This window comes from Scyliorhinus torazame, chromosome 27, assembly GCF_047496885.1.
Source record: "Scyliorhinus torazame isolate Kashiwa2021f chromosome 27, sScyTor2.1, whole genome shotgun sequence".
Classification (NCBI taxonomy): domain Eukaryota; kingdom Metazoa; phylum Chordata; class Chondrichthyes; order Carcharhiniformes; family Scyliorhinidae; genus Scyliorhinus; species Scyliorhinus torazame.
This window is the reverse complement of record NC_092733.1, coordinates 17827528-17899616: the sequence shown is the minus strand read 5'-3', so window position 1 is coordinate 17899616 and position 72089 is coordinate 17827528. Positions and strand designations below refer to the sequence as shown.

The 72089-nt window shown below is 48.0% G+C and overlaps 1 protein-coding gene across 2 annotated transcripts; it reads right to left on the bottom strand.

Annotated features, from left to right (window-relative positions):
- Positions 1 to 35864: 35864 nt before the first annotated feature.
- On the bottom strand, positions 35865 to 62955 carry znf653 (zinc finger protein 653). Of its 2 annotated transcripts, none has more exons than XM_072491038.1 (8): positions 62628 to 62955; positions 60802 to 60851; positions 57662 to 58597; positions 54634 to 54718; positions 51636 to 51747; positions 48473 to 48587; positions 42821 to 42920; positions 35865 to 36715 (listed from the first exon to the last, which is right to left on the bottom strand). In XM_072491038.1, exons 1-8 carry the CDS (start codon positions 62915 to 62917, stop codon positions 36538 to 36540), a joined length of 1866 nt encoding a protein of 621 aa, XP_072347139.1. In that variant the 5' UTR covers positions 62918 to 62955; the 3' UTR covers positions 35865 to 36537. The 2 variants fall into 2 exon arrangements, with proteins under 2 accessions (XP_072347139.1, XP_072347140.1); XM_072491039.1 differs by lacking the exon at positions 35865 to 36715 and adding an exon at positions 41815 to 42561.
- Positions 62956 to 72089: the final 9134 nt, after the last annotated feature.

The following is a 72089-nucleotide window of genomic DNA, read 5'->3' as shown; positions in this document are numbered from 1 at the left end:
CATGGCAACACCACCACCTGGAGGTTCCCCTCCAAGCCACACGCTGTTCTGACTTGGAAATATATCGGCCGCTCCTTTCATTGTCAATGGGTCAAAATCCTGGAATTCCCTCCCTAACAGCACAGCGGGTGTATCTGCACCACATGGACTGCAGTGGCTCAAGAAGGCAGCTCACCACCACCTTCTAAAGGGCACTAGGGATGGGCAACAAATGCCGGTCTAGCCAGTGAAGCCCATATCTGTTGAGCAAATCTTTTAAAAGCCTGTTTCACTATTAGAACAGACCATGGGAGATCTGTGCCCCTAACTTCCTTTTATCCATGTACCTTGATCCATCAGTGTAATACAAATCTAGGCCTCACAGTTGAATGAGTCCCAGCAAGCAGTCTTTTAGGGGCGTGAGCTCAATATTTCCATTATCCTTGTAAGGGAAAATTGCTTCCTGATTTATTTCCTAACTGTCCTATCTCTAACCCTAATACTTTTCTCTTTTCTTCTTCATTCTCTAAACGGAGGAAGAAGTTTATTTGAATCCAGTAGTCACTTGTTAGTACAGAACTTGAGTGTTGCAGGGAAAAAAAGACATGCCGTTGAAGCTTTTCATCTTGCGCCCATCAGGAGAGATGCAAGAAAACCAAATTTCAAAGGGAGCAACAATTTATACCGCAATGAAAAGAGAGCTGATTGGTTGGCAGGTTCACCAGTTGTTCCCCACGCTTTGCGTTAATTCAAAAATTCACACAATGCCTGGACAAGTACCTTTTTGCTGCAGAAGACAGTTCTCTGCGTATGAATATATGTTGTTTCCAGCAACTGTAAGCGAGCTACATTGTGAGCCCAACTGATAACCTTAAATTGGTTGCTTGGGGCAATTCTTAGCACACTCAGAATTGTTCAGTAGGTGCTGCCCAATTGTTAAATCACATGTAATCTCAAAAATCTATTCCATTGAAAATCTTTGCGGACAGGAAATATCTTTCTTTAAAAGCCAAATTTCAATGGGCCATTTTGGAGCCTTCTGAGGTGTCACTCTATCATGGTTGGCCCCTCAACAAGCCCATGAGGCCTTTCCTCACGTGGAGAGAACCATTCGTTGTTTAGGGGAACACGACTGCCTTCTCACCCTGCCCCAGCTCCAGGATCTAAAAAAAAAAAAGACTTGTGTTTATATTTCACGATTGCAGGATGTTTAAATGTGACTTGCAACCAATTGGAGGGAGCAAGAGAGCCAATCTGTGCACAGCATGATCCCACAAACAGTGGTGAGGTAAACAATCGGACAATCTGTCTTTTTCAGTGATGTTGGCTGAGGGTTAAATATTATAAAGTCATAGAGGACGACGGCACACAAAGGGCCCATCGGCCCATTACGCCTGTGCCGGTCAAAGACAACCACCTAACTAGTCTAATCCCATCCATAACCTTGTACGTCTTGCCATCGCAAGTGCACATCTAAATACTTCTTAAATGTTATGAGGGTCTCTGCCCCCGCCACCCTTTCAGGCAGCGAGTTAAAGACTCTCACCACCCTCTGGGCAAAAAGGTTTTTCCTCACATCCCCTCCAAAATCCCTGCCCCTAACCTTAAATATATGCCTCCTGGTCATGGATTCCTCCACCAAGTGGAACGGTTTCTTCCTGTCTACTCTATCTGTGCCCCTCATAATTTTATACACCTCAATCATGTAATAATAATCTTTATTAGTGTCACAAGTAGGCTTGCATTAATACTGCAATGAAGTTCCTGTGAAAATCCCCTAGTCGCCACATTCCAGCGCCGGTTCATAGAATCATAGAATTTACTGTGCAGAAGGAGGTCAATTGGCCCATCGAGTTTGTACCTGCCCTTGGAAAGAGCTCCCACTTAAGCCCACGCCTCCACCCTATCCCCGCAACCCCACCCAACCTTTTTGGACACTAAGGGGCAATTTAGCGCGGCCAATCCCCCTAACCTGCACATCTTTGGCCCGTGGGAGGAAACCGGAGCACCCGGAGGAAACCCGGGTACACTGAGGGAGAATTCAGAATGTCCAATGCACCTAACAAGCACGTCTTTCGGGATTTGTGGGAGGAAACTGGAGCGCCCGGAGACACGGGGAGAAGGTGCAGGCTCCACACAGACAGTCACCCAAGCCGGGAATCGAACCTGGGGACCTGGCGCTGCAAAGCAACGGTGCTAACCACTGTGCTACCGTGCCTCCCTTGCCCCTCCCCCTCAGTATCCTCTGCTCCAAGGAAGAGGAAAGTTGATTGGGGTGAAGACCACAGCTCTCCTTTGAATAAGGCAACCTTTTTACACTTGCCTTAAAAGGCAGGGCGTCGAAAGGAACCTTCACTGTCATGTGTCTGGTAGCTACATTAGGCCTTTGTGTGAGACACTGGTTAAAATACAACTGAAATGGCAGCAACATGTCCCCTTAGTATCCCCAGAATTCTTCAAGCTATTAGTACGGTTGTGTGAGGTGCAGCAGAATATCCATATTAGAAAATCCTCCCTTTTCCAGAACAGTTAGGATGCACTAATTAAACATGCTTGATTCAATCTGACTAAGGTTACACTACCTGTTTAATTCTGAAAGTGTTTCCATTGCAGAACCTGACGTGTACGGCATAGCAAAGACTCAGACATTTAAATTACATTGCAGTGAGGGAAGATATATGACGAGGGAGCTGAGCCATATCTGCAGGAAATCGTCTCTCAGCCGTTCCAGCCTTCTGGAATTGGTGCAGCGTTTATTTCCTCTTTCTCTCTCGCTCTTTCTCTCTTTCTCTCTCTCTTTCCCTTTCTCTCTCGTTGGGCTGTTGCAGTCCTCGAGTGACGGCTGTTAGCCGGGGAATTCCAAGATTTTCATCCTGAGGTAAAGGATGATGCCAGGGCAGCGGGCGACTGTGAAGGAGGAGACCTGGAGGTCATTCTGGCCCGAGGACAGCTGCCCGCCGTCCTTTTCGAGGGCGCCGCGCTGGGAAATGGCAGCTCAGAGAACCTGCCAGACTGCGTAGGGTAGGGGGCGAGTGAGCGGTGGTGAAAGACTCCTGGGATGTTGGAAAGTAAGGGACTGGCGAAGTAATTCAGGCCTACAGCGCCAAAGGCCCATCACGGGTGTTTTTAGAGTAATGAATGGGATGGGGTTCGCCCGGAGCATAAACACTAGCATGGGCCTGATGGAGCGAATGGCCTCTTTCTGTTTTTTTAAGTAGTGTGACACAGTGTGGGTGTTGAAGAAACTGTTTTGAATTCCTACAGTGCAGAAGGTGGCCATTCGGCCCTTCGAGTCTGCACCGACCCTCTGAAAGAGCACCCTACCTAGGCCCATTCCCCCGCCCTATCCCCGGAATCCACCCTAACCTGCACATCTTTGGACTGTGGGAGGAAACCGGAGCACCCGGAGGAAACCCACGCAGACACGGGGAGAACGTGCAACCTCTACACAGACAGTAAGAAGTCTTACAACACCAGGTTAAAGTCCAACAGGTTTGTTTCAAACACTAGCTTTCGGAGCACTGCTCCTTCCTCAGGTGAATTGTCTACACAGACAGTCATAGGTTCCTAAGATATCAGAGAATTTACAGTGCAGAAGGAGGCCATTCGGCCCATCGAGTCTGCACCGACCCTTGGAAAGAGCACCCTACTTAAACCCACCCCTCCACCCTATCCCCGCAACCCAGTAACCCCACCTAACCTCTTTTGGACACGAAAGGCAATTTATCATGGCTAATCCACCTAACCTGCACATCTTTGGACTGTGGGCGGAAACCGGAGCACCCGGAGGAAACCCACGCAGACACGGGGAGGACGTGCAGACTCCGCACAGACAGTGACCCAAGCCGGGAATCGAACTCAGGATCCTGGAGCTATGAGGCAGCAGTGCTAACCCACTTGCCGTGGCGCCCATGTACTTATGGTACCAATATAGGAGCAGGATTAGGCCATTTGGCCCATCGAGTCTGCTCTGTCATTCGATCATGGCTTCCCAAACACACATTCGGAGTCCAGCTGAAATCAACTGGCGCACCTTCCAAACGTCATTAATGTGCCTTATCGAGGAGGCTCTCAAAGAGCTGCTGTCTGGGGAAAGTGCTACGTGGGGATTTACAACCCTCACAATGTTTTCCTCTCAAGTTTGAACAAACTCTTATATGAGGCGTGAAAAGGACTGAGTGGGAGGGATACGGGGGGGAGGGGGGGGAGATGGACTCCCCCCTCCTAGTCGGGATGGTGGATGCTTAGATTGTGATGGGCATAATCCATGAGCACTGGGCCGAGTTAGGGACCTCTGTGGACTCCCAAATCTCACCCACTCTGTGGCAAGTTGTGTTTGGCTCGGTTCCAACGCTCTTGGCATTTATCGTTTAGCAACAAGGTTGGGTATCCTATCGTGGCATCTTCCACCGGGGTAAAATTGTTCCGGACCTGTAACACAACACAGGTGATAAGGAATTAGTTACTCCATCAACAACCTTCCCTCCCGTCATAAGGTCAGACGTTTGCTGATGACTGCACAATGTTCAGCACCATTCGAGACTCCTCAGATACTGAAGCAGTCCCTGTCCAAATGCAACACGACCGGGGCAATATCCAGGCTTGGGCTGCAATCGGAATGTAACATTCACAGCACACAAGTGTCAGGCAATGACCATTTTCAGCAATCGTAGTGGTATTGCCACAGAACTAGTAATCGAAAGACTCAGGGTGATGTTCTAGGGCCTTGGGTTCAAATCCCACCAGGGCAGATGGTGACATTTGAATTCAATATAAATCTGGAATGATGACCTAGAAACCATTACCGATTGTTGTAAAAATCTGCCACCCTTTTCTGGTCTGGCCTACATGTGACTCCAGACCCACAGCAACGTGGTTAATTCTTAAATGCCCTCTGAAATGGCCCAGCAAACCATTCAGTGGGCAATTAGGGATGGGGCAATAAATGCTGGCCCTGACAGTGACATTCCCCTGAATGAAGATTAAATTACCAATCCACGAATCCCCAGAAGTTACCATTGACCAGAAAATGGACTGAATGTACTGTGGCTACCAGAGCAGGTCAGGGGCCAGGGATTCTGTGGAATGTAACTCACCTCCTGACCTCACAAAGCCTGTCCATCTACTGCAAGGCACAAGTCAGGAGTGTTCCTGGACGAGTGCGGCTCCAACCTCGCTCAGGAAACTCGCCAGCATCCAGGACAAAGCAGCCCCCTTGATTGGCACCTTTTCCACCACCTTTGGCATTCCCTCTTCCTCCACCATCGATGCACATCTACAAGATACTGTGGGTGTACCGACACCTCAGGGACTGCAGAAGTTCAAGAAGGCAGCTCATCACGACCTCCTCGGGGTCAATTGGGGATGGGCAATAAATAATAATAATAATCCTAATTATTGTCACAAGTAGGCTTACATTAACACTGCAATGAAGTTACTGTGAAAATCCCCTAGTCGCCACATTCCGGCGCCTGTTCGGGTACACGGAGGGAGAATTCAGAATGTCCAATTCACCTAACAAGCACATCTTTCAGGACTTGTGGGAGGAAACCGGAGCACCCGGAGAAAACCCACGCAGACACGGGGAGAAAGTGCAGACTCCGCACAGACAGTGACCCAAGCCGGGAATCGAACCTGGGACCCTGGTGCTGTGAAACAACAGTGCTAACCACTGTGCTACCGTGCCGCCCATATGCTGGCCTAGCCAGCGACACTCCTATCCCTTGGAAGAAGAAAGAAAATTGCAGCTCATTTTACAACAACTTGCATTTAATTAACTTCTTTAATGTTGTAAAATTCTCCCTCATGCTTCATAGGAATGATTATCAAACAAAGTCTGGCACTAAGCCACATAAGGGTTCTGATGAAGACGCGAATCGTTATCTCTGCTTTTAATCCCGACAGATACTGACAGACCTGCTGAGATTTCCCAGCATTCTCCATTCTTCATCCAGAGTTCAGATCCTGCAGAATTTTGCTCATTTGAGAGGACACTGGGACAGGTGACCAAAAGCCTGGTCAGAGAGGTAGGATCTTGCCACGGCTCCTTCGACAGCACCTTCCAAATCCTCTACCTCTTCCATCTCGAAGGACAAGGGCAGCAGATGCATGGTGTCATGTGAGAGTACCTTTAAGAAATGGGTGCTTAAGAAATGTACCTTTAAGAAATGGATGTTTATCAGATGTCAGAGTGTGGGTGGAGCTGGGCTGTCTGTCAGCTTTTTACTTTTGTTTTAGGCTGTTTGCTGCAGGATGTGTTTTCGTTTCATCTTCAGTGTTGGAGCTGAAGCCAGACCAAGCAGGTGTACTGCTGTTCTCTCTGCCATCAAAAGACTATCTCTTGATCATTTCGTAATTCACAATTATAAATGTTCTCAGGAGTGAATGTAAACCTAATGTGCTTCTGGTAAAAGGTGTTTTAAGTCTTATGGATGTTAAAAGGAAAGCTTAAAGGATTACTTAGTGTTGTATTCTTTGGGGGTTATGTTTGAATTAATGGTTGCTAAGATATTCACTGTATGTTTTAAAAAGGTTAACTTGAGTTCGTAGAATAAACATTGTTTTGCTTTAAAAAATACTTTTCCATTTCTGCTGTACCATACCTGTAGAGTGGGCAGTGTGCTCCCCATACCACAGTCTATTAAAAGTTGTGGGTCAGGTGAACTCCATGATACACTTTGGGGTTCTCTAAACCCTGGCCCATAACAATGCGAACATCACCATAACCTACAGGTCCCCCTCCAAGCCACACACACCACCCTGACTCGGGAATATATCACCAGAGAAGAATTATACTCGACTCGGGTCGTTAACTGTTTCCCTCTCCACAGTCCTTTCTAGCACTATTTTTAATTCCAGATTCCCAACAGCTGCAGGATTTCGCTTTGATATTGGGGCCTTGTACTGTTATCTTCACTCTGTTACAGAACCCCAGACGGTCAGATGTTGTGTTTAGGGTCTCAAGACCATTGGCAGGGGTTCTGTCAGCTGAATTACCAGCTCTGGTGGGACAGATCCCTGAAGGTTCAATCACGTGACCTCCCTCCGCAGTTATCATTGGTCTAACCTGACGACACAGTGTCAGTCAGCAGGCTGAATAATTCTTACCTGCCAATCAAACAATTTGGGGTGGCAGGGCGGCACTGTGGTTAGCACTGCTGCCTCACCGCACCAGGGACCCGGGTTCAATTCCGACCTCGGGCGACTGTCTGTGTGGCCTTTGCACATCCTCCCCGTGCCTGCGCGGGTTTCCTCCGGGTGGGTCCGGTTTCCTCCCGCAGTCCAAAGGTGCGCAAGTTAGGTGGATTGGCCATGATCGGTTGACCCCCAGGTGGGGGTTACGGGGATAGGGTGGGGGATTGAGGCGAGGCGGGGTGCTCTTTCAGAGAGTCGGTGCAGAGACGTTGGGCCGATTGGCCTCCTTCTACACTGAATTGATTCTACGATACGGGCTTTATCTTATCTCCAATACTCTTCAAAAGCAATGCGCAAAACACAAGTATTCGTTGTGCCCCTTTGAATTCCCTCCCCGTTCCCGCATAGGAACGTCCTGGAGATTAATCTCTAATTCCAGGAACAATTCAGTTCAATCGGGGAGGATTTTCAATCCTGGTGCACATTGTTGACAATGATACAGGCGGGTTCGAAACCTCTCAGCTCTATACTTCTCTTTTGCAACCCACATCGACTTCAATCAAAGGAGACAATTTCACCTTAGCTTTCCTAATGAATATATTGATACAGCCAGCGGTGCGGTGCAGAATCTTGTAATGGAGGACTCAAATCAATATTAATCTGAAGCTGTTACAGCGAATTCTCCTTCAGCCAAGCCCCTCTCACCCAGCAGCCCAGTGCTCACTGATTTGCACCGACTCCGAATACCAAAGCTTCGAAGTTAAGGGTGGGATTTTCCAGTGTTTTCCAGCAAGGTGGCATCCGGTGTGATCTTCCAGTCCCGCTGATGTCTGCGGGAGGTTTGCGTGGCTCACCGCCGGCGAACCCACCTCCGACCAATCATCGTGGGTGGCCTGGTGTCAGACGTTACCTGACAATGACTTCGGTGAAGAGGTCTGAGGACATTTTACCACTTTGATGGCGCCTCTGCTGTTACTGAAGGTGGATCTCGCCTCGGGCTTGTTTTCCCCTTTTGGGGGGGGGGTTAGAACCGGGGGTGGGGGTCACAATTTAAAGGACTGGGACGAGGAGAACTTCTTCATCTCAGAGGGCCGTCATTCGAGGCCGCGATAGACAGATTTTCTTTTTATTGATAAGGGAGTCGAGGATGGTGAATTTGGGACCACAGCTAGCTCAGCCATGAATGCTAAACAGGCGGCTTGTGTACCGATCAAGGTGGGAGTTTAGGAAGCTATCTGCTTCGAAGAGCAGTGAGTGAGTCGGGTCCCTGAAGCCTGCAATCCTCCCACAGCCAATCACTGCCCAGGTTCATGGGCAAAGTCAACCAGGAACTGGGTGAAACATGGCTTCAGGGTGTCAGCCATTCAGCCCATCAAGCCTGCTCCCTCTTTCCATTGGATCATTGGCTGATCTTTGGTTCCTGTCCTTGTTTCAGTTGTCAACACCGGCCTCGGAAAGTCCAACTGGTCCGACAAGGCTGCCTTCTGAGGGAAAAAGGTTCTACATTTCCATCACCCTTTCTGTGAAGAAACACTTTTGGATTTTGCTTATAAAGGGCCTAGATTTAATCTTAATGTGCGTTCCTAAAGCTCTGAAATAGCCCCTCAATATCTACCCTATGGAATCCCTCTGCCGTATTCAGCAGCTTGATCCGATTGATGCGGGTGGGATTTCACGGGCGTGCTGTTCCGTTGATCGAGACTCCGCAATGGGAGACCTCGTTTTTAAATATTCCAGCATCAATATTGACACCTTTAGACAGCTCGCTGCACTCACAGTAGCACAGTGGTTAGCACTGCTTCTTCGCAGCATCAGTGACCTGAGATCGATTCCCGGCTTGGGTCACTGTCTGTGCGGAGTCTGCACGTTCTCCCCCGTGTCTGCGTGGGTTTCCTCCGGGTGCTCCGGTCTCCTCCCACAAGTCTCGAAAGACGTGCTTGTTAGGTGAATTGGCCATTCTGAATTCTCCCTCTGTGTACCCGAACAGGCACCGGAATGTGGCGACTAGGAGATTGTCACAGTAACTTCATTGCAGTGTTAATGTAAGCCTACTTGTGACAATAATAAAGATTATTATTATCCAGGTTAAAATACCTGACTGTCCTTCAAACCTCATACACCTCGCCTGCTGCTGTTGCCATTGACAGGGGCATCTGTACGCTTAACCAAGTCGCAGTGAGGGAGCCGAATTAAAAAGCTCTGTGACAAAATAAAGCCTGCTGCTGGATTCAGCTCTCTTTTCCAGCTGAATATAACAATAATAATTGCTTATTGTCACAAGTAGGCTTCAATGAAGTTACTGTGAAAAGCCCCTAGTCGCCACATTCCGGCGCCTGTTTGGAAGGCCAGTACGGAAATTGAACCCGCGCTGCAGGCATTGTTCTGCATTACAAGCCAGCCATTTAGCCCACTGTGCTAAACCAGCCCTAGAGTGCCGCGAGTGTAAAGATACAGGACCAACGGGATGTACTTAAATCTGCTTCGTAGCTCTCCCCTCAGCCCCGAGCTCCAGTACAGAAATCTGACGGGCACTGGTGCTATGGGGAGAACTGTGTGCGGCAGTCTTTCTTTCAGTGAGTGTAAGACATTGCTGTGATTGGTGAAGGAGAAGTCTACCGGATGTTTCCAATTCTGGACTGCCTTATGCCAAGGACAGGTCGGGTCTGAGGTCAGGCGAGAAGGTGGCCTGACCGCTGACGTTTGCATTCTGAATGAGAATTGAATGACCAGTAAGCTACAATGCCTCCAAATCGTGACGAGCAGAAGCTGCCTTCTGTGTGTGCCAGTCACGGCTCAGTCGCCAGGGTTTTCCTCTCTGAGTCAGATCGTTGAGGGTTCACGGCGGGAGACACGATCCCTGTTGAAACAGTCGTGAGGGGGGTGCTGCGCTATCTCAGGTGCCACCTGAGACTTTCAACATTTAAAAAAATATAAATTTAGAGTACCCAATTTTTTTTTTCCAATTGAGGGGCAATTTAGCGCGGCCAATCCACCTGATCTTTGGGTTGTGGGGGCGAAACACACACAGACACGGGGAGAATGCGCAAACTCCACACGGACAGTGACCGGGATCGAACCTGGAACCTCGGCGCCGTAGGAAGCTGAGACTTTAAACTTGCGCTCTCTCTGCAAAAGATCCCGGGCAGGATTCTCCGTTAGCCGACGCTGAAATCGGGAAGGCGATTGGGCGGATAATCGGTTCCGATGCCAAATCGCAATGTTCCAGTACCTCGAAAGCGGTGTCAGTGCGTTCCGTAACGCACGGGCAGTAGACACATATCATTAGCAGGCCTGGCCTGGCATTCTCCGGGGCCTCCGCGATTCTCCGCCTCCGATGGGCCAAGTTGCCAACGGCTCGGTTCACTTGTGCTTTTAAACATCGTGAAACCGGTGTGGCGGCTGCTGAGGGAAGAGAGAGGGTACGGAAAGTGTCCAACATCGCCATAGCGTGCTGACAGTTGTGCCACTGGCCGGTGGGGGGGGGGGCTTTTGCCAGGGCCGGGGGGGGGCTTTTGCCAGGGCCGGGGGGACTTGCGGGGGCGGTGGCCAGGTCTGTGGGGTCGGGATGGACGGGCACAGAACACTATTGCTGCAGCCGGCAAGGCAGCCATGCAGCTGTGCACACAGCTGACTGCCCATTGTGAACTTAGGGCCAAAGGTCGTATCGGTGCCCCCTCCCCCGGCCACCCCCCCTAGGTGTCCTCTGGTCCCAGCCGACCATCAGCTGTATGGGCGCGCTCCAGCGCAACCAGTGCCATCTTGTTGGCTGGGATGAGTGTGTGTGGGGAGTGTAATGTGTTTGTGCAGCTGCAACATGTCAGCCTCCCGAGTGTCAATCACGGACCCGGCAAATCCCGCACCGTTTCTCACTGGAATCGATTGTGTTCCACGTGGAGCCGGTGCGAGACCCTCACCGGTAGCGGAATGTGGCGTCTGTTTTTCTGTCGTGAAAGTCCCTGGGCTGGATTTCCCGGTCGCCGACAGCGAAATCGCATTCGGCGGATAGCCGGAGAATCACATTTCCCGAGCGAATCGGGTGCGGCGCCGTTTTAGCAATGCTCCGCCCCCTCCAAAGCACCATACCCGCGTACTACGCCGCGCCACATATCGACTGAGCCCCGCCCCTGATGCTCCGTCCCCGACCGGCCGAGTCTAAACTTCATTGAGTACAGACCAGAGTCCTCAACCACTCCGTTTTTATTAATAATAATCTTTAGAGTCACAAGTAGGCTTACACTGCAATGAAGTTACTGTGAAAATCCCCTAGTCGCCACATTCCGGCACCTGTTCGGGTACACAGAGGGAGAATTCAGAATGTCCAATTCACCTAACAAGCACGTCTTTCGGGACGTGTGGGAGGAAACCGGAGCACCCGGAGGAAACCCACGCAGACACGGGGAGAACGTGCAGACTCTGCACAGACAGTGACCCAGCAGGGAATCGAACCTGGGACCCTGGCGCTGTGAAACAGCAGTGCAAACCACCGTGCTACCGTGCCGCCTCATATGACAAACCCCTCATTCCGAGGATAATTCTTTAAAAAAAAAAATTTAGAGTACCCAATTCATTTTTTCCAAATAAGGGGCAATTTAGCGTGGCCAATCCACCTACCCTGCACATCTTTGGGTTGTGGGGGCGAAACCCAGGCAGACACGGGGAGAATGTGCAAACTCCACACAGACAGTGACCCAGAGTCGGGATCGAACCTGGGACCTTGTCTGGTCAAACCCAGAGCAATGTCATTGACTGTGAAGTGGCCGAACAGGACACGGGCCCCAGTTTCCTGACCCCGGGATGGGGAATTCACAGATCTGCGAACCCCACTTTTAGAAAAGAATCGGGTGTGTGTGTGTGGTGGGAGGGGGGGGAAGTTGGAAGAGTGAGTAAGCCGGGTGGGAGGAGTCTTTGATTATGCTGCCCACTTTCCCCAAGGCAGCGGGAGGTGTGGATGGAGTCAATGGATGGGAGGCAGATTGGTGTGGGGGGTGCTCTTTCAGAGGGTCGGTGCAGACCCTGCATTGGAGCACCCTCGGAATGAATGCGGAGGCTGTTGGGTGGAATGGCTGCCTCGAGACTCCAGCACCGTGTTGACATAAATAAAAGATCAAAACAAAAATCAGCTGTCACCCCCCCCATTATATCCATGCCAACCCATTCCTCGACTCACCACCCTTTGCCCTTACTCCATCCAATGCCAACTCGCCTACTATCCTTTCACATTTATTTTTATTTTTTTATAAATTTAGAGTACCCAATTCATTTTTTCCAATTAAGGGGCAATTTGGTGTGGCCAATCCACCTACCCTGCACATCTTTGGATTGTGGGGGTGAAACCCACGCCAGCACGGGGAGAATGTGCAAACTCCACACAGACAGTGACCCAGAGCCGGGATCGAACCTGGGACCTCGGTGCCGTGAGGCAGCAGGGTTAACCCACTGCTCTACCGTGCTGCTCTCTTTCACATTTCTTTGACAGTTCTTTGACAGCTAGGGAGCTCCTTGATCATACAATCCCGACAGTGCAGAAGGAGGCCATTTGATCCATCGAGTCTGCACTGACCCTCTGAAAGAGCGCCCCCCCACACGAACCTGCCTCCCATCCATTGACTTAATCTACACCTCTCGCTGCCTGGGGAAAGCGGGCAGCATAATCAAAGGTCCCTCCCACCCGGCTTACTCACTCTTCCAACTTTTTCCATCGGGCAGGAGATACAAAAGTCTGAGAATACGCACGAACAGACTCAAAAACAGCTTCTTCCCCACTATTACCAGACTCCTAAATGACCCTCTTATGGACTGACCTCATTAACACTACACCCTGTATGCTTCACCCGATGCCGGTGCTTATGTGGTTACATTGTATACCTTGTGTTGCCCTATAATGTATTTTCTTTTATTTCCTTTTCTTTTCATGTACTTAATGATCTGTTGAGCTGCTCGCAGAAAAATATTTTTCACTGTACCTCGGTACACGTGACAATGAACAAAATCCAATCCAATCCACTTAGGCCCACTTACCCACCCTATCCACCTAATTTGCACATCTTTGTGACTGTGGGAGGAAACCGGAGCACCTGGAGGAAATCCACGCAGGCACAAGGAGAACGTGTAAACTCCACACAGACGGCCACCCAAGGCTGGAATTGAATCCGGGTCCCTGGCGCTGTGAGGTAGCAGTGCTAACCACTGTGCCCCCATCCCACTTGGACTGGACAGTTCCTTAATAAGTCCTTGAAAGCTGGACAGTTCCCTGACAGATGGACAGTTCTCTGACAGCTTGACAGTTCCAATACATTTGTGCATAAAAGGTGCATAATGATGTTTAATTTTAACAATTCCAAATGGTGCCTTGTCTCTCCTGTAGGTGTCCTGGACCACTGGCCAAAGGGATACATCACCTCTCCCAACGCTACCTGGCTTGCCAAATGAATCCACCAAGCTCAGACCTCCGCTTAGCTATTCTAATCTTCACACTCCAGATTTTGCATGCCTGGACCCTCTCCGTGAACCACCGTACCCCAAACCCCGGCTCAACTCCTGTCACGGATGTGAAATGTCGGGGTCAGGGGTCGGATTTCGGCCATTTCCGGGATTTACCACGTGGGGGGGGTTGGGGGGGGGGGCGGTGATGGGGTGGGGGGGGGGTGGGGGGGTGGGGGGGGGGGGTGCCTCTCTGAGCCTCAGTCTTCCTTTCTAAGAGGGCCAGGGGAGCATTCTACACAAGGACTTGCTGCAGTTTCACACCTAATGATGTGGAATGCTGTCTGAAACAGTGAAGGGAGCAAGTTCAACAGCAACTCTTGAAGGGGAATTGGATACATAATTGAAAAGCAAAGGTGTATACGTCCGAGTAGCAATAATTAGATTGCTCAGGCTTAATGGGCTGAATGATCTCCCTCTATGATGTGTCATTCCAAGGGTGGTATTTACCACATCGCCCCCCCCTTCCCCCGTGGCACTATGATTAGCACTGCTGCCTCACTGTGCCAGGGACCCGGGGTTCAATTTCGGGCTCGGGTGACTGTCTGTGTGGGCCATCTTTCGGTTGTGGGAGGTGAGACCCACGCAGACGTGGGGGGGGGGATGTGCAAACTCCACACGGACAGTGACCCATGGGCCGAGATCGAACCGTGGGTCCTCGGTGCCGTGAGGCAGCAGTGCTAACCACTCTGCCACCGTAGCTGGGACATTTGACGTGCTGGCATCGGTAGATGACTGCAGGAAAGCTGAACCCGTCCTTCAGTTCGTCTGCCAGGATAATTAATGGTTAACCCGCTTCGCTGAGTGGGATAAGATAACGCACTCTGAGTCACACTTTTAAATCGAGTCCCCCGCCCACAGTGGTCACGAATGTGCTTCGGTTTCGCATCACCAATCCCTCGCTGCACAGACTTGACAACAGAATCCCTGAGTCACATGGCATCATTAAAAAAAAACCCGTGCAGCCTTGGAACACCTCTCTCCCAGCGCAACCCCCCCCCCCCCCCCCCCCCATCCAACCTGCACTTCCTGAACTCCTGCCCGTCCAGTCTCAGTGAACAATAATACCAGCACGTCAGCCACCATTAAATTCACCAGTGCAGTAATCAAAAAGAAATCCTGTCAGCTTCAGTGGGAAAGAGGAAACTCTGGGACTAGACCATGACATGCCCCGAAATCTTCTAACAATTGGCCTCCTCCTGTAATGTCTCTGTTCTTCACTTACCCTTTCATGGGGCCCGGGGGTCGCTGGCAAGGTCGGAGTTTGATGCCCATCCCTACTTTTCCGTAGATTTATGGGTCAACCACGTTGCTATGGGTCTGGAGTGACGTGTAGGCCGGGGCCTAGTAAATATAGGAACGTACGAATTTGGAGCAGGAGGAGGCCACTGCGCCCCTCGAGCCCGCTCCGCCATGAATAACCTCATGGCTGACCTGACCATAACCTCCCGCTGACCCCCGGGTAACCTTTCACCCCCTCGCTTATCAAGAATCCATCTCGCTCTGCCTCAAAAATATTTTTCAAAGGTTCTGCGTTCACCGCCTTTTGAGGAAGAGAGAAAACCGTCTGAGAGAAAAAGATTTCTCCTCATCTCTGTCTTAAATGAGATGCCTACTTATTTTTATGGGGCGGCACGGTGGCACAGGGGTTGGCACTGTGGCCTCACAGTGCTAGGGGCCCAGGTTCGATTCCAGCCTCGGGTGACTGTTTGCGTGACATTCGCATGTTCTCCCCCGTGTCTGCGTGGGTTTCCTCTGGGTGCTCCGGTTTCCTCCCACAGTCCAAAGGTGTGCAGGTCAGGTAGATTGGCCGCGCTAAATTGCCCCTTAGTGTCCAAAAGGTTAGGTGGGGTTACTGGGTTACCGGGGAATGGGCAGAATTGAAAGGCCTAATTCGAACTGTGTGGGTAAGCAGCAGGTTAGTTCACAAATCACAATTAACAGCCTCAACCGGAGGAATGTTTTCTCCCGGCTCACAGTATTTGGTCTCTTTTTCTTTATTCGTTGTGAGTGTCGCTGAATGGTCCAGCATTTATTGCCCATCCCAGAGGGAATTAAGAGTTAACCACATTGCTGTGGGGTCTGGGGTCACATGTAGGCCAGACCAGGTAAGGACGGCAGATTTCCTTCCCTTAGGTCATTAGCGATCCAGATGGGTTTACATGGCAATCGACAATGGTTTCATGGTCATCGTTAGGCTTTTAATTCCAGATTTATTTATTTATAAATTTAATGTACCCACTTCATTTTTTCCAATTAAGGGGCAATTTAGCATGGCCAATCCACCTAGCCTGCACATCTTTGGGTTGTGGGGGCGAAACCCTCGCAGACACGGGGAGAATGTGCAAACTCCACACGGACAGTGACCCAGAGCTGGGATCAAACCTGGGACCTCGGCGCCGTGAGGCAGCAGTGCTAACCACTGAGTCACCGTGCTGCCCTTAATTCCAGATTTATATTGAATTCAAATTTCACCATCTGCCGTGGGGGGATTCAAACCCGGTTCCCAGAGTGTGCCTCTGGATCTCTGGATTACTAGCCCAGCGACAATACCACTATGTCACTGCCTATTTCAAGGATGGATGTACCTCTACTGGATGCAGTTCAGAGATGATCCACTAGGCTGATTCCTGGGATAAAGGGGTTGTCTTCTGAGGAAAGAAGTCCAAAGATGTGCAATTTAGGTGGATTGGATGTGCTAAATTCCCCCTAGTTGGAATTACAGGGCTAGGGTGGGGGATCGGGCCAAGGACGGGTGCTCTTTCAGAGGGTTGGTGCGCTTTTGATGGGTCGAATGGCCTCCTTCTGCACTGTAGGGATTCTATGAAAGGTTGAGCAGTTTGGGCCCATACTTATTGGAGTTTAGATGAATTACTGGAATATAAAGATCCTAAGGGCACTCAACAGGGTAGAGCCTGAGTGGGCGTTACCGATTCGTATGTTGTGCTCAGCTTCTATTATTTTGCCAGTTTTCATTGTGGCCCAAAAAGATTGAACCACAAGAACTTTGTTTTAATTTTGAAATCTCTAATCCATTTATTTACATGGATTATGGTAGAATGATAGGGTGTAGATTGATTTGTTCTTAATCTAGGACAAAAGTTCGGCACAACATTGTGGGCCGAAGGGCCTGTTCTGTGCTGTATTTTTCTATGTTCTATTTTGTGTGGGGGTGGGGTGTGAGGGGGCAGAAACGATGCTTCGTACTTTTCAAAAAATGTTTGGTCAACACCGCAAGACTTAGAAGGAAAAGTAGGCCATTCGGCCCATCGAGTCCGCTCCATCCTTCAATGAGATATTGAGCCCTCCGGCCAGTTTTGGTGGGCCAGCTCGCCTTCTCCTGCTTGCCAATGTTGTATGCTCGCATTCTTCACCAATGCTGTATGTTCATATGCATCTTGTTTGCTCACTTGGCTGGACGGCTGGTTTGTGACGCGGAGCGAGGGTCAGCAGCGTGGGTTCAATTCCAGTACCGGCTGAAGTTATTCATGAATCTCAACCTTGCCCCTCGTCTGAGGTGTGGTGACCCTCAGGTTAAATCACCGCCCATCAGCTCCCCCCCCCCCCCTCAAAGGGGAAAGCAGCTTACGATCATCTGGGACTATGGCGACGCTACCATACCTTGCATACCTCTGGTCTAACAAAACCCTGGGGTAAGGCTGCACAAGGCGTCTGACAATGCTGATGCCAATGAACAGCTGGCATTGAGGGCATCTGGTCAACTGCGTATACCATCCACTTCATCTATTCTAAGAGCAGTTTCACCTCATAGCTGGCACAAGCCAGCAGCAGCAATGGTGAAGGTCACGCAACATCCAGGACTCAGAATTGAACGTAAAGGAAACAGATTCAGTAAATCATATTTCATTACAATTCTGAACCATCATGATTCATTTGGCACCTTTCCAATCTGGAGCTTAGGTGGCTGGCGTTACAAGTTATAAACAAGCAAAATAACCAAGAGGTTAAGTGACATTTGAAGGAGTATAATTGGAATGTGGAACAATATCAAATCAAACAATACTAATAATATGTCCTTTTTTCACATCATTATTGATAGGGAATTATGACACGGGAACTGTCTGTTCTGAAATTTACAGGCTTGAACTTTAAGGGAAAGGTTAGAATATAAATCACCTCACAAGTCATTGTCCCCATCACAACTTTCATTCCCGAGCTACTGACTAAATCACTCTCTCTGTTTAATGACTGGGGCTCAACTGGACTGTTTGCAACCTTGCTCCAAGGTCCATAGAATCCGCAGAAGGAGGCCATTCGGTCCATCGGGTTTGCACCGGCCCTCTGAAAGAGCACCCCACCTAGGTCCACTCCCCCACTCCATAACCCCGCCTAACCTTTTGGACACTAAGGGGCAATTTAGCACGACCAATCCACCTGACCCGCACATCTTTGGACTGTGGGAGGAAACCAGAGCACCCGGAGGAAACCCATGCAGACACGGGGAGAAGGTGCAGACTCCGCACACAGACAGTCACCCAAGGCTGGAATTAAACCCGGGTCCCTGGCGCTGTGAGGCAACAGTACTGACCACCGTGCAGCCGCCGCACACATGTGCAGCTGGTCAACAAATGTGGGTGATAAGTGAATGGAATTTGCTGCAGATTAGGACATGGACAGTGTTTGTAATACCCCTTTAAGAGATTGCAGCATGACATCACTCGAATAAAGTGTGTCATCTGATCCAGTCTTCCCGACACTTCTGCTTTGCGGGAGAGCGTATATATACACACACAGCTGTGCTGCTGATGTCTATAAACCTCAGACAGCATAAAGCACCTATTTCCACCTTTGGAACATCACCTGACTCTGCCCTTGCCCCGCTCATCACTATTGAAACCAATGCCTTTTTTACTTGTGGACGTGACTATTCCAGTACAGTCCTGGCTTGATCCCAGCCCCCACTTCCCTACCGTCCCCAACGCCCACTCCCCCACCTTCCCGACACCCCTCCAAATGTTCTACACTTGGTAAACGGGAGATCATATGGAACTCTGCCCCCTTCTGTCATGTTTCTTTGATGATATAAAGTCACCAATCAAGAGGTCGAATGGCCGACTTCTGCTCCTATTTCACGCGTTCGTAACCACACCTCCGGCAATCGCTCTTTTCCCACCGCACCACGCCACCGTCTGGTGTCAAACTGGGCAAATGTTGGTAATATCACAGAAACCAGTCATGAGAATCCTGGCTGACTTTCCTCGCTCAGTCACGGTCACTGTGGTTGACTGGATGCTCAACTCTGTCCACCCCATTCCCTGCATTATTGTTCCACCCCTTCTCCTCCCTCCCAGAATGTTGTGTGGATTCCCCTTGTCCCCATTTTCTGCACCGCCAACCTCCACATTCAAAGGTTCGCCCTCCGCCATTCCCATCACCTCCAGTTGAATGCCACCACCAAGCAGATCTGCCCCCACCCCCTTACTCATCAGCATTCTCCCTCACGCCCTGGTCCACGCCTCTCCCCCACGGCACCTTCCCATGCGATCGCAGAAGGCATAACACCTGCCTCTTTACCGACTGAGGCCCCAAACGCTTTGCCCAGGTGAAGCAGCTGTTCATTTGTGCTTCTTTCAATTTCCACCCACTGCATTTACTGCTCATAGTGCGATCTTCGCTACACAGGGGGGGCAGGGGATGGGGGGGTGGGGGGACACTAAACGCAGAGCAGCTGAGTGCTTTCGGAAACACCTCTGCTCAGCCCACAAGCGTGACCCTGATCTTCCGGTCACTTGCTCTCACTCTCACCTTCCTGTCACAGAGTCATAGAACCCGACCAGTGAAGGAGACCGCCATTCGGCCCATCGAGTCTACTCCGACTCTCCGAAGGAGCACTCTCCCCTGGTCCACTCCCCCCCGGACTTCTGCGGTGTCCCACCTAAATTCAAACTGGAGGAACAACACCTATCTGGCAGGTCGGGACCACGCGCGGCCGGCGCCGTGCTGTACAGCGCGACCGCTACAAGCCGCTGGCGCGCGCACGCATGGCCACAGACCCGGCAACTCTCCGGCCGTTTATTTCATGAAGGCTGGGAGTTGGGGCTGGTTTAGCACAGGGCTAAATCGCTGGCTTTGAAAGCAGACCAAGGCAGGCCAGCAGCACGGTTCAATTCCCGTGCCAGCCTCCCCGAACAGGCGCCGGAATGTGGCGACTAGGGGCTTTTCACAGGAACACAGCCTACTTGTGACAATAAGTGATTTTCATTTCATTTTCATTTTACGCGGCGCGGCTGCTCGTCCCCCACTGGTCGGAGCTGGGGCCTTGCTGACTTTTCCGTCGTAAAACTAGGCACTTCCTCCAGACATAGCCTCAAAATCAGAGCCCATCATATTTCTTCCTGCTGTTCTGCAGGAGCCACATTCAATTCGGTGCATTAAGCTTTGCTTCCCCCCAAAATGGTCGCTGCCTGGACTGCTGGACATTTCCAGCACTTTGTCTTTACCTTGGATTTCCAGCATCGGCAGGATTTTGCTTTTATTTAAAGCTGAAAGATTACGCTTGTTATGCAGCACCTCATTAGCCTCTCTTTCTCACTCATCGTTTTTTTTATTTGTTGGAGGCTGCGTAATGTTCTCCAAAGAGTTGGCAAATTGGTCGTAATAGTCAAAAGGCTCCTCTCACTGTACCTGCACACACACACACACACACACACACACACACACACACACACACACACACACACACACACACAAAAAACACGATCATTCGAACCATCTCAGTGCAATGTCGTTATGACCCAGGTCTCTACAATTAACTGGTCGTTTGCGTTATTTTCTTCAGCTACAATGGGCTAATGGGCAAACAGCCTGTCACAAGCTCCCTCCCCCCTCCACTCTACCGCCAGCACTTTCAAAGATAGATTTTCCACATTTATTCACTCCGAATAAAACCTTTTATTAATGGCATCCCCGCAGTCTGAATCGAACCTTAATATTCATCAGTTATCACATGCAGCTGCGCTTTTTCAAATCACTTTAATTGACATGGTAATTTACACACTTCACATCAAAATAAACCACATCTTCCAGAGAGTATTTGCATAATGTATTGAAGTGGTCCTTTTTGTTATTCAGATGCGATGCCAGTGGAAAGCAGTGAGAAGCTGGGTGGGGGGGGGGGGGGGGGGGGGGGAATTGCATTGCGGTACAATTTTGGTCATTCTCCTGCACCAATTGCCCAGGCCCCTCATCTCTGGTTATGCGATGCCTCCTCCGCTTCTCTGGCAACATTCCGGAGTCACCGGCGTGGCACGCCAAAATGCCGGGGTTCCTCGTCACTGATGGGACTTGCAATCAGCCGGGGGCCTTTCGCGCAGTGGGACATCCCCAAGGTGCTTCACGCCAGCGCCGCAAACCCGCACACGGAGGGGTTGGGACAGGTGAGGGTCACGGGGTAGGCGTCACGGAGGAGAGGCAGAGACCCGCCTGCCAACAGTGCAGGGCAGGAAAAATCAGGAACACGCAAGAGGCCAGGATTAGAGGAAGGCCCAGAACACAGGGCTGGAGGAGATCACAGAGATGATGCGGGTGGAGGCACGGGGAAAGAAATGCAAACCTACTGGGTATAGCCCACTGTGTGCCACTATCAGCATCTTCCTTAATCTATTTTAAAATAAAATTAGAGTACCCAATTCATTTTTTTCCAATTAAGGGGCAATTTAGCGTGGCCAATCCACCTAACCTCCACATCTTTGGGTTGTGGAGGCGAAATCCATGCAAACACGGGGGAGAATGTGCAAACTCCACACAGACGGTGACCCAGAGCCGGGATTGAACCTGGGACCTTGGCGCCATGAGGCAGCAGTGCTAACCACTGCGCCACCGTGCTGCCCCTTCTTTAATCTTTTAACATTTTCATTAACACTCCCATTGCCTTGTGTTCCATGACATGTTTGTCAAATCTCTCCCAGCTCCCACCTATCCCTGACCTTTTTTGCTTCACCCGCTCTCAAACAGCATAAAATCCATCGCATTTCTGCCCCTCTTTAGTTCTGAAGAAGACCATAAGGCATAGAAGCAGAATAAGGCCACTTGGCCCTCGGGTCTGCTTCGCCATTCAATCATGGCAGGTATTTTTCTCTTCCCTGTTCTCCTGCCTTCTCCCCCTAACCCCTGATCCCTTTATTAATCAAGAACCTATCTATCTCTGTCTTAGAGACACTCAAGTGATTTGGCCTCCACAGTCTTCTGTGGCAATGAGTTCCACAGATGCACCACCCTCTGGCTGAAGAAATTGCTCCTCCTCTCTGTTTTAAAGGATTGTCCCTTTAGTGTGAGATTGTGTCCTCTGATTCCAGTTTTTCCTACAAGTGGAAATATCCCTGGTCTTGTATTCTAGCCCTCTCTACATGAATGCTAACATTGCATTTGCCTTCCTAACTGCCGACTGAACCTGCACGTTAACCTTAAGAGAATCGTGAACAAGGACTCCCAAGTCCCTTTGTGCTTCTGATTTCCTAAGTATTTCCCAATTTAGAAAATAGTCTATCCTAAATTCCTCCTTCCAAAGTGCATAACCTCACACTTTTCACACATTGTATTCCATTTGCCACTTCTTTGCCCACTCTCCTAGTCTGTCCAGGTCCTTCTGCAGCCCTCTTGCTTCCTCAATACTTCCTGTCCCTCTACAGATCTTTGTATCATCTGCAAACTTAGCTACAGTGCCCTCAGTTCCTTCTTCCAGATCATTAATGTATATTGTGAAAAGTTGTGGTTCCAGCACTGACCCCCGAGGCACACTAGTCACCGGATGCCGTCCTGAAAAAGACCCTTTATAAGACCATAGGACATAGGAGCAGAATTAGGCCACTCAGCCCATCGAGTCTGCTCCACCATTCAATCATGGCTGATATTTCTCACATCCCCATTCTCCCCGATCCCCTTATTAATCAATGCCCACTCTCTGCCTTCTGCCAGTCACCCAATCCTCTATCCAAGCCAGGATCTTACCCTTATCACCATGGGTTCTTAACTTATTTAACAATCTCCTATAAGGCACCTTTGAAGACTCATACGGCTTTGATACTTTGACGCTTTCTCTCTCTCCACAGATGCTGCTGGATCTGCTGAGTTTATCCAGCATTTTCTGTATTTATTTCAAATCTCCAGCACCCAGAGTATTTGGGTTTAGTCCGTAGTATATTTCCAACCCGCCCCCCCCCCCCCCCCCAAAATCTCCTCAGGATTCTGCACGTTACGTCTGATGGAATTGCTGCCAGAGAACTCCCGAGGAGCCAATCTAACCGTTAATAACCGCAGCAACCTGTCCTGCTCTCTTGGCCTTCATCTGGTGGCTTTGCATTGGTGCAAGGGGAATTGTATTCACCTATTACTGAAGAACACTCCCACCAACCCACACCTCCTCACCCCTGCCGACACTCGAGCCCACCAAGCAATTTATTTACTCAAAGTTGTTTGTAAGATAATTTGTGGAAAAGCAAAATGCTCGCTGCTCAGCTCATGATTGAAGATTACATTTCTCGCCGAGTCAACCCCATCAACAACCTTCTGATAATGGCACTGCGGTAAGTTACTTCAACAATATTGCGTCAAAGAAACGTTAGCTTTTGTGACATTCTTCCGTGCTGATGCTGGCTGGGCCAGCATGTTGTTGCCCATCCATGATTGGCCTTGAACGGAGTGGCTTACTAACCCCTTTCAGGTGGTGGTGCAGTGGTATTGTCACTGGACTAGGAATCCAGAGACCCAGGGCAATGCTCCAGGGACCCGGGTTGGAACCCACCATGGCGGAGGTGACATTTAAAAAAATGTGGTTGACTCTTAAATGCCCTCGGAAAGGGGCAGAAAGTGCTGGTCCAGCCAGCAAAATCCACATCCGATGAACCAATTAAAAAATTGCCCTGGGTCTGGATTCACATAGGCCAGACTAAGTTAGGATGGCAGATTACCTGACCCTAATTACACCAGTGAACTAGATGGGTCTTTATGAGTTCTTTACAACAATTGATGGATAGTTTCATGGTCACCATTACTATGAAAATACTATGATGAATGTAGGAAATTGTTTATATACATTATATATATATATATATATATATATATAGTGTATTTTATATCTGGTGCAGTAATATAAGAATCTAGGTTGAGGTATGCAGACTGTGTGTCTGCTAAAGCTGTAATTAAGAAGTTGTAAAAGGTGAGGTCATGTTTGATTCGAACCATTTACTTGTTTACATATGTTGGGCTAATGGAACATTGTTTTGATTGCTGGTGATTCCCTGGAGAGGAGATAATCTATGGGGGAGTAACGTTTCATCCCAGCTAAGCAGGTCATGGAACTCAGTGATTAAATTAATGGGAGGAGCTAGGTCTGTCTGTAGTTCTGCAGTTTGCCATAGGATTCGAGTTTGACAAGACAGAAGGATTCGAGTTTGACAAGACAGAAGGATTCGAGTTTGACAAGACAGAAGGACTTTAAGTTGAACAGCAGTATGCTGTTAGAGGTCTACTGAATCTGCTCTTGAAAGAAACTCTCTCCAAAGGTCTCTGCGCAACTAAGCAAGACATCTGTTTCTTAACTTTACTTAGAAGTGGCATTTGAACTGTGTCGGGTTGCTTAATTGGAGTTAGTAGCAAGTGTAGATTGTAAGTTTCAGTTTTCCCTTTTGTTTAACAGCTGTTTAACTGATTATGTAAAGCTATTTCTTTGATGTTAATGTGGTTAATTCTGTGTTTAAATTAAAATTTATTTTAACATAAAAGATACCTATTGGGCCAGAGTCATCACTCCGGGGGTGAAGTATCCTTTCCTTAGTTTTACAAATTTAAAAAAATTGTTTGGGGTTCTTGTCCTGTGTGTTAAGGGTGTTATGATCTTTAGGGATACATGGGGCAAGTCAATCTTTAATGGTGAGAGATAAGGAGATATGTAGTTTAGAAGGGCTATTGCTGGAAAAGGTGGTAATACGTGGAATTACTGGTGAAGTGGATAGTATTTCATTATGTGCAGTAAGGCTGGATCACAGGTATGAATGATGCCTCCAGATTATGTGGTAACAAGATCACAAAGCCACAGGTTGAGACAGGAGGAGGAGAAATCAAGGAGTAAAGATAGGAAGGCTGAGGTTCAGTTATCAGAAACGATCTTTGATCAGATGGTTGATAAAGAACAAGAGATGGTGGAAGATGAAGCTGATATCTTTAGTTCAGGAAAATTGGTAGAATTACAACAGAAAGATTCAGGGATAAAGCAGTTGTATCAGAAAGCATATACAGAAATAGAATCTGAGTGTATACTGGAGTGTTATTACATTAATGTAGTAATGATGAAGTGGAGACCTTTACATATTCAGGCAGATGAGAAATGGACAGAAGTGCATCAAGCTGTAATACTGGTGGGTTATAGACAATGTTTTGTGGGTAGCGCACGAGGTTCCAGTAGGGCAGTGTTTTTCACACTTTTTTGCCCAGGACCCATTTTTGACAACTGGCCAACCTTCAAGACCCACCATTCTCACTTACCTTTAATTTGTCAGGTGAGCCTGCTTGGTCCTCACGATCTCACTTGCTTTGTTATTCAATGTTACATTTCTGCTAAGGGCTTCAGCCTGTGATTTAAGATCTCACTGCATCCATTGAAAAAAATCAAGACGTTTGTCCTCGAACTCCCCATGCTTGGTCTTCAAATGCCTTTTGAAGTTTTGAGTGTTTTAAACTTTCATTTGCCAGTACTTCCCTCCCTGCATATAACACACATGAACTTTGCATCCGGATTTGCATTGGCACAATTAATAAACCCATACCTCAAGTAAACATCTTTATGCTTTGTTCCTGTTTTCTACTTCTTAATGGATTGTTTACCAGAGGCCCTGGCACTCACACCAGCAATGCTGCCAGCTACAAATCTGGAGGAATCTCTCTCACGCCCAGAGCACATGATGTCAGTGTACCGGGTGCGTGGCCTGCTCTCTGCTGCCACCCCAGGCAGGAAGACTCGTGGTTATAAAAAAAAAAATCTGCTTCTGGGTCAGCGCACACTGACGCCCAGTGATGGTGTTGTGCCCTGCTGGGTTCCAGGTCTGTGCATTGCTGAGGCGATATGCATGCGTGTAATGGCCGGCATTCTTTAAAAAAAAATAAATAATAATTTTGTGTACCCAATTCATTTTTCCAAATTAAGGGGCAATTTAGCGTGGCCAATCCACCTAGCCTGCACATCTTTGGATTGTGGGGGCGAAACCCACGCAGTCACTGGGAGAATGCGCAAACTCCACACAGACAGTGACCCAGAGCCGGGATCGAACCTGGGACCTTTGCGCCGTGAGGCAGCAATGCTAACCACTGTGCCAGCCGGCATGTTGAAAGGCTTTCGAGGCCGGCATGTTTAAACGCTGGGTCGCGCCTTTGGGCTCTACTTCCTCGGGGTCGCGAACACTGCGACGCATGGCCCCGCAACTCAACGACTCCCGCCCAATACAACCCTGGTTTTGAAAATGACTCCACTAGGTCATTTAGGAGTAAGGAAAACTCAGGCAAAAATACAAAAAACATTTTTATTGGCCTGACTGCATAGGAAGTAGTTGAATTTTGCCATACATGTCTCATGAAATAGGGAAGCCTCAAGCAGTAATCAAATCAGCACCTTTAATACCCATTCCGGCATGTGAGGAACCTTTCACTAGGATCCTAATCGATTGCGTGGGACCACTTCCCAAGATGAAAAGTGGGAATCAGTATTTGTGACTATAATGGATGTGTCTACTGGATTTCTGGAGGCCATTCCCATACAAAATATTGCAGCTAAAAGGGTTGTCGAGGATTTAACTAATTTGTTTTTAAACCAGATATCAGGGATCCAATTTTATGTCAAAGTTATTCAGGTAGGCTATGGATAGTTTAGGAGTGAAGAAATTTAAATCTATTGTGTATCACCCAGAATCACGGAGTGTTAGAAAGCTGGCATCAAACTTCAAAGGCCATATTGAGGGTCTATAGTCAGGATTATCCAGAGGATTGGGATAAAGGAATTCCATTTGTACTATTTGCTATTAGGGATGTGTCTAATGAATCAACTACATTCAGTCCATTCAAATTAGGTTTTGGTCAGGAGGTAAGAGAACCACTTAAATTGATTAAGGAGAATTTGGCGAGTCAGTGTTCTAAGACTACCTTGTTGGATTATGTCTCAAATTTTAGGGAGGTATTAAATAGGACTCGTGAGTTGGCTAGAAAGTATTTTAAATTGTCATAGCATGTCATGAAAAAAGCAGATAAGAGGTCAAAAACTTGTAGTTTAGTTAGTCGGGAGAAAGTATTAGTATTATTACCAGTGGTAAGTGAACCATTAAAATCAGGATTTAGTGGGCCTTATCAAATCAAAAGGAAATTGAGTGAGATGAATTATTTCATAAGAACGCCAGATGGAAGGAAAACTTAGTGTCATGTTAATATGCTCAAAAGATATTTTGATAGGGAAAGAAAGGAGGAGGATGTGTTCGTCATAATTCAGAGAGACGTGATAAATCCAAGTGATTCTGAATTTGGCATTTCTCAAATTAGAGTGGACAATGAGGAATAAAAAATTGGGATAAATTACTGAGTTACCTTCCAGAGGAAAATCAAAGTGACCTGAAAGAGTTATTACAGTCATACAGAGCTATATGAGGGAAGAAACTAGGAAGTACAAAATTTCATCAGACGTCAATGTCAGATGGTGTTTGACAATCTGGGAACTGTATTAACCACCACACCATTTTTGGTGACACCGAATTATGTCAAGCAATTTTAGGTGGCCATTGATGCGAGCGTTGGTACAGCACTGTTACAAGAAGATGACAAAGCTATAGAAAGACCTGGTGGTTATTTTTCCAGAAAGCTAATTATTCACCAAAAGAAGTATTCAACCATCAAGGAGACATTGAGTTTGGTATTGGCATTGATGGTGCAAGCAATTCATTGAGACAATTGTTTCCACACACCATAATCCAGTGATGTTTTTGGAGAAGTTTAAAGATCAAAACGCAAGACTGTTTAGATGGAGTATATTGCTACAACCATTTAATTTGAAAACGATACTTGTAGCAGGAAGGAGGAACATGATGCTGATGCTTTATCACAACTTTGAAAGAGTTGGGAAAGAAAGACTGAAATGGACTATACTGATGTTCAAATTTGCATACATAAATATGCTGAGATATGTATCTTAGAATGTAATAGTAGTGTTTACTAATGTATAGCATTTAAAGTTGAAAAGGCTTTGAAAAATGAAGCAATCTTTTCATATTGCTGGTTCATTTTTAACAGGGGAGGTGTGATAATGTAAGAAATTGGTATATATAGTGTATTTTATATCTTGCAGTAATATTATTAAAAAACTGTCTGCTAAAGCTGTAATTAAGACGTCGTGAAGGTGAGGTCATGATTGATTCTAACCATTTACTTGTTTACACATAGAGGGCTAATGGAACATTGTTGTGATTGCCAGAGATTCCATGGAGAGTAGAAAATCTATGGGGGAGTCCTATCTAAGGAGGTCTAGGAACTTAGTGGGATACAGATGATAAAATCAGAGGTAATGAGGAGGATCCAGGTCTGTCCGTAGTTTTTCAGTTTTCCAATTGGAGTTAGTAGCAGGTATAGATAGTAAATTTTAATTTTTACTTGTGTTAAGAACTGTTTAACTGTTAATTGTAAAGCTATTTTCTTTGATGTTAATGCAGTTATGTGTTTAAATTAAAGTTAGTTTTAAAATAAAAGATACCTATTGGTCAGTCATCACTCCTGGGTGAAGTGTCCTTTCCTCACAGTTTTACCAATTTAAAAAATTGTTTGGGGTTCTTATCCAGTATTCGCACTAAGGTTTGGGCCTGGTCTGGTATCTTAACACTAATTTTATATTCCTGATTTATTAATGGAATTTAAATTTCACCAGCTGCCATGGCGGGATCTGAACTTGTGGCACCAGAGTCTGGGCCTCTGGATTACTAGTCCAGTGACATTACCAATAACCACCTGTCTTTCCCCTGACGATCTTGCACAACCATCAACTTTTCATTCTGAACAACTCCATCCAGATCAGATTACACGAATGCGACTAATTGAACATCTCTATCCAAACATCGGGCAAAGCCACGATGGGCTGAATGGTCTCCTTGACTGCTACAATTCTAGTCTCCTGTTAACAGGCATTGATCGAATGAAAGTAGTGCCAATTTTCCAGTCTCTCCTCATAAATAAAGTCTCCCACCCTTTTTTCGTTGAAAAGATTTGAATTCGAAAGATTTGAATTCGAGTGGAGGCAAAACGCGCAACATTTTAGAGAAAAGTGAAGATCTGGAATGTGCTCTCAGAAACAAAGGAAGCACTCAGACAATGTACAACAGAGTTAGAAGGTTGATCCCTAGCGTCAGAAGCCCGAATTACACGAGCGGGGGGAACCTGCCAGATCAAACTGAGTGGGAGGGGACTGGAAGACCATTCAGATCAGAAATGTTAACTCGGTTTCTTGCTCCACAGATGCTGCAGGACCTGTTGAGTTTATCCAGCATTTTCAGTTAGGACTGCATAGAGCCGTTTGCAATAGAAAATGTTTGGGAACGGGAAAAATAGTTGAGAAACTACCCGGAGTTCAATCCGGGGGGTGGGCGTGTGGGCCTGGATAGGGTGCAGACCCGTGGGCTGAATGGCCTCCTCCTGCAGCACTGTAGGATTTCTATTATTCTAAACCAACAGAAAACGAGTGGGGAACTGCGGGAGAGCTCTTGATCACAGAGAATAAACCTCCCTCCCTGCCCTTCTCGACCTTTGGCAGGGTTGGCCACACCATCACCCTCTGATGACGTCTCCCCACCGTCGCCCAACTCCGACCCTGAACTGGCCTTGGTGACTCTTGGGAGCTTGAGAATTTTTGTTTGTATTTTGGGCAGCGGTGATGATCCTGTTGTTTCCGTGAGCTTCTCAAGGCCATCACTTGTTTCTTACCATGCCTAATTACCACCTCCTATCCCCTTTCCTCATCGTCTCTTGTTGTTCACCTTTCCCTGCTACTTGCTATATTTTTCTGATGCTCTTGGCCTCTCCAGACTTTGCCTGGCTTTCTATTTATGTTACATTAGCTCAAATTGGGCAAGACCTTCAGATTTCTTCCTCAGAGAGAGTTTAGTCATTCCCTTTGATCCTTTTGACGTTACTCTGTGAAAAGGCTGTTAGCTCGCTTTCCATAGACAAATTGGATAAAAAATTACCCTGACTCATTAATGGGAAACTAATTTTTCACCGCGTATGCCGCAAAACACAATAAATTGAAGACATACATAATAGCCGCTTCATCTTTGTAATGGTTTGAAGGTGAGAAATGTTAGGTTTCGTGGGAGGGAACAGTTTTTCTACCCATTTTCCATCAAATAGACAATGGGAGTTTGTTCTTCACTACAACCTTAAGGTGAGCAATTGCTAAAGCATCATTTCTTCTCCCCCCCACACACACATATTTATACGGCCTCAGTTACATACCAAGTCAAATATCCTAGATGGTTAGAGCACTGAATTTCAGTGGCTGCGTGATGTCAAGTACCTAGGCTGAACATCCCAATGACTGGATGATCGAATCAAACAGCGAACAGGTTGCCCGCATTGGGGAGAGAGCGCAACCCGCCCCCGCTTGCAAAACCCAAAACAAAACATCTACTTTTAAAGGTGTAATTGCGCGATTGGGCAGCACTTGTCGAACAACCCCAAGTGCGCCACACGGACAAGCGATTTGAGATAAATCAGTCACTCAAAAATGGCGCATTTACACTTGTTCGAAGCAATGTAGATTCATTCACAGCGACCTGTTCTCTGCAAACAGATAGGTTTGCACGTTTTATGAATTTACTGGGAACTCGGGAATCCAATTGCCACCTCCCATTGCTTTCTCTGTGCCAACCAATAAGCGATTCTTTTCTCCCGAAGCATAAATCATGATCATTTCAAACCCCCGTTTGTCTTGATGGGTGCAAGCCAAAAAGCTGCGACAACGTGTCCCTCGCTTCCGTAATATTTCTGAAGTGTCGTCAGTTCAAATGTGTTGAGCCGCAAGTGTCAGCTTTGACCCCGCAACAGACGTAAAAAGATGATCGTCTTGGACCTTGGAAAATTGGCTGTCCTCCTGACCCAGGTGAGGACTTCCTGGAAAATTTGAACTGCTTTAAATAATTAACGCAAATACCGAATCAAGCCTGTGCTGAGAGCCACGGAAAGCCGGAGATTTCACTGATGCCCTGCAGCAGTAACATTGCCCTTTCCAATGTTAAAGAATGACACGATTGTTTCTGACAGGTAATTCTTGATAGAAACACACTGGGATCAAACACACTGAAGTTACTCCTCATTCACTCAGGTTTTCTCCTCCACTGCTTTCGACTAAGGGCAGCACGGTAGCATTGTGGGCAGGCCGTTATATTCGGAGATGAATCCTGGAGCTGCTCATCTGGTACTTTCCGGCTCGGCAGCACAGCAATTAGCATTGTTGCTTCACAGCGCCAGCATCCCAGGTTCGATTCCCCGCTGGGTCACTGGCTGTGCGGAGTCTGCACGTTCTCCCCGTGTCTGCGTGGGTTTCCTCCGGGTGCTCCGGTTTCCTCCCACGGTCCAAAGATGTGGAGGTTAGGTGGATTGGCCATGCTAAATTGCTCTTAGTGTCCAAAACAGTTAGGTGGGGTTACTGGGATGCTCTTGCCAAGGGCCGGTGCAGACTCAATGGGCCGAATGGCCTCCTTCTGCACTGTAAATTCTACGATTCCCCTCTCTCTCTCTTCCCCCCCCCCCCCTCTGCAACTCACCAAGCCTCCCAGTCCCTTCCCCAAACTCCACATCCAGGGAATACCGACCTCCAGCAAACACCTGATGAAAAATATAGACATCAGGGGAGGCCAGTGAGGTATTGGGGGGGGGGGGGGGGGGGGGGGGTGTAGCTCAGTTGGCTGGACGGCTGGTTCGCAATGCAGAGCAGCGCCAACAGTACGGGTTCAACTCCCGTTGCCAGTTGAAGTCATCCATGACGGCCCTGCTTTCTCAAATCTCGCCCCCTCCCCTGGGAGGTGTGGAGAGACTCAGGTTAAACCATCACCAGTCAACTCGCTCTTGGAGAGCAGCCTATGGCAACTTTTGTGGCTACGGTGCTCCTACGGTAGAATAGCCTAACAGCATTCAATGTCTCAATGTTTGGGTACTGGAGGGCAGCCAAGTGGCTCTGGATTTGAGCATCAGAGGGGGGAGAGAACAGAGAGAGAGAGAGAGAGAGAGGGGGTGGGGAAAGAGAGAGTGAGAGGGGGGGGGGGGGGGGGGGAAATGAGAGAGAGAGAAGGCATGGTAACAGGCTTCAGCATTGCCAGTGTGAGCAGATGGTACACAGGGGCACTGGTTGAAGGAACTAGAGTTATAAATATACATCTTCCAGGAGAGTACAGCTTGCTTCCTGAAATTGGGATGGGGAGCCCTATCGATCGCGGAAGATTTGCCACAAATCACCCAAGGATAACACAACTAATCGTCACAAGTGTTAGACAGACACTCCTGTACCACATTGAAAATTGGTGATGCACTCTTTACTCATCTCGTGAAATCAAAGCCATAGCGCACTGTATCTCTTAGAATGAAGGTGCTAGTCCCTACACTAGCTGGACTTCAGCTGAAATATGGTCCACAGTTCTGGGTGCCACACAGTAAGAAGGATGTGACTTGTTGCGCAGTGGGTAGTGTCTCTGCCTCTTGAGCCAGAAGCTCCGGGTTCGAGTCCCACCCCTGGACTTGACGGCCAAGGAAGGCGTGTTCATAACACGGCCATCAGGTAAAGCCTTCCAAACAGGCCATTGACTGGCGGTAAGAACAAGAGGGACTCCTGGTTCAGCCACGTGATAGGAAGAACGTTGGAGCCTCTACCATTACAACCCATCGCTCCCAAGACTGCAACATGCATGTAGCATGTAAGAGTGCATGTTGCCACAACAATTCAAACTTCATGAGTGAGTTGCGGCACCACCACTCGCCCACAGCAGACTCCCTCCGCTCTCCCCAGCCATCGGCGACTGACCCCACTGCCATAGCCAGAAAGGAAGTGAGCGATACAGGCCTAGGTTCTTCCAATACACACAATGCTGATGAGCACAGAATCACAATGGTTACGCCGCAGGCCATTCGGTCCATCGTGTCCTGAACCAGCTCACCAAACGAGCATCGTGACTTAGTGCCTTTTCCCCTTACCCCTGCACATTTATTCTATTCAAACAATCATCCAACGCCCTCTTGAAAGCCTTGGTTGAACCTTCCCCCACCGCATATCCGGGCAGCGCATACCAGACCCCGAATACTCGCCGTGTGTAAGACTTTTTCTCACATCACATTTGCTTCTTTTACAAATCACTTTAAATCTGTTCCCACTCGTTCTCAATTTTTAGGAGTGTCTACTGTGTCCAGTCCTCATGGTTTTGAACATCAAATCTCCTCTCGGCCGCCGCCTCCCCAAAGAGAACAGCCCCAACCTCACCAATCTATCCTCGTAACTGATGTTTCTCATCCCTGGAACAGGTGCACTCTCGACAATGCATTCACATAGGGTAGCACGGTTGCTTCACTGCGCCAGGGTCCCAGGTTCGATTCCCGGTTTGGGTCACTGTCTGTGCGGAGTCTGCACGTTCTCCCCGTGTCTGCGAGGGTTTCCTCCGGGTGCTCCGGTTTCCTCCCCCAAGTCCCGAAAGACGTGCTGTTCGGTGAATTGGACATTCTGAACTCTCCCTCTGTGTAGCCGTACAGGTGCCGGAATGTGGCAACGAGGGGCTTCTCATGGTAACTTCATTGCAGTGTTAATGTAAGCCAACTTTGTGACAATAATAAAGATTATCCTTCCTAGTGTTGGGCCTATAACTGAACATAGTATTCCAGATGAGGTCTAACTAGTGTCTTGTGTAAGTTCAACACAACCTACTTGTCTTTTAGTGTCTGTAACATTTATTCCCTCATTAACAAAGCCCAGAATATTGTACGCTTAACTTAACCCACCCGAGATTTATTGGCTTAGAGACCCGTCAACTGATCAGGCCCGACAAACAGCAAAGACAGAGGTACAAATGGCACTGAGCAATTTTAAACGAATGCCCAGTCGCACCGCAAAACGTCCAGGAGATCATCATATCTGACACTGGGCTCGGAAATCAGTCATTCAGGGAGGACATTTGCAAACGGAAGATCAGCCGGGTTTTCGACTTCTAGGCTGCCAGCTCCACCTGCTGGCGCGCTGCAGACGTTGCAAGAGGGGGGGGGAGGGAGGGAGGAGGGAGAGAGAGCAGGAAAAATGAACCAGGTCTAGTGGAGAGAGATGAAAACGTGAAACCTTCCCTCTCTTCCCCCTCCCCCAACATCAGGAAAACCACGGAGCGAGATTCAGGACCAGGACACGACACACAAAAAAAAAAAGCCACTGCTGGAAACTCATCAGTGTGAAATAATGATCGAAACCGCCATTAAAATAGTTGACATTTACCAAGACAAAAATACCATTGAAATAAAAACTCCCATATGTGCACCGCCACCGTACCAGCTCAGTTTGCAAGCAATCCTGGTGGGGGTACTTCTCTCAACTTTCATCAGCAGGCCTGATAAAAATGCCCGTGGGTCCATCGCCATTTCTCACGTGCAGACTGGGGCAGTGCTCCAGTACTTTGGATGGAGGAACTAGAAATGTTATTGCACAGGCCCCTGGCAGATCCCAGTACTCTAGCTGCAGCCCTGCCATTGTGGCGCGGTCCCGCAGGCACTGCCCGTTCTCTGCTGCAAGTTTATTCGGGTCACTTGTGCATCGAGACACGGCGGAGAACATTTGTGGGCCAGTTCACAGAGAGCCCAGTTCGGCCAGCGTCCACAGAGGCGACTGTAAAACTAACTGCAAATCCAGGAAATGTAACCCGCTGGTCCGACATATCTCTTCCCTCAAATAATAATTACCAACCAAAGACACAGGCAGCATGGACCCGCAGAGTCTGGTGCTCAAGTCCGCTTTCCCCTTATGCTATCCATGCTGGTCTATGATCAGGGTGGGGGTGGAAATGAGACCTTATTAAAACTATCAATGTTTGAAGATTGAAGCTGGATTTACAGCTCTGAACTTTTCCTGCTTGCCCTCAGCTCTCTCCTGGGTTGTGCTCCTGTCGTCTAACCGTAGAATCCCTATGATGCAGATGGAGGCCATTCGGCCCATCAAGCCCACACCAACCCATCAAAAGAGCCAGGTTCACGCCCCCTCCCGATCCCCGTGGCCCCACCTAACCTGCACATCGCTGGACACGAATAGGCAATTTGAGCGCGGCCGAGCCCACCTAACCTTTGGACCGTGGGAGGAAACCGAAGCACCCGGAGGAAACCCACGCAGACACGGGGAGAACGTGCAAACTCTGCAGCGTCATAGAATCCCCACAACACTGGAGGCCATTCGGCCCATCGAATCTGCACCGACACTCAGAAAGAGCACCCTACCTAGGCCCACTTCCCCCCCCCAACCACACCTAGGGACAATTTAGCATGGCCAATCCATCTAATCAGCACACCTTTGGACTGGGGAGGAAACCGGAGCACCCGAAGGAAACCCACACCAGACACGAGGAGGAAGTGTAAACTCCACAGTCAACGGAGGCCAGAATCGAACCCGGGTCCCTGGTGCAGTGAAGCGGCAGTGCCAACCACTGTGCCACCAATCAGGCCCTTCAGTGGAATGGTTAAAGTAAAAAGGAGCAGTATGTTAAGTAAAAAAACAGAACACAGCATGTATTTGTTCTTTCCTCTTTCAAACCGCTACCTTCTTCTCAGGGTACAAACTCTTACCGGGGCATGATTCTGGACATGCTGCATGCTCCACACTAGCTGATCCTGTCGCCTCAGTGTAACCTGGCGGTGCCCACATGGAAAGCGGTGTTCTTTTCTTCTACTTGGCCTGCCTCCTCTTCTTGCTACATTTTCCAGCTCAATTATTTTCCTGGCAACGCGTTACGTCCTAATGACCCAGCAGTAACTGAACCACGCAAACCAGGAAGGTCCCGTGTTTCATTCTGTGCCGAGTTAGTGAAGTCGCAGCCCAGGTGGCGTTAAGGGCACCACAGTTGGCCCCACTGCCTGTGTGGGCATTAGGTGAGGAGGCTGGCGTGCAGGCGAGTGGTGTCCCATGTGCTTCAGCAGTCGACACCCACGTATAAGCAAAGGCCGCATCAGCGGGGAATGACATTCCTAAAAAATAATCAGTGGCTTGAAGAAAACACAAGAAAGTAACATTATCGAGATGCCTGGTTTCATTTATTGCTGTTGGTATTTGTAGGTTATCTTGTTGTTAAATAGTAAAACATGCCCCTTTCTCTTGCCGGCCCGCTGTTCACTACGATCTGGGCGAGGTGTTCATCCACAAAAAGAATTGTTTGAAAACGACCGAGACATTTAAAGGCCAGCCTTTCATCCTCTTGGCAAGCAGGTGGGCGGGCCACATTATTAACTGCAGCCCGGCGGGGAAAATTCACCGGAGCTCCAGGCACAAGGATGCTCACCAATAGCGCCGCCGCCGTCCATAGTGCCCCGTCAACCCCCACCCGCAGACAACCCGGAGGTCAAAAACAATGCTATTTCACTGCAGGACATTACACAAGTTCAGCACCAAATCCACCTTTGGCTTCACCAGTGGTCGGTTCAGAGTGCCTTGTGAAAGTGACACGCCCGCCACAACACCAGTGATTGCACCGGCCCAAGATTCAAGTAAACTCATTGCATTTCCCCCCCACCCCACCCAAACGCTCCATCCCCTTCATTTGAAAATATTTAATATGGAGAAAAAGCTGAAAATAATATAAAATTTCATTCCCGTAGGGTCACAGTACTTGCACAGAATTTACATGGGAGTCGAGGAGGGTTTGGGTACATGCCCCAGGTTTTACTTCGGTCCCAAGTCCAGTGGCGTCACATGGTTTGACACTCGGGGTGGCTTTTTAATTTGTGAAATTTGACACTGTCCACCTTTTCAAACCTCTTGCCACAGTACTCGCAGGTGAAATTGTACTGTATCTCGGTGTCGTGTTTCTTCATGTGCCAGTTCAGCGACGCCCTCTGTCGACACTGATAGCCACAGATTTCGCACCTTCAAAGACCATGCAGGGGAAGAAAAGCCTGAATCAATATTAACCTCATTGACGCCGAGCACAGTTCAACATTCCGATTCCCAACTCCGCACTTTTCCCACATGAAGAGGACTTAGCTCATCCACCCAAGCTGGATTCTGAGGGAGAGCAATTTGTTAAGTGTGTCCAGGAGGGTTTTTTGAAGCAGTTTGTTGATAGACCAGCCAAAGAGCTTGCTGGACCTGGTATCGGTGAAGGGGTCCGGCCAGGTGACCAAAGAGGAACATTTTGGGAATAGTGATCATAATTCTATAAGTTTTCAAATACTCATGGCTAAGGACAAGAGTGGTCCTCGAGTGAGCGTGCTAAATTGGGGGAAAGCCAACTACAACAGAATTCGGCAAGAGCTGGAGAATGTGGATTGGGAGCGGCTGTTTGAGGGCAAATCCCCATTTGATATGTAGGAGTCTTTTAAAGGCCAGTTGATTAGAGTGCAAGGCAGGCATGCCCCTGCAAAAATTAAGGCTTGAAATGGCAGGATTAGGGAACAATGGATGACATGGGAAATGGTGAGATGAGTCAAAAAGAAAAAGGAAGCACACAAGATCTAGGTAACTAAAAACACACAAAGCTTTTGAAGAATATAGAGAAAGTAGGAACAAACTCAAACGGGGAATTAGGAGGGCTAAAAGGGGCCATGAAATGTCATTGGCAAGCAGGGTCAAGAAAAATCCCACGGTCATTTATAGGGTAACTAGGGAAAGAGTAGGCCCACTCAAGGACAAAGGAGGGAAGTTATGCGTGGGGTCAGAGGAACTGGGTGAGATCTTTAATGAGGACTTTGCATTGGTATTCCCAAGGAGAGGGACATGAAGAACATCCGTCATGTCCCTCTCCTTGGTGAATACCAATGCAAAGTACTCATTAATGATCTCATCCACTTAGGGATGGGTGTATGATTACTTTAGGACATGTTAGCATAATGTAAAAGGAAGTGTTCATAGAATCCCCAAATGCAGGAGGTCGTCATTTGGCCCATCGAGTCTGCACAGGCCTTGGAAAAAGTACCCTACTTAAGCCCACGCCTCCACCCTATCCCCATAACCCTACCTAACCTTCTGGACAATAAGGGGCAATTTGGCATGGCCAATCCACCTAACCTGCACATCTTTGGACATGTTGAATATCTTAAAATGCACCAAGATAGACAAGTCCCCTGGGCCAGATGGAATATATCCCAGTTTATTGCGGGAGCAGGATGGGAAATAGCTTGGGCCTTAACAGATATCTTTGCACCATCTGGAGAATGGCCAATATTGTCCCTTTGCTAAAGTAGGGAAGCAGGGATAATCCAGGTAGTTATCGGCAGGTGAGCCTGACGTCAATGGTGGGAAAGCTATTGGAGAAGATACTGAGGGACAGGGTATATTCACATTTGGAAGCGAATGGACTTGTCAGTGATGGCCAATGTGATTTTGTGCCGGGAAGGTCATGTCTTACCAACTTGATATTTTTTGAGGTGACAAAATTAAATGATGAGGGAAAGGCTGTGGGTATCATCTACATGGACTTTAGTAAGGTGTTTAACATGGTCCCTCAAGGCAGACTGATACAAAAGGTAGAGTTGCATGGGATTTGGGGTGTGCTAGCTAGATGGATAAAGAACTGGCTTGGCAACAGGTGACAGAGAGTAGCAGTGGAAGGGAGTTTTTCAGAATGGAGATTTGTAACTAGTGGACACCAAGATAGGTACAGTTGCAGATAGTGTAGGGGACTGTAAGAGAATACAGCAGAATATAGATAGATCGGAGAGTTGGGCAGAGAAATGGCATGATGCGAGGTGATAAATTTTGGAAGTTTAAATTCAGGTGTAAAATATACAGAAAATGGCAGAACCCTTCGGAGCATTGACATACAGAGGGATCCGGGCGTTCAGGTCCATAGTTCCATGAAAGTGGCAATGCAGGTGGATAAGGTGGTCAAGAAGACATACGGCATGCTTGCCTTCATCAGCCGGGGCATTGAGTACAAGAGTTGGCAGGTCATGTTACAATTGTATAAAACTTTAGTTAGGCCACGTTTGGAATATTGCGTGCAGTTCTGGTCACCACTACAAGGACATGGATGCTTTGGAGAGTGCGCAAAGATTTACCAGGATGTTGCCTGGTCTGGGGGGTGTTAGCTAGGAGGAGAGTTTGAATAACCCCGGATTGTTTTCGTTGGAAAGACGGAGGCGATGAGGAGACCTGTTTGAGGTCTACAACATTCCAAGATGTATATATCAGGGTGAATAGTTAGAAGCTTTTTCCCAGATTGCAAGACTCAATTACAAGGGGGCACAGGTTCAAGGTGATTTGGGGAAGTTTAGAGTAGGCGAGCAGGAAATGCTTTTCATGCAGAGGTGGTGGGTGCCTGGAATGCGTTGCCAGTGGAGGTGGCAGAGGCAGACACGATAGCAACACTTAAGATGTAGCTTGATAGGCACATGAATAGGTGGGGAATGGAGGGATACAGATTGTTTGGGTAATAAGTAGTAGGTCTAAATAAGGAATCAGGATTGGCGCAGGCTTGGTGGGGTGAAGGGTCTGTTCCTGTTCTAAGAACAACCTAACCCCCCTCCCATCATTGCAGCGACAAAGTCGACTCTTAAATGGGGCAGTGGTTAGCACTGCTGCCTCACACGCCAGGGACCCGGGTGATTGTCACGGTATTAGGGCAGGGAAGTGGGGAGGGTCGGTGCAGACTCGATGGGCCAAATGGCCTCCTTCTGCACTATCAGGATTCCATGGAATAGATTATTTTAGGGCCTTCGCTGCTGCTACTGTCGAGGTGTCCACCCCATGTGATCACTCTCTGTGTGGCAGGGTTTCCTGATATCAGTCTTAAATTTACAGATCCGACAGTGATTGTAACTTTGTGGGAGCTTCTTGTGCACATTTTTTAATGCATTTATTCTTTTACAGGGTGCGGGTACTGATGACTCGGCCAGAATTTATTCCCCACCCCTAATTGCCATTGAGGTGGTGGTGGTGGCGCGAGCTGCCTTTGTGAATCGCCGCAGTCCCTGTGCTGTGCACACACCCACTGTGCTGGCAAGGAAAGGCTCAGCGTTTGCCACGTTACGAGACAGCGACTGCCCTTCAAAAAGTACTTTGCTGCCAAGTCCAGAGGCGCTGTACAAACCAAAATCTCTCTTTTTTTAAACGAGGCAGAGAAAGTCTGGACATTGCACAGCCTGACTGGCAGCATCCTGGAGGGAGAAAGAGAGTTGGCGTTTCAGCTCAATGACCTTTCATCAGTTCATCACTGACCTCAGACATTAATTACAGGGGCTGGTTTAGCACAGTGGGCTAAATAGCTGGCTTGGAAAGCAGAACAAGGCAGCAGCGCGGGTTCAATTCCCGTACCGGCCCCGGAATGTGGCGACTAGGGGCTTTTCACAGTAACTTCATTGAAGCCTACTTGTGACAATAAGTGATTATTATTATTTTTCCCTGCAGGTACCGCCAGATCTGAATAATTCCAGCCTCTTTTATTCCCAAGTTCTAGCACCTTATTTTGCTCTTTTAAAAAAAAAAAGTTTTACTGAACTTTTTTTAAATTTCAGGCCTTATTTTACTATAGAACCTGGATTCGCAATGGGATCACTTTTTCTTATTCCCCTCATCTATCTCTAGATAACAATCCCTTTTTCCTCAGATGTGCCTTTTTCAGACTGAAAGAGTAGATTTCACCAGTGGTCAGCTTTTCCTTTGGAAGGTGGCCCAAGAAAGAGCGGGGACCAGTGTTAACTTAAACCTCCCGTCGCCCAGAGTCACTCTCCGAATGCCGGGCTGGCAAGGAAAGACGTCTGGGCCATTATTAGCCCTAGGAGGCCACCAGAAACTTGATGACGGCACAATGGGATTACACTCCTGCCAAAATTGAATGGGCCTACGGAATTCAACTTCAGTGGAGCAGAAAAAAAAGGGAGTTACCGGATTGGCATCCCATTCGCGCCTCGCTCCCCTTTCTCCTTTCATTTCATCCAACTGGCCACACCTTCCCACAGGAATCCCTCAACAGGCCCAGGTTGATGCTGCTTCCTCCCCCAGCTCAAGTGCCCAAGTGAGACCATCCAACCCGGCACTCGAGAACTCGCATGAGGGACCTTTCTAGTCCATTCTGCTCAGCAGCACATCACGCACTACCAAAGGCAGTGCATTTACCCACAGAGGGAGCCGCGCGGCTGTTCTTGCCCCAGCCCCCAGCGGACGTTCATCCCGCTCTGCTGGTGGGCTGTCCACTGGAAATGCTAACAAGCCTGAACACTCACCTCCTTTAATTCCGTCCTTCACTGGCAGAAGCTTAAAGACAAACAACCAGCAGCCACGTGCGTAATCTTTCTTACGGCTGACTTTAAACTGTTTATGTAGGCGGAGGTGTAGCGGTGTTGTCACTGGACGAGTAGTCCAGAGACCCAGAGTAACGCTCTGGGGGACACATGTTCGAATCCCACCACCGCAGGTGGCGATATTTTCATTCAATAAAAATCTGGAAATTATAAGTCTGACGATTGTGAAACCAAGGATGATTGTAATAGCCCGCCTGGCTCACTAATCTGCTCTCGGGACGGAAATCTGCCACCTTCACTCGGTCTGGCCTCCATGTGACTCCAGACCACAGCAATATGGCTGACTTTTACTTGCTCCCCTGGAATGGCCTGATAAAACATTCCATTCAAGGGTAATTAAGGATGGGCAATAAATGCTGGCACAGCCAGTCATGCTTGGATTGAGTTTTGGAGCCATGAGGTCAGGTTGCAGCTGTACAAAACTCTGGTGCGGCCGCATTTGGAGTATTGCGTGCAATTCTGGTCGCCGCATTATAGGAAGGATGTGGAAGCATTGGAAAGGGTGCAGAGGAGATTTACCAGAATGTTGCCTGGTATGGAGGGAGGATCTTATGAGGAAAGGCTGAGGGACTTGAGGCTGTTTTCGTTAGAGAGAAGGTTAAGAGGTGACTTAATTGAGGCATACAAGATGATCAGAGGATTGGATAGGGTGGACAGTGAGAGCCTTTTTCCTCGGATGGTGATGTCTAGCACGAGGGGACATAGCTTTAAATTGAGGGGAGATAGATATAAGACAGATGTCAGAGGTAGGTTCTTTACTCAGAGAGTAGTAAGGGCGTGGAATGCCCTGCCTGCAACAGTAGTGGACTCGCCAACACTAAGGGTATTCAAATGGTCATTGGATAGACATATGGACGATAAGGGAATAGTGTAAATGGGCTTTAGAGTGGTTTCACAGGTCGGCGCAACATCGAGGACTGATGGGCCTGTACTGCTCTGTAATGTTCTATGTTTGCATCCCGTGAATGAACAAAAAAAAAAGGAAGAGAATATCAAAAGGAAGAAAGGCAGATGGCTGGCCTGTTTTTCCTTTAATCCCACCTGCCTGCACAGACGGACTATTACACGGTTCAACAAACGTGGTGCAATGTATACAGATGTCAGAATGACAAGCGAGGTATACCTCTTGTCTTTTCCAATTTACACTAAAGATTACAGTGGGTTACAAGTGTTGCTCAGCGATTGCGAGTTCTTCTTTACCCTTGCTCCTGAGTTTGTCTTTAATGGTTAGAATGACCGCTCTGCCAGGCATCTCTTCTGACACCAAAGACAGATCTTTGTGAATGGTTTTAATATCCATCAAATCCCCGGGTGTAAAATGCACTGCACTTCCCTTTCATGCCTGGCACTTGATGGGACCAGATTTCACTGCGAGGAAATGAAATTGCCACATCCCCGCTGAGGTCCGACAACACTTGGCACTGAAAGGGTGATCTCCGACAGGACATGAAAGGCAGTTACAGAATTGGCACACTGTTGGACAAGGTAGATAGAACTTTACTCTGCAAATGGCATGGAAGGACTGATACCAGAGTCCATCATATATATATATATAAAAAAAAGTCCCTTTTCACGCTGGCATATTTTACCTCAAGTGAGCCAAATATTTCAATAAATCTGTAAGTGCAGTTAAGATGCAGTCTTATGCCAGACGGGGTTCAAAAAGGCACAAGTGAGGGGTACATGAGACTAAACCACAAGCCAAAAACTCTTACTGCAACCGGAAACCTACTGGAGTGGTGTCTCGCCCGTGTGCATCCTTCGATGAACTTCAAGGTGGTTCTTCCTTTTGAACGACTTTCCACACGTCTCACAGATAAAATCTCGCACACCTAGGCGGCAGGAAATTAAAATTAGAATCAGCAATTTTCAGTTTATTTTTAAGTTAGGGCAGATTTGAAGCAACCTGCGTTGGAAGTCACCTTCCAATAAAAGAGGAGTCCTCTTGGATCCCCAGCACTTCGTCACCACTCAGTTTCTCAAAGTCCAGGACTTGAACGCTGCTCCCACATCCGGGAGCCCAACATTTCTCTTTCACCCCTGGACAGGATATAAGAAAACCTTTTGAGTTGTCAGATAATGAATTTTTCTTACCACATGCTCTTTCTGCTCAGCTGCACGCTCTCAAGACTCACTCTCTTAGCTTGACTAATTCACTTTACTAATTCTTTCCCAGGGCTCCAAACTTGGAGGTCCCTCAAGTCGGACCACCCGCACAGGGCCTAGTCTTTTAAAACCCATGATTGGTGTCAATATTTTTTAGTTACCCAGGCGTCTCTCCTACTCACCTGATCGCTCCCCACTCTATCACTGAGGCACGATCATTAAAAACGAAAGGCCTTGGAAAAGCAGGAAACAAACTCTGTTTCGGCGCCGGCACCGCATCAGATAAGAACACGGGAAGAGGAGTCCTTCGGCCTCCGCCATGATCTGTGGCTGACCTGCGACCCAAACTCACTTCTCCTCCCTATCCACAGGTGCCTCCGTTTCCTTCGCGCCCAAAATCCATCACTCAATCTCAAATTTGAATACATTCCACATGCCTCTAGGCAGAAAATTTGAAAGATTCACAACTCGGTGAAGAGGTTTCTCCTCATCGCAGTTGGGTATGGCCCTTATTCCCAAGGCTGACCTCTCCAACTGTCCACAGCTGCGTTCCTATTCGGATTGGAAACTCTCTGCTCTTTGAGCCCAACCAATCTGCTCCTTAATAGCAGCTCGGCCCGACTTGCACTTGTCATCTGCGTTGGTTGGGAGGAATTCGCAAAATGCTGTTCTTCTGCGATAAACCCCTTTTTGAAATAAATTTAGAATACCCAATTAATTTTTTCCAATTAAAGGGCAATTTAGCGTGACCAATTCACCTACACTCCACATCTTTTGGGTTGTGGGGGCGAAACCCACGCACACGGGGAGAATGTGCAAACTCCACACGGTCAGTGGACCCAGAGCCAGGATCGAACCTGGGACCTCGGCGCTGTGAGGCAGCAGTGCTAACCACCGCGCCGCCTTCTGCGATAAACCTGAAGTTGATCATCGAGTCCGCTGGCACCATCGAGTTATGTGCAGAGTAAAAGGGCTATGAATTCAAGCTGTGTGGAGGGCCCTGGATGTTAGATGATTTTTTCCCCCCCTCTGGTGACGCTGGGCCAACATTTGTTGCCGATAATCGAACTGCCCGTGAACTGAGCGCATCGGAGAGGCAACCACATCGCTGTGGGTCTGGAGTCACCTGTAGGCCAGACCAGGCAAGGACGGCCGATTTCCTTCCCGAAAGGACATTAGTGAACCAGATTTGTTGCACGGTCATTGTTAAGACTTTTGACAGCAGCCGTTTGTCGAATTCAAATCTCATCATCTGCTGTGGTGGGATTCGAACCCGGGCATTATCCTGGGCCTCTGGATTATTAGCCGAGTGACAATACCACTATGCCACCGTCTCCCCGTATCTGTGGCCCACGATGACAAAGGTTTGTGCGGGGTCAATGCTGTACCACTAGATGTCACTGGCAGATCAATTTTTAAAAAAATTATTCTTCATGGCACTGGGAGGTCGCATTTGTTGTCCGCGCCTATATGTCTCAATTTGATGCTGATCATTTGGCAGCCCTCTTTGGAGGGCATTAAATTCTGCATAGATTAGACTGGGTAGGGACGGCTTGCCCTCTGCACTGAAGGAAATTAATGAATCCAGTTTTTGCAACAGCTTTCTTTCACAGTCACTGTTCTCTGTTCCGAATGCACAGATTGATTAAATTCACTCTCGTTACTTAGGAATCGCTAGTCTACTACCGTAACTACGGCATTATACTATGAGCATATCAAAGACTTTAATTGTCAACCTGCCAACTCTACTTTTTTACCTCCTCCCCTGATGGTATTGGGGGCATTTAGTTGCTGGTTGCACCTTTCTGCCAAGTGTCCATCCTTCGCACAAGTGCCCTAATGAGAAATGACTGGCTATTTTGACACCTGAAGCAAATTTTGGCAGAGATAAAGCAAGACATTGGTCACTGCTGAGGTGCCTGCATTTTTACTGCTCATTACTACTACTTGGGCAATTCTGCTGCACCTTGGAGAGGCTTGTGCACGCAACGCACTGCGGCAAAAGCAGTGGAGTTGCCAGCACACGCAAAATCAGACTCGGAGCACAGTAGGTGATGTCCACGCAGGTGCTCAGTTTCTAACATGTCCTTGGGGCTAGATGTTTTCGAAAAGTATTAGAACATCTCTGCAAAGTCTGTCAAAACTCCAGCCTTAAAACTGGAGGCCTCTGTCCATTTCCATAAATCACAGGGTCCGACCAGTAGCACTCGCTGTGCCCCGCAGTCCATTCTGTGCGTATCAGCTCAGCTGAAGTCAAGTGAAGTAGGAGGTTTTAATGTTATTTATATTCGCTGGAAACACTGCATTATATAACGCTGGCACCGGGGGCAAGTTACAAAGCTGTCGCTCTAATTTTGTCACAGGGCTGTGTTGTTTGTAACCCACGCTCTGGTATCTGACACAAATTGACCCCTGATGCAGATTCGATCCCATGAGTTTTACAGACTTGCCATCTTTCCCAGGGCACATTAATTTTCAAAAACAGGAGGCAGTTAACTACAAACAGAGGTTTCACTGGGTGTTATTATAACTAAGCTGATGAACAAGGAGCTAGCCACTCGGCCCCTCATGCCTGTTCCGCCATTTAATATCATGGCCGATTTCATGGTAATCTCAAATATACATCCTGCCTACCCCCCAATAACCTTCGCCCTCTGGCTTACCAAGAATCGATTTCACCTCGTCTTAAAAACGTTCAAAGACTCTGTTCCCAACACCTTTTCCAGAGGAGAGTTCCAAATACTCACCACTCCCGGTAACCATTTCACCCCATCTCCGTTCTAAATGGACGATCGCTTATTGTTAAACCGTGACTCTGGTTCTAGATTCTCCCAAAAGCAGAAACATTCTCTCCACATCCACCTTGTCAATAACCCTCAGGATCTTAAGTTTAAATTAAGTCATTTCTTACTCTTTACTCTTCTAAACACCAGTGGGTACAACCCTGCTCTGTCCAACCTTTCCTCATCAGACACCAGCCCATTCATGTATTAGCCGAGCAAACCTTCTCTGAACGCCTTCAAACACATGTACATCTTTCCCTTAAATATGGTGACCACATACTGTTCACAGTACTCCAAATGTGGTCTCACTAGTGCCCTGTACAACTGAAACTGCAACGTTATACATTATTGAGTGCGGGGCGATGGGAGGTTGCTGTGTGGGTTGTCAAGTGGTTGCCCCAGCTTGACAATGGCCACTCTCTTGGATTGGTGTTAGATGTCTGAAATGGCACATATTAAGCCTCCCGATGGCGACATCCTCCTCGAAGGACACAATTGACAGATGACAGCTAACAAAGTACCCGCATTGAACAGGACCTGAAATAAAAACGCCCCACACTCGTCTGAAATCCCGTAATCCTCCTCACTGAAGCACATTCCACAGCCTACACATTGACGATGACCCCACCTCTCGACAGGGCACCCTGGGTGACTGCAAAACAACACTAGCCTCAACCCCGGTGACTGACCCGAGTGGCCAAGTTCTGGGTTTCAACCCCCCACACGGAAAATCCAGCGGACCCTCAACAACTCGAGGCCGGGGTCAGGGGGGGGACTCAGCCCCTTGCTCCGCAGGAGGAATGTGGGAGAGCAGCTCAAACGGTGATGGTGACAATCCGGATCAGACCACCGCCCATGTGCTGAACCGCTGCCCCGAGAGAGATCCATTCCTGGAGGCATTACAGCAATTCATACTGAAGCTGTCAGCCGAAGCCATTGAATGGATTGTTAACCTTGACATCAAACTTTTAACTGCTTCCCCAGTCATACAAATAAAAACAATTATAACTGACATACATCTATCTGTAGTCCTCTGCACCAGGCTATCGAAGATATTAGTCTCCGTAGGACATATAAATTTATACTTTCCAGCCTTGGGTACCATATACAAAGCTCAAATACGTGTTCTAATCAAAGTGCATATATTATGTGCTTCTTTAATAAATCCTGATGCTCCCAAGTTTTATCACCAAGGCAACAGTTCTAAAAGTCGGCACCACCAAACCTCCCTGGCCGCAGATTCAAACAGCACAACTCAGCCAGCATGAAGGGCAAAAAGGACAGAGTTGGCTGAGCTTTGAGTCAGCTTAACGGGGCTGCATTAGCCCCGAAGCCAATCGCTCAAAGCTTATGTGCAAGGTAAAGCTGGACTTGTAATCTTTCATTGTCATGGCATTTCTCAAATTTATGAAGGCGACAAGTAAAAATGCCCATGTTCCTAAAGACTAGATTTCCCCCGATAACAAGGTGCAAGCATTTCTCTTTTGTGATCCGTACATCCCCTCTCCCCACATTGCTCCTTACAATCTTCAATTCCACAAATCACTATAAAGCTCAAATCTTTTGCATTTATGCAAGTCATCACCCGCGTACCAACATCAGATAACCGCTTTAGAATTTAAAGCAGTAGGTCACTTCTAAGGCTCACCCAACAGAAACAATACCAGTTTCATAGGCCTGGACTGGAGAGAATCATAGAATTTACAGAGCCCTTGGAAAGAGCACCCTACCTAAACCCACACCCCCACCCTATCCCCGTAACCCCACCTGACCTTTTTGGACACTAAGGGCCATTTAGCAAGGCCAATCCACCCAACCTGCACATCTTTGGACAGTGGGAGGAAACCAGAGCACCCGGAGGAAACCCACATAGACACGGGGGGAAAGTGCAGACTCCGACAGACAGTCATCCAAGCCGGGAATCGAACCTGGGACCTTGGAGCTGTGAAGTAACTGTGCTAACCGCTGTGCTACTGTGCGGCCCAAGACATGGGGAGGTCCTTCAATCCATTTTCATGTTCACAGACCCCCAAGGAAGCCAATAGGACAGATGAGCTTCATCTGGATAACATGTTCATGGCCTGAACCAACTTGGTCATTCTTCTCTGAAGCCCCACCGATATCCATTTGACGACAAAAAAACTGCACAACGAGTTACAAGGACCTAATTAGCCAATTTAGATTTCTAATTAACCACACTGGAGATGCAGCCAAGGACTGAAATTACCTTCATGTGCAATAAACCAGCACTACATATAAAACAGCTCCTTATCAGTCACACAAGAGGTTGCAGCTGGTGACTAGAGATCAAAGCTCACAAGAGCCTTTCATTGACGGAATCTGCATTATTAAACACAAGTAGAAGCTTAAAGGACATGTTCTCCTGGCTTACAACCCATGCGAGCAGATAGCAATCTAGGAAACCATTCTTCTCGTTAAGTGGTAACTAAAATCTCACGCCTAATGGCTGTAGAGCCATCTTATCGGGAACCTACCTGAGTGAATGATCATGTGTCTCCGTAAATGATTGGATAAATAAAACCTCTTTCCGCAGCCTGGATGGGAGCACACTTTCGTTTTTCCTTTCCTGTGCACAAGGTTGACGTGGTTCTGATCAAGAAGAAATATGTTTTAAATTAAACGGGGCAACATGTGCCTTTCAGGCAAACAAGCAACACTTAAAAGCTGTTAAATTTGACTTGCCAGTCTTTTTATATCCCCCGCCCCCCCCCCCCAGGAATTAGGTGTTGAATGCGGACCTTTCACACATTATTCCGTATTTAATCAACGGCAATGCTGCAATCGGGTTACTGAGTGAAAGCAGGTATATAATTGTGGCTCTGAATCAGATCCAGCTTCGCTGCCCACCAGCGAAAAAGCGTATCATAATTGGGTCATATGTTACTTCCCTTCTGCCATCGCCACCCCTCCGCCCCAATCGAGCTCACACACCAAAGCAGAGGCCGGCTTTGCGTTCCTGGCCCCGAGAACCGTTGTTCTGAACTGCCATTTTCTAAGTGACACGAGCAAATTTAGTGCAAGCCTTTCCACCTGCATCCGCTAGCAATGCGAATTCACACCCGAGGCATTAACTGAAGAAGTAAAGAACTTGCCTTTCATGACCACAGACCCCCAAAAAATGCTTTACAACCAACAAGGCACTTTTAAGGTGAAGATGATGACAGGTTGAAGAAATTAAACGGTTCAGAATTATTTTTGTTGAGGGATTTACAAACGATACGTTCTTGGTTTTCAATTGGTTGGGTGGATTCGGAATTATTGCACTAGAAGAATGCCGGCATATTGAAGTTAAATTGATTACCGTTTGCCCACTAGCGCATTGGTAGTGGTTTATTAAACAATGTAGTTTGTGACAATTATCAAAAATCACTTCAACAAGTGGCACATGCTTAACCATTTGCTACTCAAGTGTAATGCAAGTAGAATATCTCCTTGCAACTTTGACTCATTGTTCTGGTCTTATACAGAATTCTTGCATTAAACTACCCGAATAGACGTTGATAAGCTAGAGCATGCAAAAGCCATTAATAACCAGAGGAAGTGGAATGCCACTGATACTATAGCAAAACATGAAATTATTTATGTGAAAGCCATTGTTGCATTGAGTTGACGTGCAGTTTTCTGGTACTTTTGACTTTACTAAAAACAGATTAGTTTATTAGTCATCTCATTAAGGTTGGGGCATCTTGCTTTGTTCAACATCGACGCACTGCACAAGGGCAGATTCAGTCCTTCACGCACGAGAAGTAGCATTCCCATTGATCTTTCCTTTTTGCTGCACATTGCTGTCCCTTTAAGACAGCTGCCTGGTCATGCATGCACCTCAAAGGGAATGTTGGCTGGGTGTGAAGGGTTTCGAGATGTATAATGGCCACGCTTTCCTTTTTTACTCAGAGCACAGGCGGTGAACACACGGCTCTTCCGCGCTGGCTGCACAGAGAATTAGAAATGATCCAATTTTGCATGCTGGAGTGGCAGCGTGGATCCGCCTGTTCCTGCCTCTAATGGATGGCCAGTCGGTCTGCAGACTCCGACCACTGGCTTGGCTCCTTACAGAATCTGCTACCGGGTGGGGATGCTAATGAAGGCCGGTACGATCTCACTGCTCTTGAAAACTGCTCCAAGAAGACTTTGCCTTGCTGTCACAGTTTTGTACAAAGATCGAGGACAGACGTGGACGTACTTGCTGTTCATTACATTCTTAAAAAGTTTCCCAAATTTCAATAAGTGACGAGATTTTAAATGTTATGGACAAAAATATGACAGCTGCCCTTACAAGAGTACAACCATCCAAAGTTGCTTATTTCATGCCAAGGTATTCAAATGATTTTAGGCACCAGATTCCCAATTTGCCGTGTCATTTTTATTGCTGAATGTAAATTGCAGGTAATTCAAGATTGAGTTATCAGCAGTCATCATAAGGAAATGAGAGGATTAAACCATCAGGTTTGATTGGTGCAGTCTTTCAGTTTTTTGGGTTTGTGCAACAGAATTTTGTTGATTATGACAACAAAAAATAATTGGTGATAATCTTCCGAGTACATCCAACCATACCATCGGACTACATCCAACCATACCATCTGTGTACATCCAACCATACCATCTGTGTACATCCAACCATACCATCTGTGTACATCCAACCATACCATCTGTGTACATCCAACCATACCATCTGTGTACATCCAACCATACCATCTGTGTACATCCAACCATACCATCTGTGTACATCCAACCATACCATCTGTGTACATCCAACCATACCATCTGTGTACATCCAACCATACCATCTGTGTACATCCAACCATACCATCTGTGTACATCCAACCATACCATCCGTGTACATCCAACCATACCATCCGTGTACATCCAACCATACCATCGGAGTACATCCAACCATACCATCTGTGTACATCCAACCATACCATCTGTGTACATCCAACCATACCATCTGTGTACATCCAACCATACCATCTGTGTACATCCAACCATACCATCCGTGTACATCCAACCATACCATCTGTGTACATCCAACCATACCATCGGACTACATCCAACCATACCATCCGAGTACATCCAACCATACCATCCGTGTACATCCAACCATACCATCGGACTACATCCAACCATACCATCTGTGTACATCCAACCATACCATCTGTGTACATCCAACCATACCATCTGTGTACATCCAACCATACCATCTGTGTACATCCAACCATACCATCCGAGTACATCCAACCATACCATCTGTGTACATCCAACCATACCATCTGTGTACATCCAACCATACCATCTGTGTACATCCAACCATACCATCCGAGTACATCCAACCATACCATCTGTGTACATCCAACCATACCATCTGTGTACATCCAACCATACCATCTGTGTACATCCAACCATACCATCTGAGTACATTCAACCATACCATCTGTGTACATCCAACCATACCATCGGAGTACATCCAACCATACCGTGGTATCTTTCTCAAAGTTGGGCAGCCTTGACGCCATCTTCCGCCTTGTGCACGAAAGGTCAGCGTGAATTCGGTTTTTCTTCCCCTCAAATTAATGACAAGCAATTGGCTGTTGTGATCTTTTGAACAGGTTGTAGCTAATACTCAGGGTTAGTACTTGCCTGGAAGCTGTTCAGCGTGATGTACACCTGGCTGCATCCCTCCTGCGGACAGTGGAACAGCTGAAACATCCCGTCAGCATCAATAATGTGGCCCTGCTTTTTTCTCTTTGGTCTGTAGAGAGGATGTTGGGTTTATAGCGCATGCATTTCAGTGACGAAACAGAGAAATTATCCACGTATTTACGCATCAACATATTGTCGTGAGCAGCTAACCTAGGGAGGTTAAGAGGTTCCCAGATTTGACCTAGAATCTTAGAATCCCTACAGTACAGGAGGCCATTCAGCCCATCAAGTCTGCACAGTACCTCTTGGAGCACCCTTCCCAAGCCACTCCCCCACCCTATCCCCATAACCCCACCTAACCTGCACGTCTTTTGGACTGTGGGAGGAAACTGGAGCACCCGGAGGAAACCCAGGCAGACACGGGGGAGAATGTGCAAACTCCATATAGAGAGTCACCCAAGGCCGGAATTGAACCCGGGTCCCTGGTGTTGCTAGCCACTGTGCCACCCCCACACTGTTTGAAGCTCAGCTGATCTCAAGGTTGGTTGGCAGTGTGGCTCTAGTTGGCCTCGACAGAGTTTTACACTTGGGTCACTGTCGGGGGGGCTCCCCCTGAAAGTGTAAGCGCCAACATTGGGTCAAGATCACAGGGTTTGGATGTAATGGCCCTCGTGGTCATACAACTTGATAATCACAAGGGCCAATATAATTTTCACGGCAAGGTCTTTATGAGAAGTGGCTGAAAGCTACGGGCCCATAAATCCAAAACGAACTCAGGAGATACGTCTCTATTCTGGGAGGGGTGAGAATATGGAACTTGCTACCACATGGAGCGGTTGCAGCAAACAGCAGTTACATAGAAGATAAAGACGGGGGAGAAAGGAGCAGAAGGACATGTTGACAGGGTGGGGTGCAGACATTCTGGGCCGAATGGCCCCCTTCTGCGTTGTAACAATTCTGCGTAAATATAGGAGATGGGGATTCACGGAGTATAAACACAGGTATAGATTGGTTGGGTCAAATGGTCTGTCTGAGTCATAAATTCTAGATTCCCTATTCCACAATACAGCTGTAAGTTCCTCCTGCAGCTGCATATTTTTACCACAGGATGGAGCTGAGCTCTCTGCAGTTACACATATCCTCGCAAACCTGGCTGTCCTTACTAATTTCTCTATGGATGTGAAGCATGGACACTAAGGGCAGACTCAACAGCTGGGTAGGTTTCACCCATGGACAGCTCCACAGCTTACGATGTATTAGATAGGGCAGGGACAATGTATATGCCAATAACCTATGTGTTAAAGCTTCCATGTTCAACATTGTGGGGCTGGACATGGGCATTTGCAAAGCAAAGCAGGTGCTCACAGAGAACTGGAAGATGGCAGGAGGAACGAGGGCAGACAACACAAGCACCTCGTGAAAACTGACGAGGCTAGGCAACATGGTCACTGTTTCTTGGTAAAGACCGGCCACCGTCTGAGGCCAAGGACTTGCTGAAGAGACCAGGAGAGAAGTGCTTTGAGCTTAAACATGCAACGGTGCAAAGGCAGGAGGTGAGGCGCAGAATGGATGGCGGAGGGATCAACAGGAGAACCCCTTCCCTATCCAGGAATATGGTTACTTATCGACAATGCCCATCATCCGTCAGTCTGCATAATCTTCAGCGTCTACTCTGAACACGCGCTCCAGAATCCTCAAATGGGACACACTATGCCCAAAGCATCACTAAACACTCACTTTGTTCTGACTTCTAGAGCAATACAACATCACGACGTTTAGCAGAGTACAATCTTGTACATTTGAAATTTGGCTTGGGGATTTAAGATGAGTTTCCCCATCCCGGTCTGCCCAAGATGTAAACAGACATTAAAATGTGCAATTTTATATTGATAGCAGGGCATAGGCTACAGCAGTACACTAACCACTCTCCCGCATTTTCCATTGCAAGAGCAGTGGTGAGCAGCAAAGGGCAAAAGCAAAACCCATAACCAGTCCCATTTGTCCTTGTCCTAGTTTCTTCCATATCTGTTGCAGCCTGCTGCAGTTCTCTCCTATCTCTTCTATCAAAGGCAAAATGTTCTGCAGTTAAACAGACCAACACTTTGGACAAACGGTAAGTGACTAAGCAAGTTTTCTTTCAAAGAAAACAAAGACCTGACTCATTTTAATCATTAACCCATTGATGCTAAAATTAAACAGTTTACTATCGAAGTGGTGTAGTTTGGATGTCACCCACCAAACTTTCAAAAGCATAGAGGGAGAAAAAGAAAAAAAGGTCCTTTCACTTTCCGAGCTGGAAAAAGAAATTCACAATCACTTGCCAGTTGCTAATTCAAAAGCAAGCGATCTCAGTATTGGCAGCAGCAATTGGTCTGTAGATCTAACCGTGCGGTTAGACAAAGCTGTGCCTCAGTAACCAAACACATTGTTTTATTAATTACCGCATGCACATGTCACACAATTCTTTTCGTCCCAGCCAATGGATTAATTCAGTCGGCCCACGATCAGAGTTAGGTCACCTTTACTACCTCGCCCGAGCGGTCACCCAAGTGCTCACTGTCCGCATTCAAGTCCGGATTGGAGAGTCAAGAAAACGTGGCCATCAACCAAATTTAAACTGCCCCGGACAATGGGAGGATTGCTGGAGCGAATGGGTACAGGAACCCCATGTGATGGTCCCATTCCCCTAATCCATGGCAATGGATGCCAAGCGCTGCACGTTTGTAGTCTCTAGTTGAGATCGACTGACCCGGTTAAGGTTCAGGATCTGCAGTTGAGGTCTCCCTCGGCACGGTCCAACATCACACAATCCATTGAGCCAGCGGGAAATATTACTGGCACGTTTCGGAAAAACTACGGTACCAATCAATGTTACTTCTACCTGCCTTACCTTACCACCGGAGACAGAAGTACAACAAGACTGAGGAGCATTAACTGTATCTGAGGTCATCGGTATAGAATGCCCCGTCACAAGGAGCTAGAGCCAAACACTCACTTATGTGGCACTTCCTGAGCAGCTTCCCTTGGTTCAGTTGCAGGCAACGTAGAGCCTTCACTGACAGTTCTCTCTCCTAGCACACCTGCATCAGTAAAGAACAAAGTTTCTGTCATTGAGAGTCGCCACCATCTCGATCCCAAAGTTTGAACTGTGTTCGAGAAGCCAGCGGAAAGAACTCGTTGTTACAGCAAGGTGGTATCACTCTCCGGTCAAAGGAGAATGCCCTGCCGATCCAGAAGACAGCAGACCACCAGGTTTCAGACCAATGTACAGGTAACAATACTACAATCAAGGTGTAAACTGGCAATTCGATTTGAAAATTTTCATTTCAAAACATGTTTTATGACTCAAACATCGCAGCATTAAAGTTATCAGCATTAATTCTCCCAAACACTTCCTTACAAAAAAGCACTATTGGTGGGCCCGAGTACAGCGATTCGTTTAAAAATGCTTTGTAGAGGCAGATATGTACCTGCATTCAGCCAAGCACGTCATCTGAAAACCAGTAGGTTCAGATTCCCCGTGAATCTTAACTACCTAATAGACCTGGTTGGCTCCCATAGTTGCAGTAAACAAACTGAGGGATATCGAGCCCTCGGGATCTGCATTCAATGGGTGTCTCGCACACAGCTGCAGGTTCTGCCGAACCAGAAGCGGCTTTGGATTGCACACAGCACCCGGACATAAAAAACACAGGTCCACTAAACTCTTTGGAAACAACGGATTAAAGCTTTTCACCCAAACCACTTGGGATGGCTTTCAGATCACTGGGTTGGCTGCCGCACATGAAGATGCACAAATTTCTGAAGTGACTTCTAATGAGAATTATTGGGCGGCACGGTAGCAGAGGTTAGCACTGTTGCTTCACAGCGCCAGGGACCCAGGTTCGATTCCCGGCTTGGGTCACTGTCTGTGCGGATTCTGAACGCACTCCAAGTGTCTGCCTGGGTTTCCTCTAGGTGCTCCGGTTTCCTCCCATAAGTCCCGAAAGACGTGCTTGTTAGGTAATTTGGACATTAAGAATTCTCCCTCAGTGTACCCGAACAGGCGCCGGAGTGTGGCAAGTAGGAGATTTGCACAGTAACTTCATTGCAGTGTTAATGCAAGCCTACTTGTGACAATAATAAAGATTATTGCATCTTATGTTTCCCTGCTCCTGTTTCTCCGGGGTGGGGAGGGGCCACGTGGAGGGAAACGTGATCAAGTTTTTATTTGTTTCTGGGAAAAGGACATCACTGGCTACTGCTTAGCCCCAACGGCATTTAAGAGTTCTTCACATTGCTGTGGGTTTGGAGGACAGATCAGATAAGGACAGCAGATATTAGTCTCTAAAAAGGCATTAGTGAACCAGATGGGTTTTTACGACAATCGACGCTGTCTTCACGCTCAATAACGATGACTTTTAATTCCGGATGTTCCCCATGTGCCAAGGTGGGGTCCCCAGAGCATTACCAGTGACAATTCCACTACGCCACCGCCTCCACATATAGGACGGCCTGCCCTTATTTATAGCAGTAGCTTCATTATTTACCCTCAAGTAGGCTTGCGATTCATACAACTGCCTTTTTAAAAAGTTACATCAGGTTGTCAGTGTGCAAATACAACACTTTCCCTGCACAAATTAGATATTCTAAAACTGCGATCAAAACACCTGGTGGGTACCTGTCCCCAAACACTGGATTCCTACTGGTCTAGTATATCAGTTATGCAGATTTTTCAGTCAGATTTTGGACGAGACAACATTGATGGGTTTGCACTTTTTCCAACACCCTCAACAAAACATATTACATTTCCCACTTTTCCCAGGTCTGATGCAAGGTCATCAACCTGAAACATTAACAATATTTCTCTCTCCACAGATGCTGCCAGCTGGCTTGCAAAAAACAAAACCCCAAGTGGTGGATAACTGAGTTTCCATTGTATCCTATCAACAGCTTGCAAATTGATCAGGGACATAATCGGGAGATCCATCAACAGCTAGAGGCATGGGCAACTGATTAATCACCATTAGGACAACAGAGGAACGGTGACCAAGTAAGTCAAAACAGTTTGTCTGGGTGGCTTACGGAATCGGGTTTAACAATCGTGACCCTTTTTTTGTGAAAGTGGAGATCAGTGAATGGCACCATCATCTCATGAGGAAAGATCGCAAAAGAATCAATGCTTTGCGTCAGCGTCTTGTTGTTTATCTCCCCCCCATCACACACACAACGTGCAAAGCTACAGCAGACGGGCTGAGGGCTTGATATCACAATGGACCCCTTCACCTGGTGTGCAAGGCAAGCTGGTCAGATGGAACCTTCAGCACGTTAATGCTGGCGGGCAGCCAGATTTCATTCCAATGTGAGAAAGTGAAGGTCGGAAAAGGTTAAGTGGTAAGTGGAAACTGCACTTCACTCCTCCACTTATGCATCACATGGTTGGTTTAAATTTTTATAACGGTGTTCACTTGAAACAGGCAGCCAGCAGGGAATCTCACGGGTTTTGCCAGCCCAAACCCCACTCAGATTTGCTGCAGATCTAACCAAGAATTGTTTAGCACAGCCACGTACAAATAAAACGACGGGTTAGATCCACCCCCTCCCCGGTAACCGGCTGGACGCGAACCTCTCTAAAGCTCCCTTTACATCACCTTGCGCGTGCTCCCAGCACAAGAACACTCAGGCACTCAGCAACACATCAACAGAGAAACCTAACATTAAGCTACAGAGCACTGTATCATTTAAACGGCAGCTTTCAAAACCGTATCAAAATACAGGCAGGGGGATATTTTATTTCATATCCAGAGTCATTCAATGCTTTGCGATACCCAGATCAAATAAGGATTGGTGATCAATTGGCTTATGAAAACAGTTCACACTAATCACGTCATGCTGGAAATATAGCACAGAAGCATATTTCACTCTGAGGCAGTTTAGTCAGCATACAGAGAATTGCACCAGTGGCTCCTGTAACCACCAGTGCAAGTTACTGAGTTACTCAGTGGAGGTGAAGAACCATCAGGGGGGAACTAAAAAAAAATTACCTGGATGCTCACTCCACTGTGTGGCTTCATTTTGTGCCTCAATGGTAAAACATTCAGCCACTGGATTCACGTACGTCAATTGCTCTGAAAAAGTACAAGTCATCTCTTCATATTCCGTGGGATTTACTGGCTGCGCAGTGTCCAAGGGCACTTGTCCAAGCTCGGAATCTGTAATGCTGGTGATCTCCGAACTCTGCACTGTGGAAATCTGCACAGTTACTGGACAGTTGGCAGTCAAGGAGCTCAATGCATCCTTCTCAACAGTCTGTGATATATTATTCAGTGCGGGAAGCTCCGATGGCAATGGCAGATGGTTGCCATCGCCGGTGGTGCTCTTGCAGGGTGACTGGGCTCGACACGAAGTTGCCAGCTCACCAACTTCAGTCCCGTGGCTGTCTCCATCCTTATCAATCTCTTCGGAAGGTTTGCTGACTGACCCCAAGACTTTGGCACTCGCGCCACTCTCCTGGTTCCCGCCTTCGTAAGCGGGCTGACTGACATCAACGTCAATGAGTTTCACGTCGAAATATTCCTCAAATTTCTGCTCCGAGTCAGACTCCTCACAGGTCGAGGTGTCCGATTCGCACTTCATGTACAACTCATTAGGCTGCCCCGGTTTTCTTCTGCTCGTCCCTCTTTTGCCCTTCCTCACTCTCTTCTCGGCGGGACAGCGCTGCTGGCTCCGATTCTCCTCCGAGCTGCTGACTGTCACTCTGTCCTTGGCGGTGGGTTCAGCGTCCGGGGTGTGGCAGTTCTTCCGGACAGGTTCTAAACACTGGACGTACTGGTGTCCCGCCTCACACTGCCACACGACGGCTACTGAGCAGTCACACACCCGCTGCAGCTCGTAGAGTACAGGCTCCTCCTTGCACGTCTGCACGTGGTGCTGGTACCACACCACCAGACTCTTGAGTGAGCTAACCGCTGGCTTCTTCACTGTGGGGAAAAACAGAGAATGCATCATAACTTGGTGAAACTAATAAACTGCTGGTGGCGTTTACACTGAGGGAGAATTTAGAATGTCCAATTCACCTAACAGGCACATCTTTCGGGACTTGCGGGAGGAAATCGGAGCACCCGGAGGAGACCCACGCGGACACGGGGAGACTCCGCGCAGACAGTGACCCAAGCCGGGAATCGAGCCTGGGACCCTGGCGCTGTGGAGCAACAATGTTAACCACTGTGCTACCGTGCCACCCCAAGCCAACACAATATTTTTACTCCATGGACGTTTTGATTGTGCCAAAGCTTTCCCCTTTCGTCTAATGAAGGCATTGGCGCATGCTAGGGAGGAGTTTTTTTATCGCCACTCCTGCAGCCACCATTCCTCGGCTGTGCGTAAAGACACCGGTTCCAACTGCCTCATCAGCCCAACCTGTCCCTAACTAAATGGTCAGAAAAAGAGGCAGTAATCACACCCAATTCATCACCCAGCCCTGACAACCCCAGCATCCAGCTGACTCGAGATGGCAAAACTCAGAACGGTATAGGGATTGGGCCCGGGTCTTTACCGGTCTGTGCATCCCAATTCCACACAAAGTCACGGAGAAAAGAGGAGGTGAAACTATTTCTAAAATGGCATGTCGTGACCAAAAGTCTGCAAAATGTGCACGCAGTGTCAACAGTGCAAGGTTCCAAACTGATTTTCAACTCAGGATGTTTTTTAATCCAAGCTTTTAAATCCAACATTGTTCTTTATTAAAGTTACTACAGGAATTCAAATCAGTACTAAATATCTTCCAAGTTTAATTGATTGTGCGGTTACCCATGTCAGCTGAAATTAAGTGAGTTTAAACGGAACAAATCTTCCGTTTACCACTGGGCTGGGGCTTAACACTGATCCAGAGTGAAGGAATAAGATGCCATCTGTTAAGACTGCACCCAGGAGGACGCAGTTTGATATCAACATGCTAAGTAATTCTCACCCACAAAACTGCCCGCAATTTACTATTACCCTGCAGTAAACTACAAGTCTCAATGTGCCCACGTGAGCATGGAAGAAATGAAAATTGTTTAAAATACAGCAGTGTGTTTTAAAAAGTTACGGTTCATGGGCGCAAGAATCTAATTCAACACACTTTTGAAGACATTAGCATGGACCGATATGTAGCAAAGGGTGGGGTTTCAAATGTCGTCCCGTAGCCTCACAATGAGCTATTCTTGTCGTCACTTAAAGAGAGGTGGATTCTCTCCCTACCCATCATAAGTTAGCATTGAAAAATTGCAGGCGAGGGCTTGAAGGAAAGCTACTTCATAACACCACCAGAAGCGTTTACAGTTAAGACACACGAAACGGATGTGATAAAGTAAGCCCGTGGCTTCTGAATCCATTCCACTGACACTGTGGGCTGGTGTTCAGAACTGAAGCAGCAATGTGACAAGAGCTCAAGCTGTGAGAAGGAAAACAGGATGAGATGGCTTTCAACTTAAGTGAAATTTTGACACAGCTTCAGCCGGATCACAGGGTCAAATCTCATCATGGCAACGGGTAGACTCGATGGGCCGAATGGCCTCCTTTCTACGCTGCAGAGTCTCTAAGAAACGCTGGCCTCGTCAGCGACCCCCGAATCCCAAGGACGAATAAAAACAAAACGCCTCAAGTAATTTCTGGCAGCAAACACCAGAATTGTTGGGAGTCGGACAGGGAGTTAGCAGAGGGACGGGATGTTTATCAGAATCCTTAAGGGGGAAACCAGTTCAATCCTCAAGCAGCAGAATTTTCTGCATCACTCCGCTCGAGGTAAAGCGGGAATTCGAGCGGGAGGTCTTGTTCAAGATATTCTGGCTTGACGGCCAAAATATCCTTCGTAAATTGAAAAAAACGCACTGGGAAGTGCAGAATTCTGTAAAATTTGTACTAAGGCCTGGAAAATGCAGATTAGAATATTTTACAGGCAGACAGAAACCTAGTGGCATATATTCCTTCATTCAATGCCAGCATAAATCAATGGAAGTATAAAATTGATTTTCTCACTTTATACTCACGCCAACAATTTTCGTAATAAATTAACTAAGAGAAAGATATCCCCCCCCGCCCCCGGTGATTAATGCTGCAAACTCCATGCTTAAGTCGCGTCTGATCTCCAATTTGCATAGATATCACTGCAGAACATCCACCCACACCTGATCAACAGGCTTACCTTTTTGTGAGGAATTAATTTTCGCGTTCTGTTCCTCTGCTCCAGATTTGCTGCAATAAAATAAATATGAAGGCAGAGCATGTTGGTTTTTTTTGTTGCTATTCCCGCATCTAATCATTTCTTTTTGAAGCAACAGCAATGTAAATACATTGCTTTAAATCTGAGATCAGAAAACAAGAAAATGCTCAGCAGGTCAGGCAGCCTCTGTGGAGGGGGAAGTGGTCAGTGCTTCGAGATGAGGGCCTGTCCTGACAAGAGGGTGCTGCCATGTTGACGTTTCGTTCTCCACAGATACTACCCAACCTGAGTATTACCCACCTTTTCTTTTAAAGAAAAAAGAAACAATTGGTCACCGCGTTTAAGGTGTGGTGATAAAAAATTGCAGAGTTAAGCAGTCGGGGAAGTTACCGGGCTATAATGTCAAATAATAGCAACCACAGCTCGAGTACGTTTTGCTGATCTGGGAGAATCATCGACCCTGCAAAACAATGCCATCTCGAGTGAGTACGCATTATATCATTGCATTTTGATTAGCTGCGGAATCCAAACATTGAACGGGTTCATTGAAGGCTCAAAAGGGATTGCAAAGACAGGCGAGTATCAGAGCAGCCCACATGCCAGTGCTGGCATCCAGAGTTCATCATTAAAGACGAGATTTCCAGGTATAGTCATGCGAGCATACGAAACAGAATAGCCCATTTGGCCCCCCAGGCCTACTCCACCATTTGCCACGAGCAGGGCTGTTTGCGTTTTGAATTCTTCATTCCCATCTACCCCCGATAACCTGTGGTTTCCTTGCCTCAGATCCTTGCCTCACAAGAATCTATCTACCTCGGCCTTAAAAATATTCACCTTCTGAAGCAAAAATATCCACCGAATTTTGAGGCCGAGAGTTCAAAAGTCACACAACCCCCTGAAAGGAAAGATTCTCCTCGACTTTGTACTAAAATGGCAATCCCACTAATCCTCAGTCATTCTACCCCACTCCTTCCTCCCCCCCACCTGTTCTCTCTCCTCCCTTCCCCCTTATCCTGTTCCCCCTCCTCCCTCAGCTTCCGTCCCCCTCACTTTGCCACCTCCCCCCCTCCATTCCTCCTCTTGCCTCCCCCTCCATTCCTCCTCTTGCCCCTCTCCCCCACTTGCCTCCCCCTCCATTCCTCCTCTTGCCTCCCCCCTCCATTCCTCCTCATTCCCCCTCCCCCACTTGCCTCCCCCTCCATTCCTCTTGCCTCCCCCTCCATTCCTCCTCTTGCCTCCCCCCTCCATTCCTCCTCATTCCCCCTCCCCCACTTGCCTCCCCCTCCATTCCTCTTGCCTCCCCCTCCATTCCTCCTCTTGCCTCCCCCTCCATTCCTCCTCATTCCCCTCTCCCCCACTTGCCTCCCCCCTCCATTCCTCTTGCCTCCCCCCTCCATTCCTCCTCATTCCCCCTCCCCCACTTGCCTCCCCCCTCCATTCCTCTTGCCTCCCCCTCCATTCCTCTTGCCTCCCCCTCCATTCCTCCTCTTGCCTCCCCTCCATTCCTCCTCATTCCCCTCTCCCCCACTTGCCTCCCCCCTCCATTCCTCCTCTTGCCTCCCCCCTCCATTCCTCCTCTTGCCTCCCCCCTCCATTCCTCCTCATTCCCCCTCCCCCACTTGCCTCCCCCCTCCATTCCTCTTGCCTCCCCCCTCCATTCCTCCTCATTCCCCCCTCCCCCACTCCTCCTCTTGCCTCCCCCTCCATTCTCCTCAATCCCCCCTTCCCCACCTCATTCCCCCTCCCCAAATCCCCACCTCTTTCCTCCTCTCCAATATTCCTCTCCCTCCCCCTCCTCCCTCTCCTACCTGTGCCGCCGCTCGCCGCCGCCCTGCTCCAGCTGCACCAGGTGCAGTGCGAGCCGCTTGTCGGACCAGCCGCGGCGCTCCCGCAGGGCGGCCCACACCGTGTAGGACTCGCCGATGTAGATGCGCCGGTTGTCGTACTTCTTGCGGCTGCTGAGGCGCCGCTGCAGCCGGTCGTCGTCGCTGAGCCTGGGCCGCCCGCGGCCCCGCTTGGCCGCGTCCGCCTCGCCCTCGCCGGGGGGCCCGGGCGGCTCCGAGTCCCCCCGAGCAACGGGCTCCGTCCCGTCCGCCATGTCCGGGCCTCAGACAAGCCCAGCGCGGCCGCCCAGTACCTCCGGGTCAGAGGTCACCGCCCTCACCAAGATGGCCATCTGCCGGCGCCGGAAGTCTCAAGGGACAACGGACCGGAAGTTTGCCTGTACAGACAGAGGGACTGGACTGGGGAAAGGGGGTTCAAATCCCAGCACCCCACAGGGTGGAATTTAAATTCAAATAATACCCAAAGATATGTGGGTCAGGTGGATTGGCCGCAATAAGTTGCCCCTTCGTGTCCAGGGAGACGTGGTTTGGGTTTTGGGGCTGTGCAGATTTGATTTGTTTATTGTCACGTGTACCGAGGTACAGTGAAAAGTATTGTTCTGCATTCAGTCCAGACAAATCGTTCCATACATGGAAAAACATAAGACATACGATAAATACACAATGTAAATACATAGATACCGACATCGGGTGAAGCATACAGGATTGTAGTGCTACTCAGTAGAGAAGATGTCTGAAGAGATCAGTTCAGTCAATAAGAGGAATGAAGTAACCTGTATCTCCTGCCCGATGGAAGAAGTTGGAAGAGTGAGTAAGCCGGGTGGGAGGGGTCTTTGATTATGCTGCCCGCTTTCCCCAGGCAGCGGGAGGTGTGGACAGAGTCAAAGGGTGGGAGGCAGGTTTGCATGATGGACTGGGCTGTGATCACAACTCTCTGCAGTTTCTTACGGTCCTGGGCCGAGCAGTTGCCATACCAGGCTGTGATGCAGCCAGATCGGATGCTTTCTATGGTGCACCTGCAAAAACTGGTAAGGGTCAATGTGGACATGCCGAATTTCCTTAGTTTCCTGAGGAAGTCTAGGCGCTGTTGTTGTTTCCAGGTTGTAGTGCTGATGATTGGCTGGGGGAGTGGACCTGGGCGGGGTGCTCTGTTGAAAGGTCAGTGCGGGCTCGATGGGCCGAATGGCCTCCTTCTGCACTGTTGGGATTCTGCGATCTTACAGAAATAAAATTTACATACGTATCATTAAAAGACTAAATGTTGACCATTGTCAAAAGAAAACCCCATCAGGTTCACTCATGTCCTTCAGGGAAGGGGAAATCTGCCTTCCTTACCTGGGTCTGGCCTAATAGAATCACTACAGTGCAGCAGGAGGCTCTCAGTTTAGCCCAGTTGGCTGGTTTAGCTCAGTTGGCTGGGTGGCTGGTTTGTGATGCGGCGTGATGGGGTTCAATCCCCATCCTGGCTGAGGTTATCCATCAAGGTTTTCCACCTTGCCCCACACCTGAGGTGTGGTGATCCTTAAAGGAGAAAGCGGACTATGGTGACTTTACTGCTAAACAAACATAACATCCTTGATTTAATGTTCAATACTGGTGGCAGTAATACTCGAGTTCCATTTTGAGGTGCACAAGACCAGTTTTCGGACACGTTTAATTGGGATCCTTCATTTCCAAGTTTTATTGCTTTTTCTTTACTTATATTTTAACATTTTTATTGAAGTTTTCATTTGGGCAAATAACACAACAAAATGCATGGGAATGGTACAGCTCAGTGGAAAAATCAAGTCTCAACATATAAGGATACAGAGGGGAACAGGAGAACGGAAATATAATTGACTCAACACAATCAATAGACTCAACTTTGTGCCTCTATACACTCCACCAGAGAACAAGGGGGAGGCCATGAAAACGTGGGGAAATGGTGCACACGTTCCCACTCGGCGATTGCTCGCAGCCACCACGACAGCTCAGGATAAATTTTCCATGCCATGTTTAGATGCATATTAAAACACATCTCCCTCAACACCATCCACACCACAGTGACACAACATAACCCCCTCCCTCCGATGTCAGACGCATCTGTACCCCTGCAGGAGCCAATCACGGATTCTTAAACCCCAACATAACAAAAATAGAAAAATACAAAGAAAATATGTGAGAACCCCAGTTCTAGAAGGATACTTTACAAATAAAAATAATAATCTTTACTGTCGCAAGTAGGCTTACATTAACACTGCAATGAAGTTACTGTGAAAATCCCCTAGTCGCCACACTCTGGCGCCTGTTCGGGTACACTGAGGGAGAATTCTTAATGTCCAAATTACCTAACAAGCATGTCTTTCGGGACTTATGGGAGGAAACCGGAGCACCCGGAGGAAACCCAGGCAGACACGGGGGAGAACGTGCAGAATCCGCACAGACAGTGACCCAAGCCGGGAATCGAACCTGGGTCCCTGGCGCTGTGAAGCAACAGTGCTAACCTCATATAAGAGAACAGCCCAAACATAACGGTTGGGAGGTGGGGGGGGCAACAGGATATCATTCACCATATAGGACCCGGCTAAACCTCGCACCCTCACGCACTTTGGAGTCGATAACCTGAGGATATTCAAACACATCAAAAAAACGCAGCCTCAAAGGGCATTCCCAAAATGTGCCTTCCAGAAGGGAAGCCCCAAGCATATGAGGGCAACAGGATACTGAGCACAACACAGGACTTCGCCTTGTCCTGCCCACTCTGAGACAAAGATGGCAATACCCCCAACGCCCCCGGCCATGCACCTCACCAATCACACCCAGGACAACGCACCATCCCACCGACCAAAGCAAGGCTCAGAACAGCACGTTGCTCACCCAGATGAAGAGAAGAAGAAGAAAAAACCCAAGGGAGGAATGCCCTTAAAAACCCAAGACCATTAGACACAGACTAGCACCGTATACCCTTGCAAGAAGGATATTAGGGGACGGAGCAGCACTGCCTCAACAGGGACACATATACTGCCTCCCGATGGAAGACCCAATGAGGACATTCATTAAACCAATACATAAAACCACTCAGAGGAGGGCTCCAAACTCCATCATCAAGCCTACCTCCAAACCGAAGAAGATATCCCATAACGCAAAGACATAGAGACTCTCACTTCAACAACCTGAACAAGTATAAACTAACCACACCCTGGCAGGAGCCATTGCTCATTACCCCAAACCCAATAATCCTAAAAACGCCAATCGCAAAAAAGGAACCAGAGGGAACCCAGTCCCCTCCAGGATACATGACCTCTCCGGGCCTTCGTAGAAGACAGGCACAGATTCCCCAAATTCAAAGCCACAACAAAACAAAAGCAAAATGCAAAACGAAAACACGATTCAATTAGCTCTAACTGGGAGCTTTCCGGGACCCAAGTGAGGACTGATCTAACCCACCACCACACCAACTACCCAGCCATCACCTCACCATGGCTCCATTCACCTTCTCCATAAATGAGATAAGGGGTATCTAAAATGCACTCCCTCCTCATGGATGCAAGGATTAAGCACATTATTAAAAAAAGATATGAATGTGCACAAACCACATATCACTTTACCGATTCAATATGCTTTTTGCTAAAACAGGATAACATATGACCCTCGCTCTCGTGCTCAAACAGCGTACATCCTTGTCAGTAGAAAAGGCAAAAACATGAAAACGACAGCATAATCACGAGGGAATAATTTCCAGGATTATTGATGAACTGCAGGATAATAACACCATTGATGTTGCTTGAAAAAACCGAGGCCGTGACAGGATCATTGAACAACACTCAGGATCTCTCAGAAGGTCAATCGAACAAAATGTCTTCCCTTCCACCATGTCGTTGCTCTAGCGCCCAGGCGGCCTGAAACCCAGTGTTGTGGGCCAGGTTTAGAGAACCCCAAAGTGTATCATGGAGTTCACCTGACCCATGACTTTTACTAGGTTGTGGCATGGGGAGCACATGGCCCACTCTACAGGTGTGGTACAGCAGAAATGGAAAAGTATTTTTCAAAGCAAAACAATGTTTATTCTATGAACTCAAGTTAACCTTTTTAAAACATACAGTGAACATCTTAGCAACCATCAACTGAAATATAAACCCCAAGGAATACAGCACTAAGGAATCCTTACTTTCCTTCTAACATCCAGAAGACATTAAAAAAACCTTTATCAGAAGCACATCAGGTTTAAATTCATTACTGAGAACAGTTATCACTCTGAATTCACCAAATGATCAAGAGATAGTCTTTTCATAGCAGAGAGAATAACAGTACACATTCTATGGCTGGCTGCAGCTCCAACACTGAAACAAAACCAAAAAAAACACAGAAGCACCCAAGCTTTTCTCAAAGTGAAACTAAAAGCTGACAGACAGCCAGCTCCACCCACACTCTGACATCACTGCAGTAATTTTAGCAGACTCCCATTTCTTAAAGTGACATTCTCATGACACCAGGCACTGGGCAGAGGAGGAATGACCCGACATGGCCAGCCAGCTCCAACCCCTCACGACAAGCATTGCGGCGGACGGACAGCATAAGACCAACGGTCGGGCCTCCACCCGACCCCAGGCCGAGAAGACCGGATACAATGTGCTCCGTCGAACCTTCTCTCAATGACACTTCGCGGTTCATCAAAGTGAGCAGCAAAAACCTGCACCACTGCACCAAGATCGTCATTCCCAGAATACCGTTCGCAATGGCGGGCATCATCCCGATGCCAACAGCACAGCCGGGGCCTGTGCCCGCTCACCAGCAAAACCGCCTCTGCAACCTGGTCCGCCGCCTCCGACCGCCCCAATAAAATGGGGATTCTCTTTGATTCAACTCGGCTCCTCATCACCGAACTCCGACTCGGATCATCCAGAGACATAGCGCAGAACATATCATAGAATCATAGAATTCACAGTGCAGACAGAGGCCATTCGGCCCATCGAGTCTACATCGGCCCCTGAAAGGGGCACCCGACCTAAGCCCACACCTCCACCCTATCCCCGTAACCCAGCGACCCCACCTAATATATCCCCCCAAAAAGAGAGGTTGGGACGGAGCTCGTGAAAATGCAGCCACTCCCGCGTTCACATCCGTCAGTAGAAGTTTTAACAGAGGACAGACAGGTTTATGACATTTGGTCTGTGTATAGTTACCAGCTTTCTAAATGGACGGAAATTAAATTGACAAGTTCCATTTGTTTAAACGGGCGAGAAATACGCAAACGGCCCATTTGATGTGAGAAGGAAGTGTCCTGATACATCTGAGAATAGGATTATGGTCGGCTTAACTAATTAAAGTGACTCCCAGTATTGAGTTGTATGCGAGTCACGAAAGCTAGTTAGTGTTGTTAACCGAGAGTACAGGAGATACAGACATAGCCATATCGTACCTGACCTGGGTGGGGGGATTGGTGCGGAGGAAGCTTTACTCTGCATCTAAATTGTCCCTCGCCCCATACTCAGTTGCTTGGTGCTTAATATTGAGGAGGATTGGTGTAATGCTTATGCAGGTGGTACGTGAGGACAATTAGGAAAGTTGGTACCAGTAGATGGTGCTGTTGTGCTGTGTGAATGCGTTCATGTCATTGACTGTCAGTGTTTCATTGGTAAACTGGATGATACACAACACTGAGAACATCACTGACTTCAGACACCAGAGGTGGGATTTGCCAAGTGTCACCAACATCTTAGTTAAAGGATGTACCACAGCCACCGTATTAAACATTATCCCTTTCTCTGTAACACTCTATGATTGTCACAAGTTGGCTCACAATGACGTTAGTGTGAAAAGCCCCTAGTCGTCACATTCCGGCGCCTGTTCGGGTACACGGAGGGAGAATTCAGAATGTCCAATTCACCTAACAAGCACATCTTTCGGGACGTGTGGGAGGAAACCGGAGCACCCGGAGGAAACTCACGCAGACACGGGGAGAACGTGCAGACTCCGCACAGACAGTGACCCAAGCCGGGAATCGAACCCGGGACCCTGGCGCTGTGAGGCAACAGTGCTACCCACTGTGCTACTGCCCAAGGATGCAACACATCCTTTATATTAAGCATCGTGTCATGTCCTGAAGCACTCTGATACACAACCATCTAAGTGTCAAATATTAATTTGTCAGTGGAATAATATCACTTCCCGATTTGATCCCAACATCGATATCCAATCCCCACCTTCACATGAACACCTCAGTTTAGCTCAGTTGGCTGGACGACTGGTTTGTCATGCCGGGCGACGCCAGCAGCGGGGGTTCAATTCCCCGTGCCGGCTGAGGTTATTCACGAAGGCCCCTCCTTCTCAACCTTGCCTGAGGTGTGGTGACGCTCAGGTTAAATCACCACCAGTCAGCTCTGTCTCTCTCAAAAGGGGGGGAATGGACTATGGTGACATTCGTTTTTCTGATTCCATCTCATTAATATGAACTGTCTTCCCCCCCTCCCCCCCCCCCCCCCCCCCACACACACACACACACCACACCCCTAGCTGCTCCTCACCTGTGGCCAAAACCAACATCGACACTTTTGTCCCTTCCAGAAAATCGAGTCAGAACCCTGCTGTTCGTATCCTAACTCACGCCGAGTCCCATTGGTCCACTTCCCCGGTGCCCACTGACCTATGTTGGCTTGCAACACCCAAAATGAAAGCTCACATGCTTTTGATCAAACCCAGCTCTGTACCTGTAACTTTCTCCAGCTCCGTAACTCTCTGAGAATTCGGCATTTCTGGCAACCTCGCGCATCACTGAATCCCTGTCTCCTACCATCGGTGCCCATGCCTTCAGCTACCTGAGCCCAAAGGTCGAGCAATTCCCCCGACCCACAAATATCTCCTTCCTCCAGCCCTCTCCTCCTTTGAAGCCATTCCATGCAGAGTCAGAAAAAGCATCATACGGACTCGAGACATTATCTCTGCTCCGCTTTTCCACGGATGCTGCCAGACCGGCTGAGCTTTTCCCGAATTCTCTGCTTTTATTCCACGGGAAAAAAAGCCTCCCTGATGAACCGGTCCTAATATCACTTCCGTGGCTTGTGACCATGTATCTTCCGACAGCTCTCCTGCACAAGAACCTTCGGATCACTGTATAAGTGATGTATTGCTGACGATACGACCATAGTGGGCCGGATCTCGAATAACGACGAGTCCGAATACAGGAGGGAGATAGAGAATCTAGTGGAGTGGTGTAGCGACAACAATCTCTCCCTCAATGCCAGCAAAACTAAAGAGCTGGTAATTGACTTCAGGAAGCAAAGTACTGTACACACCCTTGTCAGCATCAGCGGGGCCGAGGTGGAGATGGTTAGCAGTTTCAAATTCCTAGGGGTGCACATCTCCAAAAATCTGTCCTGGTCCACCCACGTCGACGCTACCACCAAGAAAGCACAACAGCGCCTATACTTCCTCAGGAAACTAAGGAAATTTGGCATGTCCACATTAACCCTTACCAACTTTTACAGATGCACCATAGAAAGCATCCTATCTGGCTGCATCACAGCCTGGTATGGCAACTGCTCGTCCCAGGACCGCAAGAAACTTCAGAGAGTCGTGAACACCGCCTAGTCCATCACACGAACCTGCCTCCCATCCATTGACTCCATCTACACCTCCCGCTGCCTGGGGAAAGCGGGCAGCATAATCAAAGATCCCTCCCACCCGGCTTACTCACTCATCCAACTTCTTCCATCGGGCAGGAGATACAGAAGTCTGAGAACACGCACGAACAGACTCAAAAACAGCTTCTTCCCCACTGTCACCAGACTCCTAAATGACCCTCTTGTGGACTGACCTCATTAACACTACACCCTGTATGCTTCATCCGATGCCGGTGCTTATGTAGTTACATTGTATATGTTGTGTTGCCCTATTATGTGTTTTCTTTTATTCCCTTTTCTTCTCATGTACTTAATGATCTGTTGAGCTGCTCGCAGAAAAATACTTTTCACTGTACCTCGGTACACGTGACAATAAACAAATCCAATCCAATCCAATCCAAGTGCCTAGTCTCCAGACTCTGTGGCCTAATGATTCGCTTTATTGTGAACTACGCCATTCAGAGCAAAGGTGCGACCGTCAGTTTTTAAAGAACAGTTTCACAAAATAGGCGAGGGGCAAAGGAATCAAAGGAGATTGTATATGCAAAGATGTGCAGGTAAGGTGAATTGGCCAGGTTGAAATTGCCCCATGGTGTCCAAAAGGTTTGGTGGGATTACGGGGATAGGTCGGGGGAGTGGGCCTCAGTAGGGCGCTCGTTCGGAAGGTCGGTGCAGACTTGATGGGCCGAATGGCCTCCTTCTGCACTGTAGGGATTCTGTGATCCTACCTTTGATATGTTGATGGGGTTGGATGAAGCAAGCTGGGTGGAGGCTCAAGTGATACATTAACACCGGATTGGGTGGGTTGGCCAAATTGGCCCAAATTCTGTGGCCTACATTAAAGACAAGGGAAGCAATGTCGATCGCGTCTGTCTGGACAATATGTCACCCTCCCATTATAGAACCCGTTTCACCCCATTCAGTTGAAGTGTTCCTCTCATGGAGGGTCCACATAATAATAATAATAATAGCTGATTGTCACAAGTAGGCTTCAATGAAGTTACTGTGAAAATGAGCTTACTGTGAAAAGCTCCTAGTCGCCACATTCCGGCACCTGTTCGGGGAGGCCGGTACGGGAATTGAACCCGCGCTGCTGGCATTGTTCTGCATTGCAAGCCAGCTGTTTAGCCCACTGTGCTAAACCAGCCCCCTGAACGTGAACAGAAGTGGCCTCTTTAGAATAATTCCTTTGCCACAACGTGGATTTTCCAGGCCATTAGGTGACGGTAGCTGAACAAAGATGGGGTTCTCCCCCCACCCCTCACCCCCCATCCCCCACCCCCGCGATTTTGTACGATTCCCATTGGCATATCAGGGGACCGATCGTCAACAGTTTCCATCAATTCTGCCGACGTAAACTGCCAATCTTGTGACCCTGAAGATCAGGGGTTAGGGGGAGAAGGCAGGAGAACGGGGATGAGAAACATAGCAGCCATGATCGAATGGCGGAGCAGACTCGATGGGCCGAGTGGCCTAATTCTGCTCCTCTGCCTTATGGTCGTCTGAAGATGTCACATAATCTTCACTTCCACTGATGCACCGTAGATGGCGACACTGTCCTCTGCAAGTTGAAGGCTACACTGGGGAAGGACATTTCACAGAGTGTGCAGGAGGATTCTTTATCCCTGACTGTTCTCAATGGGATTATTAAAAGGACCCCAACCTGGGGAAGGGCTCGGAGGACCTCTGAGGAGATCAGGTCTGACGTTAGCTTCCCTTTCTACGACTCATTTCCATCATTGCTGGGGCTAACCTTTCAGCAGGGCAGACTACGGGTAAGTTTATGTCATTTTTCTTCCTCTGCTCAGTAATATTTGATATCCCACAG

Excerpts from the sequence above, each read along its gene's own strand:
- znf653 (XM_072491038.1), bottom strand. The coding sequence starts at position 62,917 with ATGGCGGACGGGACGGAGCCCGTTGCTCGGGGGGACTCGGAGCCGCCC. Across the intron at positions 60,852-62,627 it reads GGCGGCGAGCGGCGGCACAG|CAAATCTGGAGCAGAGGAAC; the intron begins GTAGGAGAGGGA and ends ATTTTATTGCAG. Across the intron at positions 58,598-60,801 it reads AATTAATTCCTCACAAAAAG|TGAAGAAGCCAGCGGTTAGC; the intron begins GTAAGCCTGTTG and ends TTTTCCCCACAG.